The sequence below is a fragment of the Cibotium barometz genome, chromosome 36 (genome assembly GCF_041138505.1).
Source record: "Cibotium barometz isolate CiBa-2024 chromosome 36, ASM4113850v1, whole genome shotgun sequence".
NCBI classification, from domain to species: domain Eukaryota; kingdom Viridiplantae; phylum Streptophyta; class Polypodiopsida; order Cyatheales; family Cibotiaceae; genus Cibotium; species Cibotium barometz.
Genome location: NC_141081.1, coordinates 41,494,936 through 41,567,024, shown reverse-complemented (window position 1 = coordinate 41,567,024; position 72,089 = coordinate 41,494,936). Strand labels below are relative to the sequence as shown.

The window sequence follows — 72,089 nt, the reverse complement described above, 5'->3', positions numbered from 1 at the left end:
TGCTCACATGGATTTTAATTGTATTATTAATATGGTATTCACCATAAGGCAACAAGTTGGGGAGTGTGGAAGACATGTGGAGGAGTGTGTGTAGGTGCATAATTGGGAAAGATTCTTCTAGAATGCCTACATGGAAGAGGAGAATTCCGCCATGTGTCAGTGGGATCTCCACCTACATGCCACTTAGGCTTGGCTATTATCTCATCACACTCTCAAAGTCAAAAAGTCTTCAATTTAATAATCAATAGCAGACTTAGCCTAAGAGGACAATTGATGGTGACATCTACCCTTATGTCACTGAAGGGTTGAAGATTTTTATGTTGTAATTTGTAACAATGGAAGAGAGGGTGATTCTCCACCTATAAAAGGAGCCCTCCTCTCCCTTTCAAATCAAGGAATGAGCCTCCTCAATTGAGCATTTTGTGTCATTGCCATTCTCTTATCTTTCAAACCCTTATTCAAACACTCTCTTTACATGTGAATGTCTCATTTAGCATTAGCTCCTCATGCTTAACCCAATTTTGGACCTCTTTGATGATTCATGATAAGGGGGATAAGGAGTTATTATCTTGGTGGGCCTGTGACTTCTTAAGGTAGCCCTTGCCTTATTGCCACCCTCCTTTGGAGGTACTAATGGTTTTAGCGGTAATGAGCATGTGGAAAGACTTTGAGGACCATAGGTATATCTTTACGATTGTCTGCTAAGCAATGTTAACCCTTACCCTCTAGCTTGAATCATGAAGGAGATGAAAGGCAAGGGGCTATGTGAAAATTGAGGTTTCATGCAAAGAGAGAGAAGTGTAGTTTTGTGATCCAATACCCAAATTTCAACCGGTAATTACTCATCACTCGGGTGTTGGTTTCTTAAATTGATCATATGGTTAGGAAGCTCTTTCTATGCTCTTTCCACTCATGTAACTAATTTCTTAATCCCTTACTTCATTGATGATTAGAATTTCTCCCAAAGTTGCTAATTTTTAGGCAAATTTTGGCAGTTTTATAGTCTTGTAGTAAAATGCTCATAACTTTTCGCTCGGTTGTCCGTTTTTGAAAGTTTTTATATGGGCGTGAAGCTCTCTTCAAGCTCTACGCACCTATCTATCATCTCTTGCACAGCCCATATGGATCTAAAATTGCAATTCTCTGTGTATCTCTGTTTTTATAGAATTTTGGCAGTTTTATAGTCTTGCAGTAAAATGCTCATAACTTTTCGCTCGGTCACCCGTTTTTGAAAGTTTTTATATAGGCGCGAAGCTCTCTTCAAGCTCTACGCATCTATATAATCCTCTCTTGCACAGCCTTTATGGATTTAAAACTGTAATTCTCTGTGTATCTCTGTTTTTATAGCTTTTTGGCCATTCTTCCTTCTTAATCATGATTAATTCCTCCTAATCCCTTATCAAAAGGCAAACCCCATGTGTCTTATCCTCTTGTAAGTGATTGCCATATTCATTTTCTTTAATATGTTCCGTCCAAATCGCCCAATTCGAACGGATGGACCTTACTAATATTCCCCGTATGTTTCCGTTCACATAATCCTGAGTCGGAAGATTTTCTTCTAACAAAGAATCGCCCTTTTGTTTGGAGCTACAAGACTGGCAGAAATTCTTGCTTCTCCGGAGTCTTTCATCTTTCCTTCCATGAATTATGATCTCACCTTTGATGTGTATATCTTTATCCTAATCTAGGGAGAGAAAGGGAGGTGAGGAGGCTGTGAGGTTTCATTCAAATGTGTTTTTGATTCTAAGAAGTGACCGAAGTCCAAACCCCAACTTCGTGTCACAATACCTCGGGTGTACATATCCTTCTGGTTGTACCATATAAACTTCTTCTTGTAAATCACCATTTAGAAATGCATTTGTTATATCCATTTGTTGCATTTCCCAACCATTTGCTGTAGCCATAGCAATGACTGCTCTCACTGTTCCTGTCTTTGCAACTGGACTAAATGTTTCATCATAGTCCAAGCCTTGTGTTTGTGCATATAGCCCTTAGCTACCAATCGTGTTTGTGTTTGTGCATATAGCCCTTAGCTACCAATCGTGTTTGTGTTTGTGAATATAGCCCTTAGCTACCAATCGTGCTTTATGTCGCTCAATGGAACCATCTGATTTGCATTTCACCTTATAAATGCATTTGTAACCAATTACATTTTTGCCTTGTGTGGTAAGGCAACCAAATCCCAAGTTTCATTATGAACCAATGCATCCATCTCAACATCCATTGCCTTCTCCCATACATGCTTCCCAATAGCTTCTATATAGCATGTAGGTTCCACATGCTTCACCAAAGAGGTCATATATATGTAATGCATAGCAAAGTCACGATATGCCAACTTGTCAGCTGGATACCTGACCCTTTAGGATCTCTGCAATGCATGTATATCACTCTGAACACCTGTCACTCTAGCATGTGGAGGCACATATCTATCCTGCCTTAAACTGCTCCTAATCCTTACAACCAAAGGTTTAACGGTAGATGGGCGCAACACAAAATCAAAGACATGCTTAAATCCAAACTTTCTGAACTTGACGACTCATAACCTGTAATGCCAATTCCTTCAGCCTTCTTTTTCCCTTTATCCACAGTACTACTCGCAGTGCTCACACTCTCATGTCTCAAGCGTCCTTACCATGGACCTATAGTGCTACTCTCAGACTCTCTGGGGCCCAGACATAGAAATAGAACTTGTTTGTGGCAAGTTCACATGCACATCAGCATCAATGGAATCAATGACACCCTCATCCTTTGCCTTGTACCAACTAGCAAGTTCATCAAACACCACATCTCGTGAGATGACCACTTGCCTAGTATGTGAATTGTAACATTTATATGCCTTGCGATCCTATGCATACCTAACAAAAATGCACTTTTCTACCTTAGGATCCAACTTCCTCCTTCTCTCATCAGGCACATGTACATAAGCTATGCAACCAAACACTTTGAGGTGTCAAATGTCTGGCCTAAAATCTGTAAGCCGCATATCTAGCGTACTTTCATGTATGGCTACTGTGGGTGTCTTTTTAAGTACATACACCGCTATGGCACACGCTTCTGCCCAATAATAGTCTGACATGCTCTTTTCATTGAGCATCACCCTGGCCACATCTCACAAATGACTCTATTCTTCCTCTCAGCAACACCATTTTGCTGAGGTGTGTACCTGCAAGTTAACTGCCTTCTTATGCCATGCTTTTTCAAGAAATTCTCAAAAGCATGTGAGGTGTATTCACCACCTCCATCTGTCCTCAAACATTTTATCCAAGATCCATATTACTTCTCTGCAAAAGCTTTGAAGTCCATAAACTTTCCCAACACTTCACTTTTCTCTCTGAGAAAGTAAATCCAAGTCATTCTACTAAAATCATCAATGAATGTCACATAATACAAGCTTCCTTTAATGGATGGGTTTTGTGCAGGACCCCATACATCACTATGAACTATCTCAAGTGGCTTGCTACTCATGTTGCCTTCTTTAGGAACGGCAATCTTGCTTGCTTTCCAAATTGGCAAGCATCATAGACATGCATATTCCCATCATACTTGAATCTAGGCAGCCCACTAACACTTCCTCTTGCCTGCATGTTCTTTAACCTTTGTATGTTCATATGTCCAATCCTTTTATGCCACATGTCAATGTCTTGTACCACATTTTGGCTTTTAGAGAACATGGCTGATTTTAACTCAGGAATTCTAGCATCCAACTTAAATAACCTGCCTTCTTTCTTGCCTTTGGCAATGACTCTACATCCATTTTTAAAATCCTCAACGAAGCATCCATGCTCGTTGAAACGAACCTGTGAACCCTGTTCCACCATTTGACCAAACTTTTTGTAATAGAGAAGGCACATACAAGACATCTTCCGCCATAGACTTTGTTTCACCATTGTGCACAACTAATGGTACACTTCCAACATGTGTAATAGCATGTTGGGTATCATCTCCTCTCTCCACATAGCCTTTACCTCCAATAGCCACAAAAAATCTCTCAAATCTCCTTAGGAGCAGGTGGCGCAGCCTGTAGGGAAGAAATAGAGCAGTTTTTTCATCCTCTTGTAAAGTGGAGGCCAAATTCTAGTTGTGTGATTGATTAAACCCAAAACTTTCTTAGAAATTTTGTGATACACATACTTGAGAAGGTTGCTATGTGATTGGTTGGAACAATTATGCATTATGGAGCTAATTATGAGCTGATTAAACAGGTTGTCTACAGTGATTAGTGAAATAGAGGGTCATTAATCGGCTAATTACTCTCTGGACTTTTACAATTGGTCTAATTCCTTTTACATGGAGTTAGTAGAGATCATTGCTAAGCTAGTGAATGCCTGGTTTCTCAATTTGGACAAGAATCAAAGGAATTAGAGCACTTTTACTACTAGTTTTTACTGGTTTTACTGGTTTTTCTGAAAACAGAGAAGGGGATTTGATATTCTTGGTATGTACGCACCTTGGTTGGCATTGATATGCAACATTGAGCTTGTTTAGGTGTCAATGCAAGTTATCCACACTTGATTGAACCACTACATTACAATTTGAAGCCTTGGAAAGCACGCCAGAATAGGGTACTTTGGACTGCGTATGCCAGTTCAATTTGAATGTAATCAGTTCAATTTGAATGTAATCAGTTCAATTTGAATGCAATCAGTTCAATTTGAATGTAATCAGTTCAATTTGAATGTAACTAGTTCAATTTGAATGCAATGAGTTCAATTTGAATGCAATCAGTTCAATTTTCTACATCAACAGTGAAGTTCATTGAGTACTTTGGAGTATCTGGAACACTTATTAGAGTGTGGTTGAGATAAGGAAGGCTCGTTTACATATTGGATGTGTGCGGAAGGTGCATTTGCATTGAGCAAATATGTCAGACAACCCAGTACAGATTGTGGGTGAAAAGTTGGATAGGAAGAACTTCCACTCATGGAAGTACAGGATTAAAAGCTTTCTGAAAGGAAAAGGTTTTTGGAACCTTGTTACAGGTGTGGATCCATAATGGACATCTCTTCTCTGCTTTTGTGAGGACTTCAAACCAGTGAACTTCCACTCACTAATATGCATCAACTTTGCTTGAAATTCAATGTAGGGCTTGAACATGAGTTGCCAATATATTCCCATTTGCCAAATACATGATTCTTTGTCAGATTGCAACCATTTTCCTCATACATTCACCACACTCAAGCTTCAATGGAGAGCTTACAAAACATAATTTTTCTATGCTTTGGGCAACTCAAATCTGGTGTTGTTTGTGTTTTTGCACCTGCAATTGTAGAGCGGTTCTCTCTACCGTGCAATATAGTGCTCAGAGAGTACTACCGATCAACAAATGTGTTAAGAAACACAATGTCAATCCGTGGACTCGACCCGATTATGCATGAAGGCTTATCCCATGAGGGAGAGCTCACATACACAACCACCACTTGACGATTCAACCATTCAGCACCTCAATCAATCTCTCAATCCCTTATCCACTACACTACTCAAGAGAACAAGCAATGCATGGCAATCTCTTAATCCCATTCAAGCATTGATTAAATCTTAGCTTTCCCTAATGCATGCAATCCCATAAGCATACATCTACTAGCCCACAAGCTTAAGCAAGCATAGAATGTAACATTCACAAACCCACAAGCTCATAGAGAGAGTCTATCCATGAATAACTCATTGTTGCCAATGAAGTGGGCAAGAGCTTGCATCAATGGAGACTACATACACACATACTACAAGCATGCAACATACACAAGAGAAAGAAAGAAGCATTCAACTAATCATAGATTAATCTACTTCAATGATGCTAAAATATATTAAGAGAAAGAAGTGGAGCTATACTCATTGGAGCTTGATGCTCATTAGAGTACAATAGAGAGAGAGTTAGAGAGTTGCCATAGCTTGAGAGCTCAAGAGCTTCACTCAATAGCTTATGAGAATGGCCAAAAAACGTCCACTTTCTTTAGCTAACATCTCTTTTGTAGAGATGTCACTAACCCTAGCCCTAGGCCTCTTTCACACATGGGCGGACAACCCCATAAGTGAGCCTTGCTTAATACACTTAGAACTCTCATTTAGAACCCACATTGGCCTAAAATGATTTACATTGCACTTCGGCACAAAAATATGAAAAAATTATGTGCGTCTTTATGTTCCCATGGCTATAATCCCACTCTCTCGCATTAATTGTTTCCGACCTCCTTCCATAATCCGTGTTCCCATGGAACATTTCCCCCTTCCTAAATCGCGCACGTCCTCGGGCGCGGTAGAAACAAAAGCTGCAAAAAACAATGGAAGACAAGTAAAGCCTTTTATTGAAAAAAAAACTAGCAATGATAATCTCACACGTGAGCATGCAAGTGAAAGGCCGATTAGAGTTTTAAAGAGTGCTAAAAGAAGTGAGTAAAGACTAGTCAAAGTGAGACTAAGTGGTAGATAGTGCTATGCAAAGGCAAGTGTACTTGTACACCGCAGGTTATGACCATAGTCTCAATGTCCTACAAGTGTTTAAGTTATTCCTAAGTGGCAACCCTACTCCTAAATATGAGCAATGGTGATTGGACCTTTCTTTCTTTCTTTTTTTCTCTTTTTTTTTTGTGTGTGTGTGTGTGTGTAAAAGATGATAAAGAGGAAGGTTCCATCCCAATGAGACCCAAGCAATGGCCAAGAGACCTCCGCCAAGAGAATCTAAAGGCTGCTAAGTATCTCAAGGGCGACAGACCCTTTTCTTTCTTTTTGACATAAGGAGTACTCCATGAAGATGAGGGCATCGGTCTCGAGGGCCCATAATGTACCCCAGAGTCCTACCAGCATCTATCAAGGTGATAGAGTCCTTGAAGGTCTTCTTCTTAATCTTTTAGATGTCAGTGTTCACCCCATGGAAACCAAGGCATCATTTTATTAATCGTAGCACCTAGTCCATACCTAAGAGGTAGCTACCACTAGGGATAACTAATATACTTCGAGAGCATAAGAATTTGGCATACTCCGTTGGCATATATCCTACACCGTCTTCAAATAGAAATACCTTCTACTAAGTCCTCTAAGAATCTAGAAATCACTCTCACCACATGGTAATAACTAATTTAAAACTTAAACCAGCCAACTGTGTGTGAACATGCAAACCAAAGTGAAAAGCACATAAAGAACAAAAGATTATGATTTGAATACACATGTTGTAGTGCTCGTTGATGTTGTGCGTTTGCATTGATGCATTGCTGATGTTGTGCAGATTGCTTCTCTTTGCTCTTTGTAGGCATTGCATGTCTCCCCCCTTCCTAATTTGTGTGCACGGGTAGGTGGACTATTGGGGCGTGTTTGTATGCTCTTGTTTAGCTGAGATCTTTGCAAAATGTCTTATTAACAAACAAGAAAAGAAAAGAAAAGAATAAAATTTGTTATTGGTGCCAATCAGCCGAGGTGAAAAACCCAGTGGAAGAAAAGTGCCCTGGCTTGTTGATCTTATTGTGGAGTTGATGAGCTTACCCTTGCACTAGTGGTGGATCCGTGTCCACTTCTGCTGGAAAGATGGTATCAATCACTTTAGGATGCAAGGACAACCCTGTTGGAAAGATGGTATCAATCACTTCAGGATGCAAGGACAACCCTGTACAAAAGCCGACCTCTGGAGAAGGTGGTAGAGGAATGAGTGCTTCCTCACTAAAATATGGCATTGGTTCTATGGGAAGGTTGAGCAGACAATTCCGATTTTGGAATTGCTCAATATAGGTACTCATAGTGATCCAAAATTGACATGTTGAGGCTGGGGGAAGGAGGGCTTGCAAGATAGGTGGTTGCAAGTCATTTATGCATGTATCCCTCCATTGATGTGCTTGAACCTCCTCAGGTAATCTACGTTGATTTGGTCCTCGGTCTGGTACTCTCACATCAAGAAGGTTATGGCGTTGGGGTGTAATTCCCACAATTTGTTTCATTAAGCCCATGCCATATCGTCGAAAGTAAGAGCGGCATAGCCAACAAATGTGTGAAGCTTCTCCTAATACGAGTTGTGCACACTCTTGACAATGTGGAAATGGGTGATGCTGTTGATAGAATAAAGTAACAAAGTGATGCCCACAGCAAATTTCACCTAAGGGAGCATAAAAGTACCTAGAATGAGTTTGAAAAGGAGGAGCACTATAACCCCCGCGATGTTCAGGTTGAGTACTCTCAGGGTCAATGCATGGTGGACATGTATCTCGCCAAGTATCCATCAGGAGGTATCTGGGCGTAGAACAATGAAATTTAGAAACTTCAAACTTTATACACTTATATCCATCATTACAATCCCTATCAAAAACAATGTAGATAAGATCATCTCAAAAAGAACACAATCCTGTAAAGGCATAAGGAACCACATTAGTAAAAGTGAGACTATTAAAACACTGATCTACCAAAGAGCTTCAATTGTAGTGTTAATGCCTTACCTTTGGTTTTGGGTATGTCCTTCTTAAGAGATGGGAAGGTTAGCAATTGTCGAGGAATTTGAGCAAGATAAGAGGATTTAGGCAGTGAAGTGCTAGAATCTATGCTCAAAGGAGACTCATGCAAAGTTGGATTTGTCTTAGGTACACAAGTTGATGGTGGAATTGTGTAACAAGGAGAAATTAGGACAACTGGTGATTCAATACATGTTTGGAGAAGGTCAACACAAGTAGATTTGTAGGTGCTATTACAACCACCTATCCTATCTTGAAGAGGTTGTGTTGATTTCCTTTGCACCCACTGATATGAAAAACCAACAGTGGCTTTTGGAATCTTATTGATACACTCTTCTGCCTCTAGTAAACCATGGCATTTGGGAAGCCAAAGTGCTGTTGCACCCTCATAATAGCCTTGCGCTTTAAGAACATGCTTTGGGACCCAATGAGTAACAATCTGAGGTTTAGGCTTGGAAAAGATATGCTTTTTAGGAGGTTTAGCAACAACTAGGCTAGATGGTACAAGTTTGTACGCATCTTTGGGTAGCCAAATTAACAATTCCTTCTTGCGTGGTCTTCTTTGAGTAGTGACTAGAGTAGTTGGAACATGTCAGCCATGGCCCTCATTTGAGGACTCATCGATTATCCAAATCATTTGTCTTGGAGCTTGAAGAGCAGATGTTGAAAGTGGGTTGTGTAAGGTAGAACTACCACCCTTTTGATATGATAAAACTTGTGGAGCAATAGATCCCAAGATGCAATCAAAATCAATTTGCAATTTGTATTATCTAGTCTTCCAATCTAATGAACAATTGGTAGCACTTAACCATGATTGACCAAGAACAACCTCTACCACCACTGCCTTGGACTTACTAGCCACATAAAAGGGAACTAACATCTGGTGATCCTGAATGGACATCATAATGACACATTTTCCCTCTATAGGGTTATCTTCACCTGAGAAGCTTTGTAAGTCAATAGGAATGTGCACAAGTGTTGGTTGGAGCTGTGAAGATTGGAGCACACCGATTTTCATCAAATCTGAGATCTTGGCCTACTAGGTAAGGAACACTAAACATCCTTGAGTGGATTGTAGGTACAAAAACACAAACAACATTAGATTTGAGTTTCCCAAAGCAAAGGAAAAATTTTTGTTTTGCAAGCTCTCCAACCATTGAAGCTTGATTGTGGTGAATGTATGAGGCAAATGGTTGCAAATCTGGCAAAAATTCATGTATTTAACAAAAGGGAATGTGTTGGCAACTCATGTGCAAGCCCTAGAATGAATTTGGAGCAATTTTGATGCATTGGAGTGATTGGAAAATTATTGTTTTGAAGCCCTCACAAAAACAGAGAATAGAGGTTCAATTTTGATGCAATTGGAGCAGATCTCTTGCAAAAATTACTGTTTTGAAGCCCTCACAAAAACAGAGAATAGAGGTTCAATTTTGATGCAATTGGATCAGATCTCTTGCAAAAATCAATCAAATGTTGGCTTGGGTTCATGCCTAGGAGTGTTGGCAACACACATATGTATTTAATAGCCACAATCAACTTGCCAAATCCCTCCAATAGCAGGCAGCACAGCCTGAAGGCCAGAAACAGGGTAGTTTTTTGCTCATCTTCAAAAGTGGAGGCCAAAAACAAGCTTTGTGATCCCAAAATCTTCTTAGAAATTTTGTAATACACACAAATGAGAAGGTTTCTATGTGGTTGGTTGGAGAAATTATGCATTTTGGAGCGAATTATGAGCTGATTAAATAGGCTGCAAACAGTGATGTGAAACAGAGGATCATTAATTGGCTAATTACTCTCTCAACTTTTATAATTGGTCTAATTCCTTTTACATGGAGTTAGTAGACATCATTTCTAAGCTAATGAATGCCTGGTCCCTCAATTTGGACAAGAATTGAAGAAATTAGAGCACTTTTCCTACTGGTTTTTACTGCTTTTACTGGTTTTTCTCAAAACCGAGAAGGGGATTTGATATTTCTGGTATGTATGCACCTTGGTTGGTGTTAATATGCAACATTGAGCTTGTTTGGGTGTCAATGCAAGTTATCCACACTTGATTGAACCACTAAATTGCAATTTCAAGCCTTGGAACGTGTGCCAAAATAGGGTACTTTGGACTGCGTATGCTAGTTCAATTTTAATGCAATCAGTGTGATTTTCTACATCAATAGTGAAGTTCGTTGAGTACTTTGGAGTATCTGGAACACTTACTAGAGTGTGGTTGGGTTGAGGAAGGCTTGTTTATGGAATTGGATGTGTGCGGAAGGTGCATTTGTAACATTAAGCAAATATGTCAGACAACCTAGTACAGATTGAGCAAATATGTCAGACAACCCAGTACAGATTGTGGGTGAGAAGTTGGATAGAAAGAACTTCCAAGCATGGAAGTACAAGATTAAAAGCTTTCTGAAAGGAAAAGGATTTTGGAGTCTTATTATAGGTGTGGAGCCAGAGCCGGATCTACCCCAACAACCTACACAACAACAAGTTGTATCTCATAAACAATGGTCAGAGAGAGCATACAAAGTTTTGCATTACTTGTCTATATGTATCTCGGATGCTATACTTATACATATACATGATGCTGAGAATCCAAAGGATGCATGGGATACGTTGGTAAAGCTATTTGATACAGATATTAGTGCTTGTAAGTCTCAGTTGTTGAGACAACAGATTCATTCTAGGATTGGTATTATAACGCAACTTGCCATGCCATGGTCTATCAATAGAACCAGTGGATGAGGGCTCTCTTGATCCATTCAATGATTGTGATTGTAGACTTGCACTTTGTGCAACCATGTTTCCACTTACATCATCGGCCCAACATCTTTTTCAACAGCATACCAACTACTCATCTCATCAAATACATCCATGCTTATCCTCAATTCACGTTTAGTGGGATTATAGCATCTATATCCCTTTTGTTCAAGGGAATACCCAATAAACACACATTTTTCTACCTTTGGATCCAGCTTAGTATGTAACTCATCTAGCACATGCACATATGCAATACATCCAAAAACTTTCAAGTAAGACAAATCAGGTTTCTTGCCAGTAAAATTCTCCTCTAGTGTTACATCATGTATGGCTATAGTAGGAGTCCTATTCATGATATAAATTGCTGTAGACATAGCCTTAGCCAATATCTATGCAGCATATTCTTCTCTGTTCATCAATGATCGTGCTATCTCTGGAATGTGCCTGTTTTTCCTCTCAGTAACTCCATTTTGCTACGGAGTGTATCTACATGTAAATTGTCTCTAAATGCCATTCTTTTGCAACAATTCAGAGAACTCATTGGAGAAGTATTATCCCCTCCATCTGATATCTTAGGCACTTCATTGGAGAAGTATTATCCCCTCCATTTGATATCTTAGGCACTTCACATGCTCTCCAGTGCATTTTTCAGCCACATCACTTTGAAATTCTGAAAATGAGTGACCACTTCACTCTTCTCCTTCATGAAATATACCCACACTTTCCTCGGGTGGTCATCAATGAATGTTACATAGTACCTACAGCCACCCATAGACATAGTCTTCCCGAGGAGGACCCCATATATTTGAATGCACAACATCTGGTACATTCCTCCTCACATTTCTTTTATGTGGAAATACATGCTTTGTTTGCTTTCCAAATTGACATGGTTCACATACTTTTTGCATACCTTCAACCTTAAACTTAGGCAGCCCTATCACAATCTCTTTAGTCTGCATAGACTTCATTCTTTGCACATTTACATGCCCAATTATCTTATGCCAAATGGTTGTATTTGCAACAAATTGGAGCACTCACTTTAGGAATATTTACATTCAATGTAAACATTCTACCCACTTTGTTGTTGAAATATACAAGGGAATAGGGTGTGTGCGAGAACAAGCCCTTCGTTATAGAGGCTATAAAAGAGAATCTATAAATGTGAGAGAACCTGTGAAAAGGTGAGAAGAATCTACTGGGAGAGAATAAAGGGTAGCATGAGAAGATTTAGGAAGTGTGGAGATATTCTGGGAGAGGTGTGGAGAGAATCAAGCAAAAGAGGTGGAGTGAATCAAGGAGAAATCAGTGGGATTAGATGCTTGGATGTAAACTCTATAAATTGAGACATTGGCCTAATGAGAATTTGTTGGTTTTTTATTATCCATGCCTACATTAAGCTATTAGTTAATTGCTCACTAATTACATCTTAGTGAGCATTGACCTAATGAGAATTTGTTGGTTTTTGATTATCCATGCCTACATTAAGCTATTAGTTAATTGCTCACTAATTACATCTTAATTGTCATCTAATCACTTTGTTAATGATGTTGGTTTTTGATTATCCATGCCTACATTAAGCTATTAGTTAATTGCACTAATTACATCTTAATTATTATCTAATCACTTTGTTAATGATGTTGATTCTAGTATCTGATCCACCATAGCTCATCACATTGCTGTAATTTCAACATGGTATCAGAGCTAAGCCTAGAATCCATCAAGTTTATGAGCCCATTATCTAATTAATCAAGATTAGTAGATAATTAAAAAATAATCAAATTTTTAGTTATTTTCAAGAAGCTCTTTGTACCCCTAGCCAGTGGAGGAGCTCCCTCTCCTTGCACACTCAAAATTAGCCCCATTGCTTCTAGCCATACATAGCCAACCCATAGGTGCTCCAGCCAGTCGAATCTGAACGTCAAACCACCGCGTAGAACTCCGAAAATTTACTGATTAGTGCGCCGTTTTTCTGCAGAGCAAATCAAAGATCTCGACTTCATCAAATCAAATCAGCCTAATTCCTCTTAGCCCCGAGGGATTTCAAGCATGCTCTACAAGCTGGTGAAGTCAGAATTCAATTTGATCAAGTCTACAGTGAGATCCAAGCTCTTCATCAAATCTCAGAGGTGACTTTGGTAAAATAGAGATTAAGCATTCAATGTTTGGTCAAATCTTGTGTTTCTTGGCTTAATCCTCTACTAGACTCATTGCTATTGATGGCCTTGAAAGGATTTGAGCTCATTTGAAGTCTAAGGCCCCAGATCTGGACTCCCCGCATACTCTGTTTTTTGCACACAAAATAGAGGATTAATTTGCTAATGATTAATCAGTGCTAATCATTATATTTTGGTGCGATTGAGGGTTCAAATTAACCATTAGGTATCTAATACAGATCCCTACAACTTCAGATTGCAATTCAGAGTTGGTTTGATACTCCAACCATTCTGTACAAAAATTGGTTACCCTTGATTTAATGTAATTTTTGGTAAAATTGTGCTGATAAATTTGTGGTAATCATCATTTTGTATTTAACCCTTGGTTAATGCCTGCAAATTACACTCAAATTCAAGATTATTCACAGTCAGAGTTGCATTAGGAATGTGCATAAGAATGAATGCCATATGCATTATGTATTGGGCACATTACATCAATGTAAAAATGGGATCAGACACTGCCCTTGTCCAGAATAAGGCAAGAGGTAAGACCTCCCGCATAGATTTGGGTTTGCATTGCAAAATGACACAAGATAAACATCAAAATCCCAAAAGAATTGTCAAACAAACATTTAAACATGTTGCTCACATGGAGCAAGAAGACCTAAAAGGCAAGCTCATGGCCCCAGCCATGAAAGAAGACCTGAAAGGCAAGCTCATGGCCCCAGCCATGAAAGAAGAAGAACATCTCTTTCCAAGAAGAGGATCCACACCGAGAAGAAGATCTAGAGGAAGCATTGAAGGAAGACATGGACATGAGAAGAGAAGTTGCCACAAGAAGACTAAAAGAAGAGGAAGACATGGACGCGTGAAGAGAAGCTGCCCCACAACAAGAAGACTGAAGAAAAGAGAAGATGTGAGGCTCCAAAGAGTGAGGAGCCATGTGAAAATCTCTGAGAGAGAGAGAGAGAGAGACCCCACAACCCAATGTAACCTGCCCTAACAAAGTAAAACCACCTCTGAGCTAGTGATGATGTAGGCCACGTGGTAGATGTATGTGTGAGCACTTTAGTCAAGGTCGCGGGCACTTGTAGTAAGCCTTGGACACATAGAGAGAGAGAGTGTGTCAACAAGGACTATGAGTTTAGGGACTTGAGGCACTGATCGTGGGCTATCAACAAGTAAGAGAGAAACTTGGTACAAGGTGGTCCAGGTGTGCTAAGTTAACTTGAGGGGAGGTGTGCTAGACACTTGTCTCGCGGACTATCAAGTCTATCAAGTAAGAGGAGGGAAACTTGATATAGGGTCCAGGTGTGCTAGGAGTATTCACTTGAGGGGAGGTGTTGAAATATACAAGTGAATAGGGTGTGTGCGGGAACAAGCCCTTGGTTAGAGGCTGTAAAAGAGAATCTGTAAATGTGAGAGAACCTATGAAAAGGTGAGAAGAATCTACTGGGAGAGAATAAAGGGTAGCATGAGAAGATTTAAGAAGTGTGGAGATATTCTGGGAGAGGTGGAGAGAATCAAGCAAAAGAGGTGGAGTGAATCAAGGAGAAATCAGTGGGATTAGATGCTTGGATGTAAACTCTATAAATGGAGGCATTGGCCTAATGAGAATTTGTTGGTTTTTGATTATCCATGCCTACATTAAGCTATTAGTTAATTGCTCACTAATTACATCTTAACTATCATCTAATCACTTTGTTATCATCTTAATTATCATCTAATCACTTTGTTAAGCTATTAGTTAATTGCTCACTAATTACATCTTAATTATCATCTAATCACTTTGTTAATGATGTTGATTCTAGTATTTGATCCACCATAGCTCATCACATTGCTGTAATTTCAACATCTATTGCCTAAATTGTAACCAACCTTATCTTTAAAGTTGTCTACATAAAACCGAACCTGCAAATGCTGGTCAATCATGAAACTAGATTCTTTGTAATGTTTGGAACATAAAGTACATCTACAAGGTACTTCACCTTACCATTCTACATAGACAATGGCACATCTCCAACATGGGCAATCGGATGAGTAGTGTCATCCCCTATTTCAACAAAACTTGGTCTTTCAAGACTCTTCATTTCCTTGAACCACATGACTTGTCATATGGTTCAAAGCACTTGAATCAACATAAAATACATTATCCTTACATGCTGCTACATCATTTCCAGACAACATTATCCACATGTTGCATAACAAACAACCTCTCATTATCCTCATTATTTCTGCTAGAGGATGCTTAGTTGTTTTGCTGCACTTTTCCATTTCGCATGTCACTCTTTTTCTTATAGAAATCTGCCTGCACATGTCCAAGCTTACTATACAATAAAAATAGCCTCGTGTATCATTATGATGCCCTTGCCAATTACCACGACCTCTTTGACTCCCCATGTCTCTAAACTGGCCTCTTCCACCTATGTGTTGTTGTTGCAAATCTTGGGACTATTGTTGTTGTTAACCATAATTCTGATTACATGTTCGGCCACCAACTTGGCCACGTCCACAACCTCTACCTCTTCCTCTACTTGAACTTGTGTAGAAGGCCTACTGCTTTAAACTGTTTTTGTTTTGTGAAGACTATTGATCTTCACCCAAATTCTTCTCTTCAATGATTAGCATGGATACCAAATCTGTGAAGTTGGGAATGTTCTCCTGTCTTGAATGCCTTGTATTTTAGCCCGAGAACCATGTGGACACACTTCCACCTTATCATCATCATCAACAATAGAAACGCCAATTGATGTAAGGGATTCCACAATTCCCTTGATCTTCAAGCAATAAGCATTCACATACATATTTTTCTTCTCCACAGTATGAAGCTCATTCTTCAAATTAATCTTTCATACCTTGGTGTTGGTCAGCTTCACCAAGGTGTCCCATGCCTCCTTAAGTGACTTGGCATCTTGCGACATAACTATTAGTCCCCTTCTATTGTGATAGCCACCCATCTATGGCATGTGCTTACTTGCACATCCATAACCAAGGGAAGCCATTTTTTATGTATGCCTAGGGAGAATCCCCCACTTCTAGCATGGTGATTAGTAAAGTGCCACTTGTACTGGCTTGAGATTTTGGAGAGCCTAGTAGAGAGCTAATCCCCAGCCACTATGAGTTCTTGCAAATAGATGAAGTCAAGAGATGACTAAGATTCATACAATCAACTTTTGATGATGTTTGACCTAGAGGGGTCAGTAAGCCCTTTGACATTCAAGGTCATGAGCTTTATATAAAACATTCAATTTTCTTTTTTCACTAGTTACCAGGATTCATGGGAGAGCCTTGAGTTCTAGCCATTTTCTTCAAACTTACTCTTTGAGGCTGTTTAGAATGGATTCCCTCTAGAGGGAAAGAGTGGGAAGAGTTCACAGATGAAAAGACAATTCCATGGGAAGGGGGAGAGTTTTCCTATTGGAGGTCTTCCATCTCACCCATCTAGGCTACTTCTTCTTCAAGAGAAGGCTTGGCTTGAGAGTCATGCACAATTTCATCATCCTTTGATTCACTTGAGTCTCACTTTGATGAGCTAAGGGTCACATCTTGGAGATGGTCTCTGGCAAGGCAGGGTAGCAAATTTGTTCAAAGTTTGCATTGATGGTTTAGGCTGTGGCTTATGTTAGGGTTTACCTCTCTTCCTTGTTGTAGTAGAACCATCTTCCGGTGTCTTGGAGGTATCTTTAGGTAGGGAGTTATGAATGGGGGGAAATTTGATGGGGAAGTTCTTGATGTAGTGGCCCTAGGTGCCATTATTAGTGAAAGTAAGCATTGGAAAGGTTTTTGTATAACACCATTTGGGTGATGTAAACTCTCTCTCCTACATTTATGATGAGGGATTGTGGGAGTGCTGTATTCAGGTGAATTTCAACCAGAACTTGCAAGTGCCCAATGGTGGTTGAGCTCAAGTAAGGGCCTTTACCCTAATACTTTGCCAAACGGGGAGATCAATGTCTGCATGAGGAGGTAAAGGTGGAAGGGAAGATTAGGGAGTTCCACCCACATAAGCATTTTTCTAGGTTTTGAGTCCATGGGGGAAAACTCTGGAAACCACTTGAAAAAAATGAGGGGTGAGTTTCTAATTATCCACTGCCCTACATTGAGGGCTTCTAAAGCCATCTTTTCATCCTTAAAGAGGAAGATGAAGAAATTCTTAGTAAGTACTGAGTGGTGCTGAGCTCAAGACCCCTTGGGGTCCATTCTCTACAAAACTAGGCTTTAAGAAGTTCTAGAGGGGGTCTAGGACTAAAGCAACCTCATACGTGCCTCAAGACCTTGGTCCACCAAACTCCCTACTCCAAGTGGGGTGTGCAAAGCAACATACCAGGCCTGTAAAATAAATTCATCGATGTGGGCCCATCGTGATGTCTGTGCCTCCTCCTCCTCGGGTGATAAATTATCCATCCCTACGGGAATCTCAAAATCCTTTGGCATATCCTCAACAACATACCCATCATTAGCCCCCCATGATATCTAGGATAGCTTGCCAAGATCAGTGCTATTGATGGGCCTCCATCAGATAAGATCCATAGTTACTCACTGCTACATGCTGACCCGAGTCGTCTATCCCCAAAAGGTGATATGGGCCAAAATCTTCATTGCATCGACAAGTTCGACACTTAGTAGTCATCTCCAATGAGCAAACAAGGTAGTAAAGATGAAACTAGTGGTGGCACCCTAATGTGTGCCACCCCCAAGTGTCAAACTTGCTGAGGAAAACCCCGCAAACTGGGGTGCTAGTGTCTACACACGTAGTATTGCAACTAAAGAGTCTGGCAGAAGGGGATAGATAGAACTGCTTGACATCACACAATGGCGAGCTGCATCTTTTCCAAGTTTGGCTCACTCCCTCTCAGGTAGTGCTCTGTGCAGTAGTATGTGATCCATCGCTCCACGTCCACCTCACGGACCAATAGTCTCTGGAACTCAATCTCTTAGTCCTGCTCTTGCAACTCCAAAGTGAGCTGTGACACTTGTCAATTTAGCTCATCTAACTCGACATCTTGAAAAGTCAAAGTGAAAAATATTAAGACAAATACAAGAAAGCATACTTGAGTAATGGGAAATTAATTTAAACAATGTTCTCACATGGCTAGGGGGTGTTGGTAAAGGTGATGCTACCCCAACTCTCTCCTCAACTGGCTACCTAAAGTAGAAGCCTGGGGGTGAAATTTTGTGGGGACCTGCACAAACAAGATAAAATATAGGTGGATAACTTTCCAATGTAGAAATACACATCATAATTGAATTACTCTAGAAGGGTTTGGGAGAATACCATGCAAGTGGTTGGCTTGAGAGAAGAGAGCCACACCATGTCAAATAGACTTTGTAGCATGATGGAACTAGATTTTCACACCTAGCTCATGCACTATGGCAAAGGGTACCAAATCTAATCCATGACTTGTCCGAAGAAGTGCAGGGGGGGAGATGTCTAGCTTGCTTACTAGGCCTCCTATCCTGGTCTTGAAGCCAACCTACACCATGGCCATCACTGGGTCGACGATCATGATAATCTACCTCGAGTCCCAGCACGAACTTTGCACATAACTGTTGTGAACACTAGATTGTAATCTCATGATGATGGGGAAATGTATCATAATACACCACATATCACGGTAGAATGTGGGCTACCATAGCTTCATGGGTGCACAAAGCTGCCTTAAGCAGCCTTGCAACATCGACTCACCCATCCTCATGAAAGAACAGATGTAATGTCCTCTCTCTAACCACAGAGGGTACTCGAGATACCTCTCAATGAGGCAAGCCACAACATACTCATCCCACCCTGATATGTCTCTAGCCATGCCATCAAAGACTCTATGTTATCGATGGTACGTAGAGTCTCCATCATGCTCTCCAATGATGCAACAAGATGCATGGTGGAGGGATGTTGATCTCTCTATCTGCAAAGTGGAATGCATGAAGCCTCTAAAAGTGTGACCATGCCAAGGATGGATTGGTCTCTAGACATGCCTCAGGAGACATGGTAAAAATTGCAAGGTGCCATGTAACCGAAAGTTCATATCATATCTCTCTCTCTCTCTCTCTCTCTCTCTCTCTCTCTCTCTCTCTCTCTCTCTCTCTCATTCTCAATAGTTTTGTATCACCCAAGTGAGAGGAATATTTTTTGTTTCTATTTTATTTTGAGTTTGATGACGAGATATGCCAACCCATTTGTCATCTTGCCAAAAACTCTCTTTGTCTGCAAGGTTGAAAATTGGGATTCCCCTCCCTAAAAACTCCCTTTGTCTATGTAAGGGATTTCTCCCTAGGCCTTGTCTTCCATCACTATAAGGGTTATGGAATCAAGAATTTCTTCTATATGGTGCGTAGGGAGGGCAAAGGCAGATGGTGTCATTTTTTGTTTGTGTGTGATTGTCAGTGGTGTGGAGTGTGCATGAAGGAGAGAGAGAGAGAGAGAGAGAGAGAGAGATGAGGGTAGGGGTGGCCTACAATTTAAGATTAAAACTTAGGTTAAGATTAGGGAAATACATGTGAATATGGAATCATAAGTAGAGCTAATAGGCCACCAACATGGCACTTGGAATTAATTAACAATGTTGTGGGAGAAGTTTTTTTAATCTAAGGTTTTTGGTAAGGTTTTAACATTAAGTTATTAAGATTTGGTGTATTTTGGTCATGATGTTGATCTGACAGATGGCGTGGGCCTTTGACATGTGGCCTCACATGAAATCTTAATTGTCTACCAAGCATGTGCATGGTATTTCAACCTCCATCTCTATGTGGGGAAAGGGGTATCCCCCCTCCCCCCTTTGTGTGCTATGCTGGCTCTCTCTCCTTCTATAGTCTTGTGGAGGCTCACATCTATGCTTGTGCAAGAAGGCACTCTATGGCCAAATACATGCAGTGCCCTTGACCTCCCTCTTTGTGTGAGATGAGGGATTATTCCCCCCCCTTCTGTATGGCCATATCTGGCCTCTTATCTTGCCAAGATAGAAGCTACAACAAGAAAGCATGTCCATGTGGTGCCATGCCTAGGCATGCACATGACGGTCGACATGAAAATGGCCTGCAAACAATCAGCCAAATATTGACCCTGTCTAAAGAGTGCTTCAGCCCTCATTCAAGCCTATCTCAAGTGTTGGCAAGAAGCCTTTCATAGAGGCGGCCCAAGGCAGCTCTAGGCAAGCACACAAGCATCTAGAGAGTATAAGCAAGCTGTGGATTCAGCAAGACATCTTGAAACCATCACGAATGGATATGGGAGAAATCAATGCATACTAACATATAACCCTACCCTAGATGTTGTTCAAGGGATTGAAGCCCACGTTAGGTGGGAGAACCACATCACCAAACAAGGATCACATTCTTGCACAGTGGATCAGTCATTGCACAGGGCAAACCCTCTTGTAATTCTATGGAGGTGAGCTATCACCTGCCTCCTATCCTCCACCCAATGGCTGAACACTCAGACTCCTCCCTAGAGGTCCTCACCCACACTCACCAAAAGAAGAAGCGTCCAGATGAGGGGCACTTTGAGGAGTATGGCCAGCACCCAACACAGTTGTCCCACCTCGGGAGAACTTGATTAAGCAGGTCAGTGGATACACTATCCACAACCTTATGAAAAACAATCATAAGGTCGAGCAGCACAAGCTCCTTTACAGAGGGCTTTGCTACTGAGCTATTTGTAGATCCAGCTATAGTCACCCACCTGGAGCAGATTGGGCTCAATGAGCTGCCAACCTTGGAACCTTGGGGCCCGAATCTCTTCAATTGCCTCTATTTCATAGATATCTATGATTTTGCACACTGGGACTGGTGCTGGATGCTACAGGAAGACCTAGACCTTCCATCCAAGTCACGATGTGGTCTGTGAAGCCTTGCACCTCCCAAGCATGGACCAATTGTACATGCGCCTGACCAATGCCACACATCTGGCTCGTGGCACCTACCAAGGCACCACCACCAAGGACAGGGTGGAGTGGGAAAACATTACACAAGAAGAGCTTGTCACGCCAAGGCCCTATCCTTTTTAGTAACCACCAAATAGATAGATAGATTCAGCCAATGCAGCCTCTCCATGCTGGCCAGGGTCCACCAAGGCACACACACAAGGCTTGGCATTTGATCTCAACAAAGGCCTGACACATTGAAGCAACTTTCTGGCTACTCTACAAGCACATCCAATGGATGCCTTCTTGGCACCTACAAACATTTAAAGACATGACGGAGATAACTTTTTGGAAGAGTTACAAAATCTTCCACTAGGCCCCCCCACATCCCACCTTGACATGACTTTGTCTGCACATAATTGATCTACTGCTACTAGATCCCTTCCTAGCTCTGAGGAGGACGGACCTAAACTAGGGAGGGGGTATGTTTAACCACTCTAGTTAACATCATTTTTCAAGCGTGGTTATGCTTCTTATAATCTATCATTATGTAACCATTTAAAGTGCTTATTGAAAAAATATATATGGGATGACCGAGCATACAGTTTGTGTAATGCCGATTGTAGGAATGAACTAGATGTACATAGAGCTAGGAAGCCAATTTTGGGCCCCCAATTATAAATGGACAGTCGACCATTGTAAAAAGTGAGCTCATTTATATAAATGATTTTATGGAATATGAAAAGGGACAATCCCATTTGTCACAATTAAGTCTTTCTCTCTCTCACACTCTCTCTTGTGTTTATGGTTGCATGCTTGTGTTTGTGAATGTGTACTTGTTTTCTTGATTGTTGTGTATGCATGGAGTGGATAGTGTTAGTCTAGCTTCTCTTCTCTTCTCTCTTCTCTCTTCTCTTGTCTTCCTCTCAAGATCCCTCTTGCCCTTGCATGGCATCATTCTCTTCTTCTATCCCTCTCTTGTGCAAGGTAGTATGTTTTGGTTAACAAGACCATATACATTCATATGTTGCATGCTTGTGGAGAGAGAAAAATAGCATTACCTTTTGATTAGAAGAGGGAGATGAGGAGTTTTCCAAGGAGGGATATGAGATGAGGGAGATGAGGTGAGGGTTTGCTAAGTAGGGGATATGAGAAGAGGGAGATGATAGATAAAGAGATAGCATGAGGGTTGAGATGGAGTCTAAGGGATGTGGAGGTGCTAAGAACTACATCTCATATAGAGATACTTGGTTCTAGCAATATAGTCTTACATTATATCTCCTTTCTCTTATGTGATAGGGCTCCATCCAGTTCCACTTGGTAAGAAATCCACAATGAAGGTGTGTCTTAAAGCCTCATAGTTAACCATTTGAAGTAGGTGTAGTGCCCTAACCATTGGCTTGCTTTGCCTCTTATTTGCTCTAAACCATTCAATTTGGCCTCTTCTTTATCTTTAAGGAAATTTTAGAACGAACCAATCTTGTTGTAATAGTCAATCCTTCCTACCCATGGCTTTACAAACTTGATCAAGTTTTTCTAGGTACTCAATAGGATATCCATTTTCATCAAAATTGGACATCATTCTTGAGACATGGATTACCTTTGTTTTTCCCAATTTTGAGCCTCTAGGTGCTATGTTTATGGAAACCCCCCTTCCCATTTTAAATTCTAGCCTAAGCATGTTGTATGCATATTCACATGGTAGTGGAACATAAGGAAAAATGGTTGTGCAAAACCCTATGTCTCAAGGTTAGGTGTTTTTTGCTCTATAGAGTAGGGCTGTGTAGTTTCCAATGGCACTTGTCCTATGCAGAATAAAGGTTTACTCACGACAAAAGAAACATTATGTGATGTCTCTTACAGATTGCTTGGACTTAAGGTAGTCCCTATAATTGATCTTTATCCTTCCCCATGTTCCATGTTCCTCCTCCTGAACAAATAGAGAGAATATGGAACTTGGTTCTAGATCCCATGGATTTGAGGTAGTCCATGTTGTTGATGTTTACCCTTCCCCATGGATTTGAGGTAGTCCATGTTGTTGATGTTTACCCTTCCCCATGTTCCATGTTCCTCCTCCCAAAAAATGGAGAGAAATTAGAACTTGGTTCTATGGTGAAGTAGCTTCTATAATGGGCTCCTTATTAAGCGGTGAAACTCTTTCTTGTATTTAAGGTAGTCCCTGTTGTTGATCTTTACCCTTTCCCCATGTTCCATATTCCTCCTCTTGGAAAATGGAGAGAAATTGGAACTTGATTCTATGGTGAAAAATCTTCTATAATGGGTTCCTTGAAAGGGTGGGACTCTTACTCACACTGTATGTGTGTTGTAGGTGTTTTGAGCAATGATCTAGAGGAGTAGGTGTCTAAAAATGAATTCAAACTGTAGATTTATTTTTTGAGTTTGAGGCTTTTGTTTTTTGTTTCTTTCTCAGCTCTCACACCTCTAGGCTGATGCGTGTAGGCTTGTGTTTTTGTAGGCTCACATCTATAGGCTCATACATGTAGAATCATAAATATAGTCTCATGAATGTAGGATCTGATGAAAAACAGGTAGAGGGAGAGGAGACACACACACAGGAGCAAACCCTAATGTATATTGCAAACCCTAACCATAGAGGGAAACCATCTCCCTTCTCACACAATGCATAAAGCCATAATCCATAATCTACAACACACACTTTGTGTTGTGTCCACACACTGCTAACCCTAGCTAATGTCCACACACTATGACCAGCTCGACTCGGTCATTTATGTCTCACACATGTTCCTACCTAGCATGCCAGCATATAGCGCAGTTGGCACAAGCTAACACCGAGCTTGAATCTCAATAGCCCCTCTCAAGCTCATGATGTACTGCCATAGATGAAGATGTAGATGAGCTTCGGCTATCAAAGCTCTCAACACTCCTCCTCAAGCTCATCCCACGTACTCCCAACATAGTACGGAAGTACTCAAACTTCTCCCTGATAAGTGGCTTTGTAAAGATGTCGGCCACTTGCTCTTCAGTCTTCACATACTGCAAATCCACTGCAAATCCACTGTACCATCCAACACTTTCTCTCTGACAAAATGATAGTGGACCTCTATGTGTTTGGTCCGCGCATGAAAAACTAGATTCTTAGCCAAGTGTATGCTGCTCATGTTGTCACAATGAATGCCATCAATAGGCTTACCCAAATTAGCCAAGAGACTCTTTAACCATACTCCGTCACATGTAGCAAGCTGCACCCCTGTATTCAGCCTCTGTACTAGATAAAGCAATAGTAGGTTGCTTTGCTACTCCAACTCACCACTGCACTTCCAAATGTAAAGGCATAACCACTAGTAGACCTCCTATCATACGAGCTACTGGCCCAATCTGCGTCTGTGTAGCCATGTACATCCAAGCCTTTACCATGCTTATAAAGAACACCATAATGTGCAATGGTCTTTACATATCACATAATACGTCTCACTGCATCCAAATGAGGTTTTCTGGGGCTCTACATAAATTGGCTTACTAGCCCCACAACATAGCTAAGATCCGGGCATGTGATAGTCATGTAAATAAGACTGCCAACCATCTTTCTATACATAGATGGATCATCCAACTCTTCACCAAAATCAGCCTGCAACTTTACGTTCTACTCCAAAGGTGTACTCATTGGCTTACATCCTGTCATCCCATATTTTGCCAACATATCCAATGCATATTGACGTTGCGCTAACCATGACCCTGCATGGTCTTTGTGATCACTTCAATCCCAAGAAAATATCTCAATTCACTTAAGTCTTTCATGTCAAACTACTCACTCAATGCCTTCTTGACATGCATAACATCTGTAGCATGATCTCCTGTGAGTGACAATCAAGTCATCCACATAGATGACAAGTAAGACAATCCCATGATCTGTTTTCTTCACATAGAGTGAAGAATCTGCTGAAGAAACCTGAAATCCAAGGGAGATAAGATATCGACTTATCTTATCACTCCAAGCACGAGGTGCTTGCTTTAAACCATAAAATGCTTTCTTTAATCTACATACATGAGTGGGATACCTCGGGTGTACATATCCTTCTGGCTTTGCCATATAAACTCCCTCTTGTAGATCACCATTTAGAAATGCATTTTTCACATCCATTTGATGCATTTCCCAACCATTTGTTGTAGCCATAGCAATCACAACTCTCATTGTTCCCATCTTTGTAACTGGACTAAATGTTTCATCATAGTCTAAGCCTTGGGTTTGTGTATAACCCTTAGCTACCAATCACGCTTTATGGCATTCAATGGAACCATCTAACTTGCATTTCACCTTGTAAACCCATTTGCAACCCCGATGATATTTTTGCCTTTGTGGTAAGCACAGCCTGTAATCTCACTGGCCGCATATCACCCATGATCTCACTGGCCGCATATCACCCATGATCTCACCAACCATGCTAGTGGTGTAATCTCACTGGCCGCATATCACCCATGATCTCACCAACCATGCTAGTGGTGTAAGTGTGGGGCCTATCCCCCAGGTGGGTCATCAATGTCCACTGCCTCACTAGATGAGCTCGATATCTCAACACCCCCCCTTGAGCTCAACTCCATCTCATGTACACCAAGCAAAGCCCTGAATCTGCGGAGCTTCTCTGTACCCAATGCTTTGGTGAAGATGTCAGCTACCTGATCATGTGTGCTGACATAAACAAGGTCAACGTCTCCTGCCTGCCAAGACCTTCTCTCTGACAAAATGGTAGTGGATCTCTATATGCTTCGTGCGAGCATGAAAAACTGGGTTCTTGGCCAACTGTATACTACTAATGTTGTCACAAAAAATGACAACTTATCTATCCTCCACTGATAGACCCAAATCTGTAAGTAGCTTTCTCAACCAAGCTACCTCACATGCTGCCATAGCAGCACCTTTGTACTCGGCCTCTGTACTAGATAGAGCAACCGTAAGCTGCTTCTTATTGCTGCTATGGCAGTACAAAGGTGCTGCCATAGCAGCACCTTTGTACTCGGCCTCTGTACTAGATAGAGCAACCGTAAGCTGCTTCTTACTGCTCCAAGTCACAGCAGCACTCCCCAAAGAAAACATGAAGCCACTAGTAGATCTTCTATCTGCGATACTACCACCCCAATCAGAATTTGTGTACCCATGTACACATATCTCTGTCCCAGTTTCATAAAATAGTCCACAATGCAAACTAGACCTCACATACCGCAATATGCATCTCAATGCATCCAAATGCATTTTCCGAGGAACCTGCATAAATTCACTCACCAACCCACCAACAACATAGCTCAAATCTGCCTGGTGATCGTCATGTAGATCAAGCTTCCTACTATGCACCTATAAATAGTAGGATCCTCCAAAATCTCTCCTGAATCTACACTCAACTTGCCATTCTTATCGGATAACACTGAGATAGGCTTACAGCCTGTCATACCATACTTGGACATCATGTCCAAGCCATACTATCTCTACAGTAATCCAATACCATCTGGTGACCTAATCACCTTAGTGCCCAAGAAATATCTGAGCTCCCCCAGATCCTTCATCTCAAACTTCTTTCTAAGCAAGATCTTTACATCAAAGATCTCTGCATCATGGTCCCTCGTAATGATCAGGTCATCTACATAGATGACAACAAGCACAACCCCTCTATCACTGTGTCTCACATACACCGAGAAATATGCATTGGCTACATGAAAGCCAATAGTGACAAGATATTCAGAAATCTTGTTAGACCATACTCTTGGTGCTTGTTTTAAGCCATACAAGGCTTTCTTCAACCTGCAAACATGCTCGGGGGGTGACTCACATCCTCATAACTAGGTGGCTGCAACATATACACCTCTTCCTACAAATCCCCATGCAAGGATGCATTCTTTACATCCATATGTAATGACCATTGCTTTGACACAGCCACTGTTATCACAACTCTCACTGTTTCCATCTTGGCAACTGGGCTGAAAGTTTCCTCATAATCAATGCCATATGTCTGCACATATCCTTTGGCTACCAATATAGCCTTGTACCTGCTTATGCTTCCATCACTGTTATGTTTTACTTTGTACACCCACTTGCATCCACCAATGGCTTTCTTGCCTTCAGGCAATTGCACTAAAATGCCGTCTTATTTCCATATAGTGCATCCATCTCCTCATCCATAGCTTTCTCCCAACACACATTTCCAATAGCCTCATCCAATGCATGTGGGCTCTACAACCTGTACAACTTTTACCATGTATGCATAGTGATGTGTCACATAACCATCATAGGTAAACCTCTGCACAGGATTCTTCACTCTCCTAGATCTTCGTAGCTTTGCATTCATGGCTTCCATAGGCTTCTTTACACCAGGTGTTCTCATAGTAGCTGCTGGTATCCCAAGATCCTCATCAAGGCTCAGCTCTGAGCCACTAGACTCGCTCATCAACATGAGAATGCCTTGCAAAAATGTCAGGCATACTAATAAGGGGCTCAACCACTTTCTCTTTGCCTTTATGTGATGTACTAATCGCATTTGCAGGACTGGTATTATGACACAGCCTGCCACTCCATGGTCTATCAAAACTGAACCACTAGATGAGGACTCTCCTGGTCCACTCTCAAAGACTGTGATTGCTGACTTGCATTTTGTGCAACCACATTTCCACTCACATCAGCCCCAAGAGCTTCTTTTTCAGCAACATACCAGCTGCTCATCTCATCAAAAACAACATCCCTGCTTACCCTCAACTCACGTGTAGCAGGGGTATAACACATGTATCCCTTTTGCTCAAGGGAATACCCAATAAACACACATTTTTCAGCTTTTGGATCCAGCTTAGTTCTCAGCTCATCTGGCACATGCACATATGCAATGCATCCAAAGACTTTCATGAGACAAATCAAGTTTTCTGCCAGTAAACCTCTCCTCTAGAGTTACATCATGTATGGCTGCAGTTTAGTCCTGTTCATGATGTAAAGTGCTGTGGAAATAGCCTCAACCCAATAGCTATGCGGCATATTCTTCTCTTCCATCAATGCTCGTGCAATCTCAGCCAGTAAATCTCTCCTCTGGAGTTACATCATGTATGGCTGCAGTTGGAGTCTTGTTCATGATGTAAAGTGCTGTGGAAACAGCCTCAACCCAATAGCTATGCGGCATATTCTTCTCTTCCATCAATGCTCGCGCAATCTCAGCAATGTGCCTGTTTTTTTGCTCAGCAACTCCATTTTGCTGCGGAGTGTATCTGCATGTAGACTGTCTCCGAATACCATTCTTCTTCAAAAATTCAGAGAACTCATTGGAGAAGTACTCTCCCCCTCCATTTGACCTTAGGCACTTTACATATTTCCCTGTTTGCTTTTTAACCATAACTCTGAAATTCTGAAAATGAATGAACACCTCACTCTTCTCCCTCATGAAGTATACCCACACTTTCCTTGTGTGGTTCATCAATAAATGACATAATACCTGCAGCCTCCCATAGACATGGTATTCATAGGACCCCATACATCTGAATGCACAACATCTAGTGCATTTCTGCTCACATTTCTGTTACGTGGAAATACATGCTTTGTTTGCTTTTCAAATTGGCATGCTTCACATATTTTCTACATACCTTTAACTTTAAACTTTGGTAGCCCTGTCACAATTCCTTTAGTCTGCATAGAGTTCATTCTCTGCACATTCACATGTCCAATTCTTTTATGCCAAATGTCTGTGTCTGCAACAATTCCTAAACCATTTGCAAGCATCACAACCCTCACTTCAGGCATGTTTACATTCAATGAAAACGTTCTACCCACTCTGTTGCCTTTTGCAACCAACCTACACTTGTCTTTAAAGTCTTCAACATAACAACCATTAGGGTTAAACCGAACCTGTAAACCTTGCTCAATCATCTGGCTAGCTGAAACCAGATTCTTTGTTATGTTTGGAACATGAAGTACATTTGCAAGGTACTTCACTTTGCTATCCTGCATAGACAACTACACATCTCCAACATGGGCAATTGGATGAGCAGTGTCATCCCCTGTTTCCACAAAACCTGGTCTTCAAGGTTTTTCATCTCCTGAACCACTCCCCACCACCATGACTTGTCATGTGGTTCGAAGCACGTGAATCAACGTACCATACATCATCTTTATTTGTTGCTTCAAAATTTTCAGACATGGCATTAACAACATGCTACATAACAAACAACCTTTCATTATCCTCATTGTTTCTGCTCGAGGATTCATAGTTGTTTTGCTACAATTTCCCATTTTGCATGTCAGCCTGCTTCTTATAACAATGTGCCTGCACATGTCTAGGCTTACCACAATAAAAGCATCCACGTGTATCATTATACTGCCTTTGCCGATTTCCACGACCTCTTTGGCTCCCCGTGCCTCTGAATTGGCCTCTTTCACCTGTGTGTTGTTGTTGTTGTGAATTCTGGGACTGTTGTTGTTGCTGCTGTACTGGTCATAATTCTGATTACCTATTCGGCCACCTCCTTGGCCGCATCCACGATCTCCTCTACCTCGTCCTCTTCTTGAACTTGTGTAGAAGGCGTGTTGCTCTAAACTGTTTTTGTTTTCTGAAGATTGTTGGTCTTCACCTAAGCTCTTCTCTTCTATAATCAACATAGACACCAAATCTGTGAAATTGGAAATGTTTTCCTGAGTTTAAATAGACGTCTTGAATGCCTTGTATTGTGGCCCGAGACCACATAGACAGACTTCCACCTTATCATCATCATCTACTGAAATGCCAATAGATGCAAGGGATTCCACAATACCCTTGATCTTCAATGCATAGTCATTCACAGACATACTCTTTTTCTTCATAGTATGAAGTTTATTCTTCAACTGTATCTTTCGTGCCTTGGTATTCGTTTCATAGAGTTTTACCAAGGTGTCCCATGCCTCCTTGGGGGACTTGGCATCCTGTATGTGCCTAATCATGGTGTCCTGTTGTATACTGATAGACAATACATAACTTTTCTGGCCCCTTGGTTGCAATCCTTGAACTCTTTCACATCTGCAGTAGTTGGATTGATCTCCAGTATCTCTAGTGCCTCTTCATGCTCACCTTCTATATAGCCCCAATAACCCTTTCCCATCAGGAAATTCGTCAGCCTGAACCTCCACGCATGGAAGTTGTTCTTATCAAGCTTCTCAGCAACAATTTGGTTTATGCCATCATTTGACATCTTGCCAGACACACAAATTTACCAAAAACGACACTCTGGTTTGTCCTGCACAAACTGCTGTAGCGGTATTGTACTACACTCAAGTGTCACAACCAGTGATTTCAATGTGTATACATGCACCCAATGGCAACTGTTGACCTTCTTGTAGCACACACAATGTCTGCACAACCAATCTGTCTTCCTGCAGTTCTTAAAATAGAGTTCCGCAAAGAATCAATGACTTGCCCCGCAATGCTCGAAATCGTCTGCTTTCTGAAAAACAGAGGTTGTAACGCACCCACCAAAACGTGTTTTCAGCCCAAAAAATGCTGTCCAATAGGGCTATATAGTTGCCCTATAGCTTTACTCCCACCAAGAAAGCTCCTCAATCAGAGATCGTTTGTCGATGCCTCCCGTAGAGCTCCCGACAAGGGGTGTAGTCGCCAACACAAATAGGAAAGAGTAGTTGAAGCTCTTACCCTCGTACCGCTTCCTATGCTTCTCTTGCTTGCAGCTCAGCCCTTAGCATGAATTAGGCTCTGATAGCATGAAAAGATGCAGGGGAGAAGAGAGCTTGAGCTCTTGCAAGCACACACACACTCACAAAACCCTAAAAGAGAACACACACAAGGTGAGAGGCTGAAAATCTTCTTCTTCTTCACACAACACTCAACACACCATATACAAAGATAAGAGTACACTTACTATGAAAGGTACTAAACCAAATACATGCTAGGGTTCTCTATAGTGTGAACCCAACTAAATGAGCTGGTGCTATAACTATGAGAGTCTCTAGAATGGCTGTCACACAGCCTCTCATCCCATTGGCCGCATATCACCCATGATCTCACCAACCATGCCAGTGGTGTAAGTGTGGAGCCTATCCCCCAGACGGGTCATCAATGTCCACTACCTCACTAGATGAGCTCGATATCTCAACACATCTGTCCTCAAACATTTTATCCAAGAGCCATATTGCTTCTTTGCAAAAGCTTTGAAGTCCATAAACTTTCCCAACACTTCACTTTTCTCTCTGAGAAAGTAAATCCAAGTCATTCTGCTGAAATCATCAATGAATGTCACATAATACAAGCTGCCTTTAATGGATGGGTTTTGTGCAGGACCCCATACATCGCTATGAACTATCTCAAGTGGCCTGCTACTCATGTTGCCTTCTTTAGGAAACGGCAACCTCGCCTGCTTTCCAAACTGGCAAGCATCACAAACATGCATATTCCCATCATACTTGAATCTAGGTAGCCCACTCATAATGCCTCTTTCTTGCATGTTCTTTAACCTTTGTATGTTCACATGTCCAATCCTTTTATGCCACATGTCAATGTCTTGTACCACATTTCGGCTTTTAGAGAACATGGCTGATTTCAACTCAGGAATCCCAGCATCCAACTTAAATAACCTACCTTCTTTCTTGCCTTTGGCAATGACTCTACATCCATTTTTGAAATCCTCAATGAAGCAAGCATGCTCGTTGAAACAAACCTGTAAACCCTGTTCCACCATTTGACCAACTGAGGCCAAACTTTTTGTAATAGAAGGCACATACAAGACATCTGCCATAGACTTTGTTTCACCATTGTGCATAACCAATGGTACACTTCCAACATGTGTGATAGCATGTTGGGTATCATCTCCTGTCTCCACATAGCCTTTCACATCCATAGGCTTCATATGCTCAAACCATTCGCCATGACAAGTCATGTGGTTTGATGCTCCAGAGTCCATATACCAAGTGTCATCACTTTCACCATTGTCATCATAGATCCCACAACATCTTTCATGGCAAACAAGTGATTTGCACTATCATCATTACTGCTTGATGCTGCATAATTTCCACCTCTTGCATAATTTCCACCATGTTGTGCATAATGTCCACCATGTTGTGCTCTACCCCCTCTCAAATCATTTTGTTTGCGGAAACAATCACGTGCCATATGACCAAATTTCCCACAGTAATGGCATTCCACATTTTGCATAGATGTTTGTTGGCCTTGCCAACGTCCTCTACCACGAGGATTACCTCTACCTCTCTGAGGTGTATATCCACGACCACCTCTAGCACCATATGTAAGCTGAAAATTTATTGTGGTGACCTGTCCTGCCATCCATGACCATTACCACGGCCATGTGATGACAATCTCCCCTTGCCTCAAAATCCCTTTTGTGAATAGAAAGCCTGATTTCTACCATTATCATCATGGCTAGTAGATGTATCATGAAAAGAGTCACTGAGTTTGATTTCCTCAACAAGTAAGAGTGAAACCAGCTCATCAAAATCTGGTAAACCTGTACTCCGAATTGAGATGGATGTATCAAAAGACTTATACTCCTTGCCAAGACCACGCAAGGTAATGTCTACCAAATCATCATCATCAGGCATGGGGGCATTGATTGTTGCCAATGCATCTGCATACTTCTTTATCTCTTGTACATAATCATGGATGCTCCTTCCTTTCCGTTTCACATTATGAATCTGTTGTCTCAACTGAGACTTGCGAGAACTAGTGTCTGTATCAAACAGCTTTACCAGTGTATCCCATGCATCCTTGGGATTCTCAGCATCATGTATATATGTATGAGTATAGCATCCGAGATACATATGCAAAACTTTGTATGCTCTTTCTGACCATTGCTTTATGAGCTACAACCTGTTTTGCCGTGTAGGTTGTCGGGGTAGTTCCGGCTCTGGCTTTGCACCTGTAACAAGGTTCCAAAAACCTTTTCCTTTTAGAAAGCTTTTGATCCTGTAATTCTATGCCTGGAAGTTCTTCCTATCCAACTTTTTACCCACAATTTGTACTGGGTTGTCTGTCATATTTGCTCAATGCAAATGCACCTTTTGCATACGTCCAAATCTGTAAATGAGTCTTCCTCTGCTCAACCACACTCTAATAAGTGTTCCACATACTCCAAAGTACTCAACAAACTTCACTTTTGATGTAGAGAATCAAACTGATTGCATCCAAAATGAACTGGCATACGCAGTCCAAGGTACCCTATTTTGGCACGCTTTCCAAGGCTTCAATTTGCAATGTAGTGGTTCAATCAAGTGTGGATAACTTGTATTGACACCTAAACAATCTCAATGTTGCATATCAACACCAACCAAGGTGCGTACATACCAAATTTGTCAGATCCCCTTCCATGTTTTTTGAAAAATCAGTGTTAATCTCGCTCTCATTTCTTTAATCCTTGTCCAAATTGAGATCCCAGGCATTCATTTTCTTAGAAATGATGTGTACTAACTCCGTGTAAAATAAATTAGTCTAATTGTGAATAACGAGTGAGTAATTAATCGATTAATCACTCACTATCTCACTAATCACTGTTAGTAGCTATGCTAATCTCGCTCTCATTTCTTTAATCCTTGTCCAAATTGAGATCCCAGGCATTCATTTTCTTAGAAATGATGTGTACTAACTCTATGTAAAATAAATTAGTCTAATTGTGAATAACGAGTGAGTAATTAGTCGATTAATCACTCACTATCTCACTAATCACTGTTAGTAGCCATGCTAATCCTTCATTAATCAGCCCACATCTTTATGTTGCTCAAGGTTGAACTTGCAAAGACCTTCTTCGCTTCAATATGCACCCGATTGCTAAGCTTTCCATGCATTCATATCATCCATTTGGCATCAAAAAACCTCAACTTGTGAATTATTTTCAAAAAAATGCACTCCTAGCCTGCAGAGATCAGCGCCACTTGCTTGTAGAGGTTTTTGGAGAGTTTGTACACACTAATGATTGCCCATAAGCCTTAACAAAGACCTAAGGTAGGTTGCCAACCAGTCAATGCATTGATTTGATGCAAAAACCTTCACAAATCGCTTCAATTTTGAGCATATACTCACTGTTTTGGAGGAGGTTTCAAAACTAGAATTTTTCTCTTATTTTAATGCATCAATCTTGTTCTAGATTTACTCTAGGGTTTTCACATGAGTTGCCAATACATTAATCCTTGTCACATACACGTTCCTTTTCTAGATTGCATCCATTTGCACAATACATCACTGCTTTCAAGCTCCAATGGAAAGCTTGCAAAAAACTAGAATTTTCTTTTGCTTTGGGCAACCCTGATTTGCCTTGTTTGTGCTTGAATCAGCTGCAATCCGCTCAAGGGTGTTTAGTAGTCCTTACTCCATAGGCCAAGCTCTCAAATTTGATAGAAATCGGTGTGCTCCAAGCTTCACAGCATCAATGGAAAGCTTCACAGCTTTTCTTCAGAGCTTCTTCTCCCTCTTCTCTCACTCACTCATAAACCCTAAGAGAGAGCACCAGGCTCTGATACCATGATGAAAAATAGGTAGAGGGAGAGGAGACACACACATAGGAGCAAACCCTAATGTATATTGCAAACCCTAACCATAGAGGGAAGCCATCTCCCTTCTCACACAATGCATAAAGCCATAATCCATAATCTACAACACACACTATGTGTTGTGTCCACACTGCTAACCCTAGCTAATGTCCACACACTATGACCAGTTGGATGCGGTCATTTATGTCACACATGTTCCTACCTAACATGCCAGCACATAGCGCAGCAGGCACAAGCTAACATCGAGCTTGAATCTCAACAGGCTCACACACGTAGGCTCACGTTTACAGGATCATGAATGTAGGATCACACTTGTAGAGTCATGTTTATAGGCTCATGTCTTTTTTGTATGAAATAGGCTCACGCAGGTCTTGTGATCTAGCCTCATGTCATGGCTAGTAGACTCATGCCTTTTTTGTATGAAATAGGCTCACGCAGGTCTTGTGATCTAGCCTCATGTCATGGCTAGTAGACTCATGCCCTATGGGCTCACATCCCTAGTCTAATACCTGTATAGACATAGTTTTGGCTCACAGATAAAGGCTCATGCCTATAGACTTCTTACGTCTGTAGGCTTCTGACTTTTTTGTATGGAAATAAGCTCACGGATTTTAATTTTCACGAAATAGGCCTACTTGGGTACAAACATTTATGAAATAGTTTTCTAATAGTGCTTGTAAATAATTGTTAGATAATAACTATATTTAATGCTCAAATAACTATAAAGGAAAAGAACATTCCTTGGAAATTATAGCTCATATAAAATGTATAATAGGAAAATCTTAATAGAACCTGGGTAGGTGTGTCCTTACAAGTCTTTAAGGCTATTTGGTATAATATCAGGTATACCTAAAATTGACTCACATCTCCTGATCCATGTCTCTAGAGTCATGAATCATGCCTTCAGACTCCGAATTCACATCTTTACGCTTATGTTTTTTAACTCACTTTTTTTGTGGGGCTCTTGGCTCATATCTCCCAACTTGAGAGATGGTTTGGCTTGGTTATTGGAGTTTTTTGGACTTTATGAGGGATTATTAAGGTTCTTAATATTAATTAATGATGGTTACATAAGTAATTAAGTATTTGTTTGACTATTTTTTGCTGAGTTTACATGCTTCTAAGCTACTAATTCCAGCAATTCTTGAACACCTGATGGAGCTCAAAGCTTATATTTTTGGAGTGGATTTCACTTCTAATCACTACAGTTAATAAGTTGTTTCTTAATTCAATGGAATGAAATCTAAGCCGCCTTTGGAATTCAAATTCATGCAAATCACTAATAAATCTAAGTTTTCCCCTTTTAATATGAGAATAGAATCTTCTAATACAAACAAGCTTCAAAATAAATTAAAAAACAACAAACTAAACTCCAAAACTATATATTTTTTGGAGTGTGACCTCCTAATCAACACTAGGTACAATATTGGCTAGTCCTAATATTGATGGAAGAATGTAGCTAAGCCCTATGCTAGTCATTGACACTGGCACCAAATATATTCAAGTCACGAGCTTAGTCCTCTAGTCCTACAGAATTAAGTGTCATTAGGTCTTGCCTTCAAGGCACCAAATGAAACTCCCTACTAATGTGGGTGACATGCTAGCTTAATCCATTGTCACACACTAGATGCTCCCTGGCTTTAAGGGTGAAGGAAACGTTTTCTATGCCTAGATGGCAGAGAAGAGAATGGTCTTCATGGTGGTTCTCTCTCATAAAAGGTGGATTGAGAAGAACCTAATGAGAGGGAGTCACCTACAAACAAACCTATTCCACCAAGAAATCCATCTAGCATGCAGGATTCCAATAGTATATAAACAAGAAAGAGTAGGGAAGAGAATATCTCACAAGTACTCTATTTGCAAGAAATGAATGTGCATTGCATAGCATTGCTAAAATTGACTTATGTACAAGTGACTAGTTTTCACACTAGGCTAACTAATGGTTTGGCCACTATTACTAGTCTTAAGCAAGTATGTACACTAAGTCCTTAGACGTCCCTATTTTTTATTAAGCTCATGAGAAGTCTGTTTTATATGTTCTAGTAGTGTCTTATGAAATTTACGTAAGATAGATGTCCATTCGAGCGGGTAAGATGGCAAAGCACCTTACAATAGGGCCTTACCATAGGATATGTGAGTGAAACCATGTTAACTAGCATATAATTCTTAAAAATATAGAAGCAACACATGTTCCTTAAAAAATAGTTGAAGGACCTCCTAGAACTAGCCATTTGGAAAAAAATTACCCCTATCTTTTATTTTCCTTAAGTGTAGCTTCTAGGCTCATCTGAGGCTGTTTGTGCACCTGTTTAGGTCTCAAAACTAGAGGAGTAGGTGTCCTAGGAATAGCTCCTTATACCCATGAGTGTGGCCTAACAACTAGCACTTACATATAACATATTTGGTATTGTACGGAATTTACATAAGCCATCTCCTAACTATTCCATCTCCTAACTAGCACTTACATATAACATATTTGGTATTGTGCGGAATTTACATAAGCCATCTCCTAACTATTCCACCTGAGGCCAACCCTAGTGTCTAAACTGGGCACTATTGGGTGTCCAAGTATGCTCAACACAAATTGTCTTCTCCTCATGTAGGGGGCCTTGCAAAATAGAGCAACCCATTACCTAAAAAATAATAGTGATGAGGGTGGAGCACGGATTTTCAACAACTATTTCATTTCAGCAACATTTTCTTCTTTTACTTATTATTTATACCATTGTGTTAAAATGTTACCCTTTGAAAACTTGGATAAAATCCCTTTGGCTAGAATAATATTAGGATGGAAAATCAAGATGAAAGGTCATTAATGCATCACCTTTATTTTTGGTAGAAAATATAAAAAGAATGATGCGGCCTCTTTTTTCATATAATGCACATCTTGACCTTGACTTTATAATCACAACACTAAGCTTGTGGACTAATGAATGGGTTGTGATAAGCTTCTGAATTGAAGAATGAACTTGATGCTTCTTCTACAAGGAAGATCAGTTAACTAAGGCCAATAACACCATTTCCCAAGGCACCTCTAAATTTTCTTTTTCTATTATAAAAATGTAACCAATAGTAACTTATTTTAGGATAAATTGTAAAGAGAAAAAGAAAATCTAGGGGTAATAAAGAGCTAGGGATAAACCTTGTCATGAAAGTGGGATGAAAGTCTACTTGCTAAAAATTGTGGATTTTGAGAGAGAGAGTCAAAGAGGACAAAAAGTGTATTTACTTGTGTATCTTAATGGTCAAAGGGTATGGTGTCTAAAGTTTGTTACCAAGAAGCATTACAAGAGTATTTCCATTTATGTTAATGTTCAAAACTTTTCAATGCATAGCTGACGTGTTTACATACTATCCATGTCATGAATATGATACTTGATCCAATGATGGGTGGAGGATGGAAAGATGTCACGGATGAGAGCTAGAGTCAAACTCGTCAATTACGTTCCTTACCGTCTCGTACAAATTGGGTGAACAAACGCCTTTAGTTTTAAAGCCTTGATCCAATGATGGCTGGAGGATGGAAAGATGTCACGGATGAGAGCTAGAGTCAAACTCGTCAATTACGTTCCTTACCGTCTCGTACAAATTGGGTGAACAAACGCCTTTAGTTTTAAAGCCTTGGCAAGTTGAACCCCTATATGAAATAAAGGGCATGACGGTCTAGGTCTAGAAAGACCATGAAATTATGAAGACCTTGTTGGCCTTGTACACCTAGGTATGTAGTTTTTAGCTTATGACAACTTGGGTGAACAAACACCTTTAGTTTTGAAGCCTTGGCAAGCTGAACCCAACATGAAATAAAGAACGATTTGATGATGTAGGTCTAGAAGACCATAAAACTATGAAGACCTTTTTGGCCTCGTACACCTAGGTATTATGAGACGTCCTTTTGGGCCTTGTACACCTAGGTATTATGATGACCTTTTTGGTCTCGTCACCTAGGTATTATGTAGTTTTTAGCTTTTGGTTGAAGGGATTAATGCACTAGAAATGAAAGGCCTCTTCTAAGCACCTCTTTTTTGCTCAAAATGTGGCATCATGTGCACGCTTTCACTCTTGCCAAAGGTGTGACATCTGATGATAGCACATAGCACAGGCCCATGCGTGGCTCTATGTGTACCACTAGTCGTGGACGAAACACAGTGGATATGCTTTGAATTAAGTAAGTTAGAGTCACTCACTCAAGATGTAATGAGCACTTGATGAATTATATCTCTCAACAATGCGAAAGCAAGACAAGGTAATGCCATCATGGAGGATCATAGAAAGAAAAGATGAGGTCATGGTAGAGGGGTAAGGGACGATAGAATTGGGGGGGGGGGGGGGGGGGGGGGGGGGGGTTGTTATAATTATTTGGACAATGTCACTCTCTTCATTAATGAAAAGCATCTCTTCATTAATTAAAAGCATGCAGCTCCGGACCTTGAGTCGTGTTCTGGGCTATACTTTAGCCCTACCCCTTTGGGCCCCACCAGTCAAATCCCTGGTTATTTAAGCTCATGCAGGCATATACCAAATGTGGCAATCGCCTCTTAACGCTTGTCTAAGGCTTTTGATCTCATAACACTAGTAAAGTTATTGCAATTTCTGGCGAGCTCGAAATACCTCATGATTTCTATATAGAGAGAGCTGGTTCAAGCCCCTCCAATCCATTCACCTATCCTTGTTCTCAAGCCTTGCAGTTACTGTACTAGCCTTGAAACCCAACGCTTAACAAAGCCAGTACTAATTAATCCTTCATCCTGATCAGCTTTAACAGCCGCCATTAGCTCATAATCCTCCACCATGAGTTCTACCACCATGATCATTAATAATATTAAGCCCCAGGCCATCCGACTCTTCCTCCTTAGCGGTGTCGCCATTGTTCTCCTTGCAACCACCACTGACCTCCTCCAACAAGGTAGATTCTAATTCACATTTGCTTCAGCTAATCAGGCTAATTAGCTTTTTCATTAGAATTAGCTATGTTGTTAAGGAAGAGATTAAATGCTCATTGAAGTTGTCATTTAATTCCAGGGCGACCCAATATGGCTAGCGTAGAGCTGGTTGATGGTCCAGCTAGTGCTGCCAAGCAGGTAACTAGATATGGAGACATTTCCACTCATTTTTCTGCATTTTTTTTTATATAAAAAAAACACCTGCATTTGATGCAAATGTGTATTTTTTTTTTTGGTGCACTGTTTCTCGGTTTAAGGTTGCAGGTGCAGGATTTCATGCCAATGTAACGTTGGTTCTGCTGTGCAGGATGATCTAACGCAATTTCAAAGCTCAGAAGTAGCAATTTTCATCAAGCCCACCCCAAATCTGATCACCAAGCACGAACGTGTCTCATTGAGAAAGCTGTTTCCGCAGAACGTAGATGTGATTAGAGGAGATTTACCATTAATTAGCTCTTCCGACAAGGTTTATGAAGCGATTAAATCAGCAGAGAGAATGCAGAAAGAAATCAAAAGCAAAAGCAGAAGAGGGGCTAGATCCGTGCTGCAGTCTGATGATCAAGCGCAATTACCAGCAAGCACCAGTACGCATGAGCTGTTGACTGCAACCACCGTAGGGAAGAACCCACCTGTGGTCGATGAGTCTGTAGCTTTCCATGTGGATTACAATGGTCCTCAAACACACCCTCCCACCAACAATTGATTAACCTCGTATTAGATTGCTGCAATATCTACTTCTGTGCACTAGAATGGAGATCATGCAATACGGATTAAGCAAAAACCAGAGCATGCAGGGCAAAACAGGATAAGCTTCCTGCTGCATGGTCGAGGCTTAATAGCTTTGATCACTCGATTATTACGCTGATTATTGCCAACGGGAGTAATTATCAAGATTATCGTATCCGTCATCAGCATCGCATTGTCCGAGTTTTTTATCCCCAGTTTAATTTTGTAATTAAGCTAATTAACTCAAAATTAGCAGCAGGTGGCCGTGTTATAGGTAGCTTCTTGATGGCATGAGTTGTAACGTCCATCCTCTCATTACTTGTGTAAGCTTGAACATGTAATGCTTACCAGTTTTGAGACTAGGTTCAACTAATACATGATCATTTTGTCAAGATTTGCGTCCTTTCTTCGACTCTGGGTACTATTTATTTCCTATAAACCACGGATTAATTTTAATTAAGGTACTTAGCTTGTCTTCGCCATTGATCAACAGTTACTGATCATTTATTTCCTATGTATATGTGATTTAACTGATTTAAGAATTCAATGGAGTGTTTGGATGCTTTCTTTGGCTTCAATCTTTACCACAAAAAAAAAAAAAAACCTTGATCAACTGTTTCAATGGAGTTGTCAATCCAAGGAATCATCTTTGGCTGCAATCTTTGCCACAAAAAATAAAGAAGAAGAAGCTTGATCAACTGTGTCAATGGATCAGCAAGCAAGGAATCAACATTGATCAATCAGCAATTGATGATTAATTCATTATGTTGAAGATGCATTTGAGCTGAATAGATCAACAGTGAGGTTCACCAAGGGTAAAATACATGACATTTGGCAATTGTTGATGGTGCTATTTTGTTGATAATAAAGGGTGCCTCAATTTAAAAGTACCTCCAGAAGGCTAATGGTGGAAGTGATGAATGACCATTGTGAATGCTAAATAAAGTTTGAATAGAGTTGGAGTAGTCTGACTAGGGTTTAGGGAAAAGGTAGGTTAGACTTAGCCTAGTACTTGTTTAAATTTTGTGAAATCCATCTCAACTTGATTAGAGGAGGAAAAATACCTCCTCTAAAATTTCAAGATTTAGTTATATAGATTTAAAATACATCCTCTAAAATTTCAAGATTTAGTTATATAGATGTAAAATTATGGAAAAAATGCTTATTCAAAATAACATTTTCCTCTTCAATCCATAATGAAAATCATTTGTGTAAGGCTCAATAGAAAGAGTTTCCCGAACATGCCATTGGACTCTCCCCGCATGAACCCAATTTTGAGGGACTCATTTGTAGGGTTGTCTTTTCATAGGTGCCCTTGTCCATCAAAATTTGACTAGAGATCAAATATGCACCTTTTTTTTTTGAAAGAGGAATAGTTTTATATATTAATGAAAGCTCAAGGGACATCACCCTCAAGGATCAAATATCAAATGTCAACTACCTATAGACCATCTACATAGGCTAGCCTACGGTGAAGATATACAAAGACTTATAAGGCCCACCTCAAATGAGGGCATGAGAATATTAGGACAAAACCTACTGGCTACTACTATACACACTCCAAAAATACAATTGAGCAAGGTTTCTCACAAGTTACATGTAATCTTAATGGGTCTCAAATATATTTGCATGTTTTGATAGCCAAAATGCCCAAGAAACAGGCATGATGGCCTCGAAAAAGCAAGCCTGCTCACGGGCACAAACACTGTTTCGACTCTTGTGAGTGTGTACCCGCTCGATGCCTATAACAAAAGATATGAACTTTCTCCCCAAAATAAAGAAATCTTGCATACTAGTTCTGGTGAAGTTTACTTGTGCGTACAAATTGCATGTTAGCAAAAGACATCATTCACCTAATTCACGTGAAGCATGCATGCATGCATATACACACACATACACATATACATGGAGAGAGAGAGAGAGAGAGAGAGAGAGAGAGAATTGATTATATGCATATAGTTGTATCTATTTGATAATTGGGGATCTTGTAGTGAATAGGGGTCTTCTCTTGTGGGCTCTAATTGTAGTGAGTAGGGGCCTTCTCTTGTAGGCTCCTGTACTAAATGGGAGTCTTGTCTTATAGGCTCCTTTTTACTAAATGAGAGTCTTCTCTTATAGGCTCTATTGTACTAGGGACATGCCATGTGACATGTCCAATGGGCCTAAAGTTCTGGAATGGAGATTGTAACCCACGCAAAACATAAGCCAAGTGGCATTTACGAACTGGATTAATGCATAGGTATAATGTCACTCAAATAAATCAATCAAGACATGGGGTGTGTGTGTGTGTGAGAGAGAGAGAGAGAGAGAGAGAGAGAGAGAGTTAGTGTGTGTGTGTGTGTGTGTGTGTGTGTGTGTGTGAGAGAGAGAGAGAGAGAGAGAGAGAGAGAGAGAGAGAGAGTTAGTGTGTGTGTGTGTGTGTGTGAGAGAGAGAGAGAGAGAGAGAGAGAGAGAGAGAGAGTGAGTGAGAGTGAGTTAGTGTGTGTGTGTGTGTGTGTGTGAGAGAGAGAGAGAGAGAGAGAGAGAGTTAGTGTGTGTGTGTGTGTGTGAGAGAGAGAGAGAGAGAGAGAGAGAGAGAGTGAGTGAGAGTATGAGTTAGTGTGTGTGTGTGTGTGTGTGTGTGTGTGTGTGTGTGTGAGAGAGAGAGAGAGAGAGAGAGAGAGAGAGTGTGTGAGTTAGTGTGTGTGTGTGTGTTTGTGTGAGTGTGTGTGTGTGTGTGTGAGAGAGAGAGAGAGAGAGAGAGAGTTGGTAGCTTTGGGAAAGTTGGAATCATACGGTTCTTTTCCGTTTTTTAAAAAATCAACAAAGGGAAGAGTCACTCTGCTTTTCTGCTTTGAGAATTCATTAGAGCATCATGTCATGCAATTTTTTTAATATAAGCTTCCTGCAGGGATAACATGGAGGGGACATGCATTATTATGCAGGGGGGGGGGGGGGGGGGGGGGGGGGGGGGGGGGGGTAGTGGTGGCAAGTGGGCTGAGGAGGTTGACAGGCGATTTCCTGAGGGCATGTTTAAACATTATAATAAGAATTATTAAAACTCTATAATATTAAGCTTTTGGTCCGATGTGCTTTCAGACTTGACTTGGCCTCTCGGTTCGATTGTGCTTTCAGACTTGACTCGGCCTCGGCGATTGCTCCACACGCGCGTGCGCCCACGCACACACCCACTATTAATAATCAAATTTGAAGGCCTTCCAAATTGAAGGGTAGAATTCTAACCACACTCTTATTGGCTTCCATTATAAAAGACATACACAAAGACTTTTCAAAATTCAGCTTTTCTTTCGAAGGGCAAATTTTTCATCTCCTCATGCAAAAAGGGCAAAAAACCTCCTCGGCTTTTCTTTTGAAGGGCAAATTTTTCATCTCCTCATGCAAAAAGGGCAAAGCACCTCGAGGAGGAACGACCCAAATTTGAGGGCTTATTGTGTCCAAAATGAGCACTTTTTATTTATCTAGTGTGTTAAAGAGGGTTCATTTATGTATCATGGGGGAAATTGGGTGGAAAAATAAACTATGTTATTTACGTATTATGTTAGTGAGGGTTCTATTGTATGGATGGGGTGGGAGGGTTGGGGGGTGTTTGGTTGGCTAAAGATGTTTACTTGGGAATGAATAAGAAAGCAATAAAAAGTTGTCATCATCAATAGTATGACAATCTAGGATTAAAAAACTTCATATAACTTCTTCTTCTTTTTCCATAGAACTATACAAATGAGTGAAAAAAAATCATGAGAGGCTTCAACTCAAGTTCTAAGAGATATAATATACAAGTCATTATATTATTGTAATATGTTATAACGTTATGTCTATATAAAAATTATATTTATTTTGTCACGTATCTTTATGCATGAGGATTTAATATAATAATCATGAAGGTAATTTGAAAATATCTTTAATGGTGGAATTATTTTAATTAAATTTCGTTACAATACACTAACATGAAAGTGCATTCAAAAAATGTCTCAAAATAATATATATTCTAATAATAAAAACTTTAATATAGTTTGAGAGCATCTGAACCATAGATAGTTTAAATATATTAATATAGTATTTATTTTTAAATGTTTTATAGATTGGCACCTAAGTGTGCCTTGATTGAATGGCTTGAGAAAAAAGTATTTTATTGGTAAATTCAAAATTTAAGAGCATTTTTACCCAAAAGTATCTGTTAGACCACTCTTTGTTTGTTTGTGTGTGTGTGTGTGTGTGTGTGTGTGTGTGTGTGTGTGTGAGAGAGAGAGAGAGAGAGAGAGAGAGAGAGAGAGAGAACACATGAAAAAGTAAAATGTTTTTTTCCCCCCTTTTTAAATGGTAGGCCTAATGGATATCAAGTGAATGTTTATGACAAAAAGTTCCATAGGGTATAGATATAAAATTGCCCATTTCTAAACTACTATTATTAATATATATTCACAGGAGAGTAACCTTTGACTTTGACTTTTGTAAGTGTGTTGGAAAGGGGCAAGGGCACGTTAGAAAGCTCTTGCTTTCATACAGACCATGTTACGTGATTTAGAACAACATAACATGCATGCTAGGTCTCAAAAATGTAAAAGGCATAAAGCTATAACGATTAAGGATTCAACCTTTAGTTGACCATGATATAGTTTGCATGTGCACACTGCAAAGTGTTCTACTATGTGGTTGTTGATTACATTCCCTCCTTACATACGGTATTTGTTTTCATGCTACCACTTGGGAACTTATGGGAATATGTGTCAACTACATGTCCTTCCAAGTTACATATTCAAGTTTTATCATGTTTGTATTAGCTCTCTTACAAGTCACAAGGCTACACATCTAGTTGGACCGCACACACACATACATTATTGTGAGCTAGACAACATATTACATCTAGACATTTAAGGCTTATTAAAAATGCTTTTTTAGCATGGAAAGTTATAGGAGACTCTTGACTTTCTTTTCAACTATTTTTATGGCTAAGGTTTGGATTCTACAACATGAAAACAAACCTTTTTTATTCCTTTTGATGACATTATGATGCTATATTTTCTCTCAAAAGCCCCTTTACATAACCCCATTTCTCTTCTCTTATGTTGCCTTAGCTTCCCCACACAAACAATCACTAGCCTTTGTTGCACACACTAGCATCGAGATTTGATTCCTCTTCTTATTTGAGAAGAAGAAGATTAAACATGTGATGCATATGCATATGCCACTCCAACTAGCTAACCTTTGAGAGTGCATATAAGATATTTAATGTACCATGCATCTTCTAGAATTCCTAGAGTTCAACTTTCATTCAAGATCTTAAGTTTCTCATTCCTAGAGTTCAACTTTCATTCAAGATCTTAAGTTTCTCATTCCTCTCATCCCATTCCCTTTCTTTGATCCTATTGCATACATTCATATAACCCTTAGTTTCTGTCAAAATATATCCATGTAATTTAATTCATTATTAACATTTAACATGTGTTGTGAGTGAGTGAGGAAGTGAGCATGTATGCGTGTGCACATGTATACACACACAATGTCACACATGCATCACATTATGCATGCACATCATAATTTACGAATTATAGATGAAATCATCAATAATTTAACAAACTAAGCTTCTATTTTAAAAAATTGTGTTACTAATCATAATGAAAAATACTTATTTTCACCCTTAAAGTTGCTCAAGTAATCATACTAAACAATACTTATTTTCACCTTTCAAGTTGCTCAAGAGTTTGTTAGCGACTATATGCACCCACCCTTAGGATATTCATTTAACCCATGTGGATGCACCTTAGGACTTTTGACTATTCATATTCAACCTCTTCATATCCCTATATGTGCATGAACATATAACCACCTACTTCTTTGTATTGAACACACAAGTATGAATGCAATGGAAATTAATCTTTCTCTATCTCTATGTGCATGTGTTCTAATGAATTATATTGATGGCTTTTTCCAACAACACTTTGGCGATTCGAAGGTTAAGATTCCACATTTTTTTCTTAAGGCTTAACAACACCAAATGGACTATTTTCGTGATACATACACATCTATTTTCTTCCTTGTTTTGGGTCATGGTTTCTTGCTAAGTGGGTTAGGCAACCAAGTTTTGTCCATGGCTTGAATCTTGGTATAGCACCAAGCTCTCCTTTGTGTGAGCATTCTTGGTCTTGAGTTGACATGGTGTATCGATTGCAAGGGCCTATGTGTCTTATCTTAAATTTCTACTAGCTATTGTGATGGGTACTTCAACAAAGAAAAAGAGGTGTCAAATTTGCTGAGAGAAGGATCATAGAACATCTGCATGTAGATATTTGACTGAGCTTTTTCAGAAGGGGAATAAATATTATTGCATGGTTGATTTGGTTGGGAAGTTGTATGGAATCATTAAGCCATTGAAAAAGGCATGATCATCTAGGAAGTTGGAGAGACCTAAAGTGAAATTGGAAGATTTTTCAAATACTCTAGAGGATGCATATGATTATCATGAGAGGGGTAGACATAAGTCTTGTTTGAGTTTGAGGAGGATAGGAACATTGCGATTAGTCATAGAGGAGCTAGAGGAGACGACCTATGAGAGTGACTCAGAGTCGGATGATGATAATGACGATGATATTGATAGCCATGATGATGGGATGGATATGGTAGAGGTTGAGAGTGCATGGGAGAACCAAGAAGGTTGAAAGTGCCAGGAGGAGTTCTTGGATGTCCCTAGCTTTACATCAAATGGATCCTAGGGTTTGGTTGATGGTTTAGATGATGACGATTCACTAGAGTACACATCCTCTATTAGTGATGGTTAACTACACAAAGCTCTTGAGTTGGAAGAGAAATCCAGAGGAGTCCTTTTGGTGTCTGACAACAGTGATTCTAATTGCATATCAGCTCATAGTCTGGAGGTGTGGTTTTCCATGGTTCCTGATGTGGCTGTGTGTCGATGATGTTAGCTTTTCATACTCGACATTTGATAGATTCTTCTATTCATGTGTCTTATCGATATCCTTATGGTCAGAGTGACCTTGGTTTTTCCAAGGATAATGACTTGGTCACAGTTTCTACTCTGCAGATTCTTGATTAAGTTTCCAGTTGGTGATGTAATTCATGATGCTCTCACCTTGATTCTTGATTATAATCCAGAGGATCTAGCTTTGGCTAGTATTGATGCAGATAAGATGAGTCTCTTTGAATTTATTTATGGTGATCCAATTCTTCATGCAGGTGTGGACACTGACATTGAGTCTATTGCACATGATGTTAGTGATCCAACTTTGGAGACTCTATCATATGAGTCTACTATGCATTTTGATGTTGATGGTGTTCTTATCGATGATGCATTTTGCATGGATGATGTGCTTATTTGTAATGATTCTTTTTATCATGCTGATGATGATGCAATTTTTTCTCTCTTAATCATCATGGTGATGATGTTGTTTCTTATGATATTATTCTTGATGATGCCATGGTGATCCATGATGATATTCATTGATGGGATCCATGTTGATTTTCATTTACACTCTCATAGTGAAATTGAACGAGTGGAACTAAACACTTTGAGACTTCAGTATAAGTGTACTAGGTCAGCCTTTGAGAGCGACCGATAATAATATTTTACAATAAACATATAAACTAAGAATATGAGATAATAGAATTTTTTGATAATATGAATGATATTAGATTTCAAAATGAATCTAGAGCCTTATGATTATGTTTATTGTAGAAGATAATGATGCTTTTAGTTTGGATCATATTTTAAGCACCCGACCAACCAAGGTTAGAGATAAAAGTATGCTTTTTATTAATGAATTGGTCTAATCTTCAACTACATTGTCAAAACTTAGAGGTGGTAGCTTATGGAGTAGGTTTGTAGAGAACTAAGACTTCATTATAAAAATATTGGGGGAGGAGAGAGAGCTTGAGCTCTTGCAACACACACACACTGTACACTCATAAACCAATGCATAAGACACACACAAATATGGAAGGCTGAAATTTTCTTCTTCTTCTCACTCTCAAAAGAAGGCTACAAAATATAAGTAAAAACCAAACATAAGTACTGTGTACAAGTGGTTCATAATGTGAACATGCTAAATAGGTGAGATGGTAAGATAAGTATGCAATAACTCGATCGGATTGGTAGGTGTAGTCAAGAGAATCATTAGCAAAGATTGATTGCTTTAACTACCAAATATGCCAGTGGTGTAAATGTGGAATGATCACCCAAGCACAGCATGAGTGTTAGCTCATGTTTGTTGAGCTTGACATCTCAACACTCCCTTTCAATATCAACTCTTTCTCTAAGACTCCAAGAATATTTTGGAATCCATGAAGCTTTTTTATCCCAAGGCCTTTGTGAAATTGTTAACTACCTTCTTCTATGTGCTAATATATACGAGATCAACATCTCCTGCTATATTTTCTCTCTGATGAAGTGATAATAGACCTCTGTGTGTTTGGTCTGTGCGTGAAACATTGGGTTCCTGGCTGATTGTATACTACTAAGTGTTATCACAATAGAGGATAACCTACCTATCCACTTGCACCCTTGTACTTTACCTCTATACAGTGTACTTGATAAAGAAATGTTATGACTCACCCTAACCCTCCTTGAAACACATCCCAAAAGGAGATTACTTGGTGAACTGCAAACTGTCATGAGGATCTTACCAATGGCCGATCTCGTAACCCTTCACTACTACACGATGCCTATATTCCGACGACGTTTTTCGACGCCTATTACGGCGTCAAAATAAGCATCTATATATGTCTTTATTAATGTCAGAAAAAACGTCGCTATACACATTGCAAAATACGTCATTATACACGTTTTAATAAAAGTTAAAAATTTATTTTTTTATTTTTTTCCTTGTTTGTATCATTACCAATATATATGTTTCTTTTTTACTTTTAATATATTTAAATACTTGTAAAATTAAATGAAACTAATAAATACATTACCATCAAATCATAACATGTGAGATTATTTGCATGTTTACAAAATCAAAGTTGATTATTATCAACCCTCTCATCTTCAAAAAGATCATTAGCTCCAAAAATATATATTTCAAGGAAAATCCCTCCATCTTCAAATGGTGTGGGAATAGACGATGCATCTATGTCGGCCTCTAAATCTTCTAACTCTGGCTCTGGTTTCTCATTTATTACTAGCTCTTTGTTAAGATCATCGTCTATTGTGTCTGAAACAATTCTTGTGTCTGATTGTTCGATCTCTATACCTTCGTCTAGCCCTTGCTCTTGTTGTACTTTGACATGTATTTGAACTAGATCTTGCTGGCCCACACTAATCTCTGCCTTATCTCTGTCTATTTTCATGTTTTCATATATTTGTTTATTATGGTGCTACTTGAATTACAAACTGCCATCTTAGATCTCTTGGGTCCTCCTTAAAGATTATTTGCTCACAATGCTCTGGTAGTACAAATGTGTCTTCTTGGTCTGTCCATATCTTTGTGGAGTCCACTTGAACTAATCCGGATTTGTCTCTTCGTACGGTTGCATGTGCTCCTATTGTGACTACCTTAAACCACTTAACATCAAAGATAAACATATGAAACTTTCTAAAGACAACCTTGATGATATCTTGGATGGTTCCAAAGTAATCGAGCATGTTCACATCCATATTTGAATCACTTGCACTAGTCCTACTTTCCTGGTGAAATTTTCTTTAACACCACAATCGAATGTTGTTCTCTTCTTATTGATCTGCTCCACTCAAAAATGGCATCCATGTGACCATAGTGCTCCAAATTTTCAATACTAAAAGAAAATAACACATCATTAGATTCTGGAGAAGTTATAAACAATATTTGGAAAACATGTGACATATCGAGGCTTAGAATGAATGAAATCACATACAGGGTAGTCACAACCGTATGCAACCTCCTCTTCCTCATCCGTAATAACTTCATCACAAAGTTTTACTTCTTTTAAGGTTTGTTGGAGCCATCTACTTGATGGAAAGTCTGTAAAGTATAGCAAGCAATGAAGGGTATGACTCCTTCGAAAAGTTTGACAAGCTCGATTCCTTTCGTTCTTGGCCTCTCCATACCGCTCGATCCACTTTTGCATACTCTTTGAGTTTAAGACGCAAAATTTATTGATCTTATCTCGTAAGGCCACATACATGCTTCTCTCAATCCCTTGTCCTTGTGGTTGTTCTCCAACTACCCTATCATCCTCTTTCGTTGACCATAGTTTAGGCATTTTAGGATCTACAGTACTAAGAAACTCTGTGATGTACACGAGGGATTCTTGCACAAGCCATCCCATTGCCATACTTCCCTTTGGGCGAGTTCTTTGACGAACAAACCCTTTTAGCGTCTTCATGAACCTCTCCAAAAAGAACATCCAATGTGAATGAACAACCCCTACAACAGCCACCTCATCCACAACATGAACTAGAATATGCATTTGTATGGTTAAGATGTTGGTCAGGGAACTTTCCCCACTAATGTAATTGCTTTTATGACATTTAAGAGGGCTACTTTCAAAGCATCTTTTCTTATCTCCTTCAATGAAATCCAATGGACCACGGTGTCAATCTTGTATATTATATCCCTTATGTTGTCAGTGAGGCAACCTTTTATGGCCATGTGCAAGACAAATTGCAAGAACTTGTGCCAATCATGTGATTTTAATTCGAAGAGCTCGTTATCCTTTGTAAACGCCCCATTTAGACAATGCATACATCCAGTCAAAGTACGAAACTCTGAAATGCACTTCTTAACTTGAGCTTTATCTTCTTTTGTCAATACCCAAGGAGCTTTAGGTAATAGCAACTTACCATCACTTCTGGTTCGGGGCCATAAGTGTCGCATACGATCACTTATTTGTAAATCTTCCATTGGCCCTTGCTCTTCTGTGTGACCCCATTAATAGTCTTCCAAAGCACTACGGCTATATTTTTAAAAATATGCATAGGGTCAAGGAAATGGTTAATTAGAAGACCTTCTCAATATGGTAGTCGGTAGAATATGGATAGCCGCTTCATTCCAGGGGTTGGAGACCCTTCGTTGTCCTCCCATGTTCTCTTCCAATCACTTGCCTTTAGTGTAGGAGGAGGTCGGCCCAAATAGTCCACATAGCTCATGGTCCTCTGGTAGATACTTCTTGTGACCCTCATACACCATCTTTCTCAAGCCTCTTGAATGACAAGAATCTAGTCTAGGTCCACACAAAGGGCATGCATTGTATCTAGATATTGATAGTCCTATATTAAAACAAATAATATTATACAACCATCCACAAATATATAAATAGCTATTACATATAACAAAATAGCTTACCCCACTGCATTCTCCATAGCCTGGCCAATCGTGCATAGTCTACATTAGTATTCCTCGTAATGAGAACTCCCTTTGTCCAAACGTCTTTGACATGTCATGAACATCAATTCCTTTCCACAAACTTTGTAGCTTCGTTATTAATGAGGCTAAGTACACATCCATGTTAGCCATCTTGTACTTCCCAGGGACTATTAATGAGGCTAAGTACACATCCATGTTAGCCATCTTGTACTTCCTAGAGGGACTATTAATGAGAGAAAACGATGTCCCTTTTTTATTGCTAACCATGGTCGGAAGATTGTAGTTCACAAGACAAACTGGGGATGTGCTCCATGTTGAACTTTTAAGACCAAATAGATTCACACCATCCATAGCTATCCCAAGGCAAATATTACGAGGTTCCTCATTAAAGTTTGGCCACTTCTCTTCAATGTGTCTCCATGCAGGAGGGCAATCAGCGGCACACGCATAACATCATCCGTGGATCTAGTGGTTCGATTCCAAGACATCATAGACACCATGGATTTACACTTGAACATGGTTTGATTTTGTGGAATGATAGGGACATGCCTGAGTACTTTTGCAGGAACCCTTTCTCCTTGGAAATCTTTCCTATATCTAGATTCTCCACATTGTGGACATTGTGTAATGCCTGCATGCTCGTGCCGATAAAGAACACAATCATTGGACAAGCGTGGTAGGAATTGTAGTTCATACTAATGGATTATAATATGGATTTTGCACGCGTACGGTCCGTATGCATCTCGTTGCCTTCTGGCAATATTTGATCTCTCAATGACCTGTCATATTCACAAACGATGATTTAAAATAGGTAAAAGAAAGAGATTAATATGGAAAGGGTGATAAGTACTTACGCAAAAAGTTTTGATACGCTAGTATCGGACCATCCAAATATTGATTGAAAGTTTGGCATTGCGAGGCATGTATGCAAAATAGATATATGTGTACCATGGTATAGAGGCGTACGGGCTAGCCTACACAACTCTTGCTCTTCTCTTGTGGCCTGCTCCATACGTCGATGGACACCACCCATCTCCTGCGCTGTTTCTTGCTCGATATCCCCTGTGTCATGTAGGGTGTCTATCGTGTCATCCATGTCTTGTTCCAAATACGTCAAAGAGTCCACCATAGTTTTTTCTTCACCATGAGGATGATTAATATTTGCTTGTGTCGTTATCCATCTAGTACTTTGCTCTGGTTAAAGGTCCAAGTAATTGATATGTTGCTCATTTTGAGGACACACATTCGCAACACCAAGTAATGCATTTAGATGCTCAACTGGAAATATACCATTTTTCTTTATATGCTCGTTTGCAAATTCTTCGTCGTCATCGAGAGATTTGGTACTTGCACACGGAATACAAGGGCACAAGCATTTCTCTTCTATGTTCGGGTGTCCCCGCATGTTTGTAGTGTTCACACCATCCATGATTGTAAATTTGTGTTTTTTGGGAGAGGAGGAATGGCCCTTTATATATGAGGCCATAGTTAAGTCGGCCAAAGTTTAAATTCTAATGGAAAATGTGTCAGGCAAGAAATCTCAAAGATTGTATACACTTTTACAATATAATAATCTTTTGTCGTCGTCGAAAAAAGTGTGGAAGAGATCGTCAATAAAAGCATCGGTAATATCGTCGGTGCTATCTTGGACACGTATTTAGACACATATACCGACACTTTTAGTGAAAATCTCTTCAACACTTTTCTGATGTTTTTTTTCGACGATGTCTCTGACGCCTGTTTGGACACTCGAAAAATAACAGAGCTAAAACATGGACTCTATTTTGCTCATTTTTGGCTTCCCCTCTTCCATGCGGGGTTCTTCTTCCTAATTTGCATGTCCTGTCTCTCTCTCTCTCTCTCTCTCTCTCTCTCTCTCTCTCCCCCCTACATCCCTACACTCTCCTACTCTAGCATCTTACTTCCTTTCTAATTTAAATGTTCTAATCTCTTTTTTTAAAGGTTTTTTTTTTGTAGGTTTTTTCTTCCCCCTTCTCCCTGGTGAGTTTATCTTGCTTCCTTCCTAATTTGCATGTCCTCTCTCTCTCTCTCTCTCTCTCTCTCTCTCTCTCTCTCTCTCTCTCTCTCTCTCTCTCTCTCTCTCTCTCTCTCTCTCTCTCTCTCTCTCCTACATCCCTACACTCTCCTACTCTAGCATCTTGCTTCCTTCCTAACTTTTGCCAAATTAAATGTTCTAATCTTGGTATTTTTGGGTTTTTTTGCAGGGTTTTTAAACCCCCTTCCCCTTGGTGAGCTTTTGGTTTTCCTCTCTCTCTCTCTCTCTCTCTCTCTCTCTCTCTCTCTCTCTCTCTCTCTCTTTACTGCATCTCTGCACCAGGGATTTCACTGACGTAAACAAGAACATGTGAACATGTTAATAACATATGTTAAAAACAAAAAAAATCTTGTGATCACATGTTATATTCACAAAGCTTTCACAAGGGCCTAAAAAATTTATCTTTGTTGGGCATAAAAAATCTTCTTAGGTGGCCACTGACCTGCTATTATGTGAAGATGGTAACATGAGAACATGTGAATAGCTTATTCCCATGTGTAGCCAAGCTTTTAAGGGGTTTCCAAATGGCAAGTGACCTGTTATTTTGTGAACGGTAACATGAGAACATGTGAATAACTTGTTCACATGTGTTATTATCACAAAAAATCTTGTGATCACGTGAATATTAAATCCCTGCTCTGCTTTCTCCTATGTTTCCATCTTCCTTTCTTTCATGTTTTCTTATTTTTGTAGTTTTTTATTGTGTTCTATTTTTTATTTCTTGGTTTTTTTGCAAGTTGTATATCACTACTATATATCCCTAATCTCGCAGAGGTAAGCCCCTTTTTTATCTCCTTAATCTCTTCATATTACTTTTGTGCTTTTGAAATGAAGTTGATTAGTGTGTTGATTAGTCCGAATCTTAACTTGCATATCCACCATATCCATGCACCCTCAGCATTACCCCCCAACCAACTGTCCCACCTACTCCATGCATCATGAGCCCTGACCAATTTTGGGCTTTCAGTGCACAAGCCACCCCCGAGCAAGCAACCATGGCTAGAGCCTATTTCAGCCATGCGAGCCAGTAGGTGTAGGCCCATCGTCAATCACCACCAACGTCACACCTACACCCATACCATCCCTTACTCAAACTTCCCCACCCTCGGGCCGTTCCTCCAACTATAGTCACAGTATGCATTGTAGGGGTAGTGGTGGTTGTTGTAGAGAAGTAGTTCCACAGATGCATTTACTCCTCCACAAGAGTGTCCACCTATATAGAGTGTGGCCGACACCCCCATCTCCTCGCGTTGATCTAGTCAACGTTTTGGTAGTAGCCCTCTCACTAATGCAGATTAACATCTTTACATGATGTGGGAAGGGAAGGTGGTACTTGTTGATGTTGGTCAGGAGATGCGCAGTCGTGTGAGGAAACTATGCAAAATAGTATGTTCCCACAACACTTTAACCAAAAGAAGAAAACAAGGATTTGCAATCAAATCAAGAGTGAGTTCAAGACTACCCCAAGTAGCGAGGAAGTACCCAACAAGTAGATCTACAATCTCATGAGAGATTGTATGAAACACAGGAGATCGGATGTCACCCAAGCGGTGAAAACGGGGGGAGAAAAGCCTTGGTTCATTGACCAAGAGACATTGGATGAGGAGGTGAGGAAGCACGCCATAAATCCTCAATGATACTTGCAACAGCAGGAGGGAGCAGTGGCAAAGTGTCTAGAGAGCATGGGGAGATCACACCTCGGGAGGAGTGGGGGTGGATAGGACTCATTTTATGAGTACTTTGTAAGTATCCATGCCATTTGTAGCATCTTGTTTGTACACCAACTAGTGTATAGTAGATTTTTTTAAATTTATATTTTGTTTTCATGTATGCAAGAGAGGGTGGTAGGACGCTAGGCTATTGAGCTGGAGGAGGGTTATGCATTCAAGCATGGCACTTATGCCTTGCTTGAGCGCATTGAGCATGATGGGGAAAATATAGATTGGAACGTTGCAGTTTTGAAAAGTATGTCATACCATATACCAGTTTCGGGTTTTTGGGTAAGTTTGTATAGACTAATTCATGGGTATTGCATTGTTTTTGCAAAGTGCAGTACTACCTAAGCCTCCTCATTAATGGGAGCTCGCAGATTGGACACCTTTTAGCTGGCATAGCTTTAGTATTGTATAGATCTTTTTGGTTTTGGAAATGTACAAATCTTTCTTGCACTCCTTTTGGGCATATATAGGTTGCTCGCATATTCGCGAGATGATTTTTTATATATCTTTGTTTGTGGTGATAGCTTAAGTGTGTCAAGTTTTAGTTGAATCCAGTTTTTTTGTTCAAATCTTTAGCAAATGGTGTATTTAGGTGTATCTAGGTATACAACTATACCTGTATGATCCATTATTTTGAAAAAAAAATTTACATGCATCCGTCAGTAATATACTATGTCCGTCAATAAAAGCATCGAAATACGTGTGGAAATAAACTATTTTTGGGATAGCAATAGGCACACTTATTTCGATAGAGATACCGATGTTGGGATAGATGCGTGCTTCGGTGTATTTATCGAATTCTGTAAAGACATATGTACTGATGTTTTCTTTGCGACACTTTTTTTGATGTGAGTATAGACGCTCATGGGTTTTAAAGTGCAAGTGTTTTACGTCGGAAAAAACACCGGTATTTTATTGTACTGTAGTAGTGCTTGAGGTCTCCAATCTCTAAAACTCCTTGAGGAGAAATTCCACTACACCTCCTGCGAAGAGCGTTGTCACACCATCGCGTTGCACTATGGGTATTTGTCCCTCCTCTCACCTCCCTTCACTCACCTCCTCTCACCTCCCTTCACTCACACTCACTCACTAGTATGCATTAGTGAGAGAGATTAGCAAGAGCAAGACTCAATTACACAATGGGAAAGTATGTTGTATTATAAGATATATTCACTTATATACATGGCCATAAGCGTTCACACTCACTTAAACTGTGCCCAACCGGGAACTTTAGGCTCATAAGAGGACTAATGCTATTACAATGACTACTCTCATAATATATCCATGAAGTACATCACTTAGGACTTCATCCTAGCTTGCTACCACATCCTAGCTTGCTACCACATGCTCTTGAAACCGGAATCACCATAAATACTTTGTCACACCATTACGGGTGCCTATCCAAGATGTAGCTTTGGACACTATTGCTTCATATCTTGAATGTATGACCCTTTGGTGTATCTATCGTGACTCCTTGATGTAAGATAATGGTGGTAGATCTTGTTAACCCTAGAATTAGGTTAACAAGAAACTGTCAACAGTTGCTTCTTGCTCCTCCATGAAATAGAACCACTTCCAAAGGAATACATAAACTTATTAGTAGATCTTCTATCCAATATACTATTAGCCTAATCTGCATCAGTGTATCCATGCACTTGCAACTGTATACCAACCTCATAGAGAAGAGACCATAATCCACCGTGGACCTCACATACGGTAGTGTGTGCCTCTCACACTATCCAAATGTGGCTTTTGAGGAACCTACATAGACTGACTCTCCATCCCAAATGTGTAGTTCATGTCTTGCCCTAGTGATCGTCATGTAGATCAAGCCCACCACTACCTTCATGTACATAGTGGCATTCTCTAAAACTTCACCTATGTTTGCACTTAGCTTGGAAACCCGCTCTTACATCTAATAGCATTTTTGCCCACAAGCAAAGGCACCATTTCCCATGTCTTATTTGCATATCCAATGCAGCTGTTTTTTCTTCCATGGCTTTCTCCCAATGTACATACCTAAAAACATCCTCAAAACATGTGGGTTCAACCTCTTGCAAAAGCTTTGCCATGTATGCATAATGGTAAGCTACATAACCATCATACATCTATCTCTAAATCGGGTTTTTGACGCTACTCAACTTGTGTGGTCGTTGGTATCCTTGTTTCATACTACCTTAGCCTTCCTTACCAAGTGTCCTAATAGCTGGAATCCCAAACTCCTCACATGAATACTCTGCTCTTAGTCACTAGACTCTCTTAATAAACATATGAATGCCCTACAAAAATGTCAGGCATACGAAGAGACTCATCAACCTTCTCTTTACCACTATGTGATGCACTTGCTGAACTTGTAGGATTGATTTTTTGATGTAGCCTACCACTCCATGGTCTACCAATAGGCCCAATGCTATAGAACTCTCTTAGTTTACTCAATGAATTTGGTTGTTGACCTATATTCTACGCAACCACCTACTTAGTCCACTCAATGAATTTGGTTTGCTGACCTGTATTCTTTGCAACCATGTGCTCAGTCAAAGTTCATTGAGTGGACTCTGTTAGTCCACTCAATGAATTTAGTTGCTAACTTGTATTATGTGCAACCACCTGCTCCTGTGCATCAGTCCTAAAATCGAGTCTTTTACATCACCATACCAACTTCTCATCTCACTGTGACAGGGTTATAACCTTTGTACCCATTTTTCTCAAGGGAGTAACTAACGTACACACATTTTTCAGCCTTTATATCCAATTTACTATGTAGCTCATCAAGAATGTGCACATATGTGATGTATCCAAACACCTTCAAAGTGTGATAAATATAGTTTTCTACTAGTATACTTCTCCTTTTTGAGTCACACCTTGTAGTCCTCATGGTGGGAGTCCTATTCGTAATGTAAACTACTTCAACTTCGTAATGGTAAGGCATGCTCTTATTAGCCACCATCAATGCACAAGACACCTGTGTAATGTGCGTATTATTCCTTAGAAACACCATTTTTCTAGGGAGTGTACCTGCATGTGAATTTCCTCTGAATTTCATTATTTCTCAAGTATTCACTGAACTCATTGGAGAAGTACTCTCCCCCTTCATCTGACCTTAGGCAATTAACTTGCAAACCTATTAGCTTTTTAGCCAACATTATGAAATTATGAAAGTGAATAAACACTTCAATTTTCTCTTTCATGAAATAGACCCACACCTTCCTTATGTGATGATTGATGAAAGATAAATGACATCTTCCCGTTGATGCTGCCTTTGTCGCCCCCCCTCCATCTAAGCGCACCACATCAAGTTCTCTCTTACTTTCATTTCTGTCATGTGGAAACACATTGAGCTTTGTTTTCTTTCAAAACTGACATGCTTCGCATAATTTATACATTCCATCCACCTTAAACTTTGGCAAACTTGTAATAAATTATGCAGTCTTCAATGATCAATACATTTGTTCTAGATATCTATATTGACCCCTTGTGCAAACATAACAGCTTTCACCTCAAGCATGCTTATAACCAAAGTAAACATGCTTCCCACTCTTTTACCTTTTGCAACCAAATGACATTTATTTTTGAATTCCTCAACATATTAGCTCTTAGGGTTAAAGTGTACCTGCACCAGCTCAACCATCTACCCATATAATAAAAACCAAATTCTTTTTTACATTAGGCACATAAGGTACATGTACCTCATCTTGCCATCCTGTATAGCCGATGGCACATTCCTAATGTGAGCAATCGAATGAGGATGGTCATGTAATCCTTGTCTCTACACAACCTAGTTTTCCCAAATTTTTGACAAAGGATGGCACATTCCCAATGTGAGTAATAGGATGAGCCGTGTAATCGTGAGACCGTCTCTACGTTACTTGGTTTTCCCAATTTTTGATATCTTTAAACCACTCACCATGATAAGTCGTATGGTTAGAGGCCTCGAATCCACATACCATACATCATGTCACCATTTGTGGATACATCTATAGTCACTAAATTTAACATATATTGTATAAAAAACAACTTCTCACTCTATCTTTAGCCTGCTTACTTGAGGATGCATGATTGTTTTTCTACAACTTGCCACCCGTTATGTCACTATGTTTCTTGTAACATTCTACTAAAAAGTGACATGGTTTGCCACAAAAAAATCAATCCTTTAAACCTGATCCTGATTCCTATCTTTGCCAATTACCTTCACCTCTCTTGCTCCCCCTGCCGCCATGAGAATGACCTCTTCCACTTGTGTGTGTTTGTTGCTCTGGGCTAATCATTAGAATGTTACTGTCCATAAATTTGATTTCTAAAATGATCCACCACCTTGGCCTTGACCACGAATTCTACCTCTACCTATACCTGAGCTTGAGTAGAAGGCTTGTTTTGAAGTGTTCTTGCTTTGGGGAGGAAGAGTATTTACCCAAAGACTTCTCTTCTACGATCAGCATACTGAGACACGAAATCCCAAAAGTTGGGAACATTCTCTCTTATACAAAAGAGGACTTGAATAGCTTGTATTCTTTACCAAGAATATTCAAACAAATGCTCACCAAGTCATCGTCTTCCACTGAGACATTAATAGATTTAAAGGATTCAACAATACCCTTGATCTTCAATGCATATTCATCAATAGACATGTTCTTCTTCTTGACTGTATACAGCTCTTGTTTTAGCTGTAACTTTCTTACCTTTGGGTTTGTATATATTATCTGGAACATCTTTACCAAGTTTTCCATGCAACTCCTAGAGAATTGGTATCATGCATATGCCCTATCATAGTGTTTGTTACATTGACTGAAAGGTAATACATGGGTGGAAGCATGAATATGTGTACAAAAAAGTTGTGTCCTAGACAATGCTATTTGGGTAGTGAACTAGCTCTTTGAAAGGTGTAAAGCTAGATTTCAAGAAATCCATTTTACTCTACAAAAAAGACCTCACAATTCTAACTTTTAGGGTTTACAATTCAAACCTTCATGATTCCCTTCTCCCACGTTGCGGGCTAGAGTTTCTTTCTGTTTCTCTCTCTCTCTCTCTCTCTCTCTCTCTCTCTCTCTCTCTCTCTCTCTCTCTCTCTCTCTCTCTCTCTCGCACGCTCATTTGCCCACACAAAAACAAAGCTTGCATTTCTCTCTCTTTCTCTCTCTCTCTCTCTCTCTCTCTCTCTCGCACGCTCATTTCTCTCTCTCTCTTCTCTCTCTCTCTCTCTCTCTCTCTCTCTCTCTCTCTCTCTCTCTCTCTCCCCCCCCCCCCACACACACACACACAAATGGCTGAATACTCTCTTTCTCTGTCCGGCTGAACACACAAAAGAGAAACATGGTGGAACTACAAGAGTTGGAAGAGGTTGAAACTTTGCAGGTCTGAACATTGATCCCTCTATCTCTCTCTCTCTTTCTATGCAATGCAAAAGAGGGGATTTAGCATAAGTTTATATGTAACAGGTTAATGCAATCCCATCCCAGGAACGTAAGTTCATTAGGGAATATTAAGCACAACGCAAAAGAAAACAAAGAGCTAGAAACAAAAGAAAAGTAGAGGAAGGAAGAAACTAGGACCATGTAGAGATCGTTGACGGCAAAATAAGAGTAGAAATGTCCAAAGAGATTGTGCAGTATTTTCATTAGCAAACAAATGGAATGTACATGGCCACTAAGAAAGACATCTTCAATCAGCTAATCCTTCATCCGTCTCATTAGAAGATTTCCAAGACATGACTCCAAGGCACCAAAACGATGTTCAAAGAGCGCTCATAGAAAATATTCGCAACATGCTCCAAAGTTTGAAGAAGCCACTATTTGGGGATGAATTATTCCTCAAAAGGCATGCCATGATGATGCTCTTAAACTCAAAAGAATTAGAGGAGTTAGCTGGCCGCCTCAAGCTCACTGATGTCTCCAAGATACTATCCGTTGATATAAGGAACTTTTTTGTTGCAAAATCTCGACTAGAACTTGAAAATGACAACTCCATGTTGTCTTTCTCCACATGTCATTGGAAACAACCATGAAGCCGCATACTTGATGAGGTAAAGAAGCTAGTGGTCACTTTTTGGACAACTAAGACTCATGTTTCCCCTAACAACAAAAAGGACATATGTCGAAAACTAATTGGTCGAAAGAACTACATCCAGCACCCAATTCATCTACCAGATGTATCACAGGTATGCCCAATAGTTGTTTAATAACTGTGCATCTAATATTTACCTAATAGCTTTCTCAAAGTTGTATATATTTGAATCCTATCTAATAGGTAACTATCTATGCTAGCTTGTTCTTGTCCACTTGAGTCATCACTAATTGAAGACCATGCGGTTTTGAGCTCTCTTTTGCAATCTTGCATCAGAGTTTTTTGTTCAACCATTATCTTTGCACTTCCGACACTCTCTTTTGAATCGGTTTGAGACTTGAGTTTTTGTTTTGGTTTCTTCTTTTTTTTTACAATTTTTGCTAACAGTTTTTAGCTTTTCTCCTAGTTGGAATCCATCTGATCGTTTTACTTGGTCTTTGATACTATCTTGTGCTTGGACATAGTATAGATATCCATTCTTTCCTGAGAAGTGAGGTGGTGGTCGAGAGTGTTCATTCTTAAACTCCTCGTCTTCTTTTTGTATTCTCTCACATCGTTCCCTCTCATCTTGTTTACGAATTCTCTTATGGCTCTTACAGCATTCATGTTTAGGTCAGCTTCGAGGGATCTCTACTTGAATCTCCCTTCCTCTCAAGAGTAGGCGTGCCTTTCCTAACTCTTCCTCGGGGATTATCACATCATCATCAAAATCAGAGTCCCATCCATCTTCCTTATTATCAGCATCATTAGCAGATTTGAGTGTTAAATCCTCCATTGAGACTTCCTCTACATGCAGTGCTATTGTGGATGCATCCCCATGGTACAAATCATCTAGAAGGTCACATGGTTGTACTATTCGTATAGGAATAATGTCATATCCATCTGAGTCACAAAATTGAATTGGCTTAGGTAAAGCACATGTCGATAATGTTGCAAGGACATGACTCCATTCTAGGGGATCAATTAAGTGCTCAGGGAAGGGTTGTGGAATGTATGCCTCATCTGATACACTTTGATTACCCTTAAGTCTCTCAGTGTTGAAATCCTTACATGAGGCTCCACACATCCACAGATCTTCTCGCCCATCTGACAATGATTTTATCCATATCTATTGAAATCCCATTGCGAGAAACAATATGGCCCAAAATTTTTCCTTGTCTTACCATGAATTTGCACTTGTCAGGATTCAAGCATATACGATAAACTTGAAACTTTTGAAACACAAGTCTAAGGTGTTCTATATGATCATCACGCTCTTGTGAGTGAACACATAAATCATCCATGAAGATCTCAAGAAATAGCCTAAGGTACTCCTTGAATACATGACTCATTAACCACCGCTGAAAGGTTGCAGGTGTATTTGTTAGTCCAAATGGCATAACACGATAGGCAAAGATGCCATCTTCAGTAGCAAAGGCTGTCTTGTGTTGATCCTTTGGATCAATTGACACTTGATTGTAACCGGAGAATCCGTCCAAGAAACTATATGCCTTTTTCCCTACAACTCATTCCAAAACATGATCTGTGATTGGAAGTGGGTAATGATCACGTACAGTAGCTACATTTACCTTCTTGAGGTTTACACATACTCAGAGTTTTTCATTTTTCTTGGGCACCACTACAATAGGGGAGACCCATTCAGTGTGTTCAATCTCATAGATAAATTTTGCCTCTAAGAGCTTGTCTATTTCTTCTTTTATCTTTCGTGCAAAATTCTCATTGTAAGTATAACTTCTCCTCATCTAAGGACAAGTCTGTGGCAATCCACACATAGCGAGGCTCTTTTCCTGGCTCAGCGATATCAATTTTTTTTGCATCTTCTGGACCATCATATGAAACCCCTGGCATGCTTGGCTTTTGTCGCATGGGCTATTGAAGAACAATCTTCCGATCTTGAAGAGTGTACTGTGTGAAGTTGGGGGGAACAGATATTGTCTCATTACCTCAGCCTATCAACCCTAAAGGGGTACAAATACTCATGGGACATTGTGGCTATTATCATCGATTCATCTACATGTACGCTGTCCTAACCAGGCCATTATATGCTCTTCTTGTAAAGTTTAATTGGACTGACGAGTGTGAGGAATCCTTTGAAAAGTTGAAGCAAGCATTAGTGTCTGCACCCATCTTACGGGCACCAGATTGGAACCAAATCTTTCATGTCCATATTGATGCTTCAAACTTTGCAATTGGATGTATTTTGGCTCAATCGGGAGAACATAATAAGGATTTTCCAATCTCATATGCTAGTCAATGCTGAACAATCGGCGGGAGAACATAATAAGGATTTCCCAATCTCATATGCTAGTCAACAGTTGAACAATGTTGAGAAGAATTATACCACAACAGAAAGAGAAGGTTTGTCCATGATATATGCAGTGAAAAAGTTTTGCCATTACCTTTTGGCAAACAAATTTATATTTTTTGTGGACCATCAAGCACTGCTATATTTGGTGAATAAGCCTTGTGCAACTAGAAGGATTGTGAGGTGGTTTGTCATCCTTCTTGAGTTTGATTTTGAAGTGGCAGTCCGAAAAGGAACAACTCATCTAAGGGTAGATCATTTGTCTCGAATCACCTCTGGAGAAGCTCCTGTGGGTGTGGATGATGATATGTTAGATTCAACACTTTTCCTTGTAGAGACAGCTCCTAAATGGTTTGAGCCCATCTTAGAAATTTTGACAAGTGGGCAGATACAACTAGCAGGTCCTAATGTGGACCTATGGCGACCATTCAAGTTAATCGCAGGGAGATTATATCGTCAGGGTAATGATAGAGTGTTGCGGCTTATACCTAACCCTGACCAATATGAGGAGATCTTGGAATGGGCACATGAGGGTATTGGTGGAATCCATGCATCAGCTACTACCTGTGTGCGACGTATAACTCAGGATGGGCAATGGTGGCCTACCATGCATGCGGATGCTGAAAAATTTGTTCGTAACTGTGCTTCATGTCATATTCAACAACCAATTCATAATGTCACATTATTCCAAATTTCAACTACACCAAGTTGGAGTAAGTATATTGTGCACTATCTTCAGCATGGTCATACTGATCGAACAATTCCTAAATATCGAAAGCGTGCTATTGAAGTTGAAGCGGCCAACTATATGCTGATAAGCGGCCAACTCTACAAGAGGGGCAAGGATGGCAACTTGCGCATGTGTGTATGTGAAGCTGACTACTTGAAAATCTTAACTCATGCACATGCAAGTGTTGGGGGTGGACACTTTTCGGGCAATACCACAGCTAAGTTGATTAGGTGGTCTGGGATTTGGTGGCCAACCTTACAAATGGATGCCGAAGAATATGTAAAACGTTGTGATGATTGTCAAAGGGCCAAACCTCCCATCACAAAGGACAATATGCCATTGCGGCCTATGTTAAGCACACGTGCTTTTGCCAAATGGGCTATTGATTTTGTCGGTCCCATTAAACCTCCAGCTCGTCACACGCATGCCGAATATATTATAGTCGCAAACAACTGACTATTTGACCAAATGGGTAGAAGCAAAGGCTATAGTTAAAAATGGTGCCAAAACCACAGCCAAGTTCTTGTATGAGTATGTGTTTACACGCTATGGCTTACCTATTGAAATCGTTAGTGATCAAGGTGTGCACTTTGTGAATGAGGTCATAGAGTTTTTACTTCAAGAATTTTTGGTAATTCACAAGCATTCTGCACCATATCATCCCCAGACCAATGGTCAAGCTGAGAGTACTAACAAGATTCTCTGCACAGCACTCACAAAGATTGTTGAGGGACATAGGACTGATTGGGAGCAAAAGTTGCACTCAGTTCTTTGGGCATATAGAACAGCCTATAAAACATCTGTGGGCACAACCCCATTTGAGCTTGCTTTTGGGCTAGATGCAATTCTTCCCATTGAATTTCTTGTACCTACTCTACGAGTTGCTAAACAATTGGACTGGACTGGTCATGAGCTTTCTCAACGCATTGATGAATTGGAAAATCTTAATGAGACCCGCTTATTGGCGGTAGTGGGGATGTATGCCGAGAAGAGGAGACAAAAGCAATGGTATGATCGAAATGTAACAACTGGCCGATTCAAAAAAGGGGACCTTGTGCTCTTGTACACACTTAAGAAGCATAAGAGAAAGCTCAAGAAACATGGCCTAGGACCGTTTGTGCTTAACGAGCTTACTCCAAGTGGTGCAGTGCGTTTAGAGACACTAGAAGGTGAGCAAATGCCTAACTTCATTAATGGAAGTCGTCTCAAGAAATACAATGAACCATTAACTGAAGTCATGCTTCAACAAATGCATGCTGCCCACACACGGAAAGAAGCACATGACCTACTTAAACATCAGGCTCAAGAAGAAGCTAAAGCTAGATTTGCAAAAGCCAAGGAGCGTGGCAAGGCTTCTGTGTTGACCTTACAGTTGGCTACTGATGAACAATATGTTGATCCTTTCAATATTCACGTGTGTCTTCATCTTCATGAGACTACCTACTTTGTCTCTGGCTTAATTAACTCTGGTGCAGATTATAATGTTCTCTCATTTGACACATGGGTAGCCTTGGGACAACCAACACTTGTGCACATTCCTATTGACTTACGAAGCTTCTCACGTGAAGATAACCCTATAGAGGGAAAATGTGTCATTATGATGTCCATTCAGGATCACCAGATGTTAGTTCCCTTTTATGTGGCTAGTAAGTCCAAGGCAATGGTAGAGGCTGTTCTTGGTCGATCATGGTTAAGTACTACCAATTTTTCATTAGATTGCAAGACTAGACAATACAAATTGCAAATTGATTCTGATTGCTTCTTGGGATCTGCTGCTCCACGAGTTTAATCATGTCAAAAGGGTGGTAGTTCTACCTTACACAACCCACTTTCAATATCTGCTCTTCAAGCTCCAAGACAAATAATGTGGATAATCGATGAGTCCTCAAATGAGGGCCATGGCTGGCATGTTCCAACTACTCTAGTCACTACTCAAAGAAGGCCAGGCCCAAGAAGGAATTGTCAATTTGGCTACCCAAAGATGCGTACAAACTTGTACCATCTAGCCTAGTTGTTGCTAAACCTCCTAAAAAGCATATCTTTTCTAAGCCTAAACCTCAGATTGTTACTCATTGGGTCCCAAAGCATGTTCTTAAAGCATAAGGCTATTATGAGGGTACAACAGCACTTTGGCTTCCCAAATGCCATGGTTTGCTAGAGGCAAAAGAGTGTATCAATAAGATTCCAAAAGCCACTCTTGGTTTTTCATATCAGTGGGTGCAAAGGAAATCAACACAACCTCTTCAAGATAGGATAGGTGGTTGTAATAGCACCTACAAATCTACTTGTGTTGACCTTCTCCAAACATGTATTGAATCACCAGTTGTCCCAATTTCTCCTTGTTACACAATTCCACCATCAACTTGTGTACCTAAGACAAATCCAACTTTACATGAGTCTTCTTTAAGCATAGATTCTAGCACTTCACTGCCTAAATCCTCTTATCTTGCTCAAATTCCTCGACAATTGCTAACCTTCCCATCTCTTAAGAAGGACATACCCAAAACCAAAGGTAAGGCATTAACACTACAATTGAAGCTCTTTGGTAGATCAGTGTTTTAATAGTCTCACTTTTACTAATGTGGTTCCTTATGCCTTTACAGGATTGTGTTCTTTTTGAGATGATCTTATCTACATTGTTTTTGATAGGGATTGTAATGATGGATATGAGTGTATAAAGTTTGAAGTTTCTAAATTTCATTGTTCTACGCCCAGATACCTCCTTGGCGAGATACATGTCCACCATGCATTGACCCTGATAGTACTCAACCTGAACATCGCGAGGGTTATAGTGCTCCTCCTTTTCAAACTCATTCTAGGTACTTTTATGCTCCCTTAGGTGAAATTTGCTATGGGCATCACTTTGTCACTTTATTCTATCAACAGCATCACCCATTTCCACATTGTCAAGAGTGTGCACAACTCGTATTAGGAGAAGCTTCACACATTTGTTGGCTATGCCGCTCTTACTTTCGACGATATGGCACGTGCTTAATGAAACAAATTGTGGGAATTACACCCCAACGCCATAACCTTCTTGATGTGAGAGTACCAGACCGAGGACCAAATCAACGTAGATTACCTGAGGAGGTTCAAGCACAACAATGGAGGGATACATGCATAAATGACTTGCAACCACCTATCTTGCAAGCCCTCCTTCCCCCAGCCTCAACATGTCAATTTTGGATCACTATGAGTACCTATATTGAGAAATTCCAAAATCGAAATTGTCTGCTTAACCTTCCCATAGAACCAATGCCATATTTTAGTGAGGAAGCACTCATTCCTCTACCACCTTCTCCAGAGGCCGGCTTTTGTACAGGGTTGTCCTTGCATCCTGAAGTGATTGATACCATCTTTCCAGCAGAAGTGGACACGGATCCACCACCAGTGCAAGGGTAAGCTCATCAACTTCACAATAAGATCAACAAGCCAGGGCACTTTTCTCCCACTGGGTTTTTCCCCTCGGCTATATTCGATGATTGACACTAATAACAAATTTTATTCTTTTCTTTTCTTTTCTTTTCTTGTTTGTTAATAAGACATTTTGTAGATATCTCAGCTAAACAAGAGCATACAAACACGCCCCAATAGTCCACCTACCCGTGCACACAAATTAGGAAGGGGGGAGACATGCAATGCCTACAAAGAGCAAAGAGAAGCAATCTGCACAACAAGGCAATGCATCAATGCAAACGCACAACATCAACGAGCACTACAACAGGTGTATTCAAATCATAATCTTTTGTTCTTTATGTGCTTTTCACTTTCGCATATATTGTTTGCATGTTCACACACAGTTGGCTGGTTTAAGTTTTAAATTAGTTGTTACCATGTGGTGAGTGATTTCTAGATTCTTAGAGGACTTAGTAGAAGGTATTTCTATTTGAAGACGGTGTAGGATATATGCCAATGGAGTATGCCAAATTCTTATGCTCTTGAAGTATATTAGTTATCCCTAGTGGTAGCTACCTCTTAGGTATGGACTAGGTGCTACGATTAATAAAAAATTTATGAAAATCATGCCCTAAAAAATATATACAAGTGAATCGAGACATGACGTGTCTACAGCCATGTGGAATGCTTGGTAGGACCTTGGGTTGTCTTAGAACCTTGGGGCCGATGCCTTGGTTTCCATGGGGTGAACACTGACATCTAAAAGATTAAGAAGAAGACCTTCAAGGACTCTATCGCCTTGATAGATGCTGGTAGGACTCTGGGGTACATTATGGGCCCTCGAGATCGATGCCCTCATCTTCATGGGGTACTCCTTATGTCAAAAAGAAAGAAAAGGGTCTGTCGCCCTTGAGATACTTAGCGGCCTTTAGATTCTCTTGGCGGAGGTCTCTTGGCCATTGCTTGGGTCTCATTGGGATGGAACCTTACTCTTTATCATCTTTTACACACACACACACACACACACACAAAAAAAGAGAAAAAAAGAAAGAAAAAAAGAAAGGTCCAATCACCATTGCTCATATTTAGGAGCAGGGTTGCCACTTAGGAATAACTTAAACACTTGCAGGACATTGAGACTACGGTCATAACCTACGGTGTACAAGTACACTTGCCTTTGCATAGCACTATCTACCACTTAGTCTCACTTTGACTAGTCTTTACTCACTTCTTTTAGCACTCTAATCGGCCTTTCACTTGCATGCTCACGTGTGAGATTGTCATTGCTGGTTTTTTTTTCAATAAAAGGCTTTACTTGTCTTCCATTGTTTTTTGTAGCTTTTGCTTCTACCGCACCCGAGGACGTGCGCGATTTAGGAAGGGGGGAATGTTCCACGGGAACACTCACGGGAACACGGATTATGGAAGGAGGCCGGAAGCAATTAATGTGAGAGAGTGGGATTATAGCCATGGGAACATAAAGACGCACATAAATTTTCCATATTTTTGTGCCGAAGTGCAATGTAAATCGTTTTAGGCCAATGTGGGTTCTAAATGAGAGTTCTAAGTGTATTAAGCAAGGCTCACTTATGGGGTTGTCCGCCCATGTGTGAAAGAGGCCTAGGGTTAGGGTTAGTGACATCTCTACAAAAGAGATGTTAGCTAAAGAAAGTGGATGTTTTTTGGCCATTCTCATAAGCTATTGAGTGAAGCTCTTGAGCTCTCAAGCTATGGCAACTCTCTAACTCTCTCTCTATTGTACTCTAATGAGCATCAAGCTCCAATGAGTATAGCTCCACTTCTTTCTCTTAATCTGTTTTAGCATCATTAAAGTAGATTAATCTATGATTAGTTGAATGCTTCTTTCTTTCTCTTGTGTATGCTGCATGCTTGTAGTATGTGTGTGTTTAGTCTCCATTGATGCAAGCTCTTGCCCACTTCATTGGCAATGAGTTATTCATGGATAGACTCTCTCTATGAGCTTGTGGGTTTGTGAATGTTACAGAGTCTATGCTTGCTTAAGCTTGTGGGCTAGTAGATACACGCTTATGGGATTGCAGGCATTAGGGAAAGCTAAGATTTAATCAATGTTTGAATGGGATTAAGAGATTGCCATGCATTGCTTGTTCTCTTGAGTAGTGTAGTGGATTTAAGGGATTGAGATTGATTCAGGTGCTGAATGGTTGAATCGTCAAGTGGTGGTTGTGTATGTGAGCTCTCCCTCATGGGATAAGCCTTCATGCACTAATCGGGTCGAGTCCTCGGATTGACATTGTGTTTCTTAACACATTTGTTGATCGGTAGTACTCTCTGAGCACTATATTGCACGGTAGAGAGAACCGCTCTACAATTGCAGGTGCAAAAACACAAACAACACCAGATTTGAGTTGCCCAAAGAATAGAAAAATTTTGTTTTGTAAGCTCTCCATTGAAGCTTGAGTGTCGTGAATGTATGAGGCAAATGGTTGCAATCTGACAAAGAATCATGTATTTGGAAAATGGGAATATATTGGCAACTCATGTTCAAGCCCTACATTGAATTTCAAGCAAAGTTGATGCATATTAGTGAGTGGAAGTTCACTGGTTTGAAGTCCTCACAAAAGCAGAGAAGAGATGTCCATTGTGGATGAAATTAAAGCCGGTTTTTTGCAAAAATCACCTCATTGATGGATTGGGTACATGCCTAAGAGTGTTGGGAACTCATATATACCTCCAATAGCCACTAAAAATCTCTCAAATCTCCTTAGGAGCAGGCGGCGCAGCCTGTAGGGAAGAAATAGAGTAGTTTTTTCATCCTCTTGCAAAAGTGGAGGCCAAATTCTAGTTGTGTGATTGATTAAACCCAAAACTTTCTTAGAAATTTTGTGATACACATACTTGAGAAGGTTGCTATGTGATTGGTTGAAACAATTATGCATTATGGAGCTAATTATGAGCTGATTAAATAGGTTGTCTACAGTGATTAGTGAAATAGAGGGTCATTAATCGGCTAATTACTCTCTGGACTTTTACAATTGGTCTAATTCCTTTTACATGGAGTTAGTAGAGATACCTGACCCTTTGGGATCTCTGCAATGCATGCAGATCACTCTGAACACCTGTCACTCTAGCATGTGGAGGCACATATCTATCCTGCCTTGCACCTGGTGTGCGTAAAACTGGTATGCCAAGTTCCTCATCCAAACTTTCTGAACTTGACGACTCATAACCTGTAATGCCAATTCCTTCAGCCTTCTTTTTCCCTTTATCCACAGCACTACTCCCAGTGCTCACACTCTCATGTCTCAAAGCGTTCTAACCATGGACCTATACTCTCAGACTCTGCTGGGGCCTAGACATAGAAATAGAACTTGTTTGTGGCAAGTTCACATGCACATCAGCATCAATGGAATCAATGACACCCTCATCCTTTGCCTTGTACCAACTAGCAAGTTCATCAAACACCAACTAGCAAGTTCATCAAACACCACATCTCGTGAGATGACCACTTGCCTAGTATGTGAATTGTAACATTTATATGCCTTGCGATCCTGTGCATACCCAACAAAAACACACTTTTCTGCCTTAGGATCCAACTTCCTCCTTCTCTCATCAGGCACATGTACATAAGCTATGCAACCAAACACTTTGAGGTGTCCAATGTCTGGCCTAAAACCTGTAAGCCGCATATCTAGCGTACTTCCATGTATGGCTACTATGGGTGTCTTTTTAAGTACATACACCGCTATGGCACATGCTTCTGCCCAATAATAGTCTGGCATGCTCTTTTCATTGAGCATCACCCTGGCCACATCTCACAAATAACTCTATTCTTTCTCTCAGCAACACCATTTTGCTGAGGTGTGTACCTGCAAGTTAACTGCCTTCTTATGCCATGCTTTTTTAAGAAATTCTCAAAAGCATGCGAGGTGTATTCACCACCTCCATCTGTCCTCAAACATTTTATCCAAGAGCCATATTACTTCTCTGCAAAAGCTTTGAAGTCCATAAACTTTCCCAACACTTCACTTTTCTCTCTGAGAAAGTATATCCAAGTCATTCTGTTGAAATCATCAATGAATGTCACATAATACAAGCTTCCTTTAATGGATGGGTTTTGTGCAGGACGCCATACATCACTATGAACTATCTCAAGTGGCTTGCTACTCATGTTGCCTTCTTTAGGAATGGCAACCTTGCTTGCTTTCCAAACTGGCAA

The 72,089-nt window shown here is 40.1% G+C and overlaps 1 protein-coding gene and 1 pseudogene across 1 annotated transcript; one reads left to right on the top strand and one right to left on the bottom strand.

Moving 5' to 3' along the window:
- Window positions 1-39,307: 39,307 nt before the first annotated feature.
- On the top strand, window positions 39,308-40,715 carry LOC147617906 (uncharacterized). Its single transcript, XM_086775599.1, has 3 exons — window positions 39,308-39,572; window positions 39,689-39,747; window positions 39,917-40,715. The coding sequence occupies exons 1-3, from the start codon at window positions 39,458-39,460 to the stop codon at window positions 40,310-40,312; spliced, it is 570 nt and encodes a 189-aa protein (XP_086631725.1). The 5' UTR covers window positions 39,308-39,457; the 3' UTR covers window positions 40,313-40,715.
- Window positions 40,716-49,302: 8,587 nt separating this feature from the next.
- On the bottom strand, window positions 49,303-51,625 carry LOC147617905 (uncharacterized; annotated as a pseudogene).
- Between the last annotated feature and the right edge of the window lie 20,464 nt (window positions 51,626-72,089).

Bases quoted from the DNA above. Each gene is read 5' to 3' on its own strand.
- LOC147617906 (XM_086775599.1), top strand. From the start codon at position 39,458: ATGAGTTCTACCACCATGATCATTAATAATATTAAGCCCCAGGCCATC. The intron at 39,573-39,688 runs GTAGATTCTAAT...ATTTAATTCCAG, and splicing joins CACTGACCTCCTCCAACAAG to GGCGACCCAATATGGCTAGC. The intron at 39,748-39,916 runs GTAACTAGATAT...TCTGCTGTGCAG, and splicing joins CAGCTAGTGCTGCCAAGCAG to GATGATCTAACGCAATTTCA.